General features: G+C 40.8%; 3 protein-coding genes across 3 annotated transcripts; all 3 read left to right on the forward strand.

Annotated features, from left to right (window-relative positions):
- The first annotated feature begins 3,738 nt into the window (after positions 1-3,738).
- Positions 3,739-18,063, forward strand: LOC124270992 (3-oxoacyl-[acyl-carrier-protein] reductase FabG-like). Its single transcript, XM_046706059.1, has 9 exons — positions 3,739-3,926; positions 5,965-6,095; positions 8,584-8,676; positions 11,237-11,322; positions 12,208-12,301; positions 13,343-13,412; positions 13,558-13,594; positions 14,890-14,953; positions 17,839-18,063. Exons 1-9 carry the CDS (start codon positions 3,881-3,883, stop codon positions 17,995-17,997), a joined length of 780 nt encoding a protein of 259 aa, XP_046562015.1. The 5' UTR covers positions 3,739-3,880; the 3' UTR covers positions 17,998-18,063.
- A 6,187-nt stretch (positions 18,064-24,250) lies between these two features.
- On the forward strand, positions 24,251-40,608 carry LOC124270993 (3-oxoacyl-[acyl-carrier-protein] reductase FabG-like). The gene is made up of 9 exons (XM_046706060.1): positions 24,251-24,296; positions 28,443-28,573; positions 30,150-30,242; positions 31,966-32,051; positions 32,501-32,594; positions 34,065-34,134; positions 34,272-34,308; positions 34,535-34,598; positions 40,450-40,608. Exons 1-9 carry the CDS (start codon positions 24,251-24,253, stop codon positions 40,606-40,608), a joined length of 780 nt encoding a protein of 259 aa, XP_046562016.1.
- A 3,496-nt stretch (positions 40,609-44,104) lies between these two features.
- On the forward strand, positions 44,105-60,662 carry LOC124270990 (3-oxoacyl-[acyl-carrier-protein] reductase FabG-like; the record flags this gene model as incomplete). Its single annotated transcript, XM_046706056.1, has 9 exons — positions 44,105-44,150; positions 45,784-45,920; positions 52,014-52,106; positions 54,326-54,411; positions 55,125-55,218; positions 57,645-57,714; positions 58,259-58,295; positions 58,740-58,803; positions 60,554-60,662. Coding segments are annotated over exons 1-9 (736 nt in total), but the record flags the coding sequence as incomplete, so codon positions are not given.
- Positions 60,663-67,021: the final 6,359 nt, after the last annotated feature.

Raw genomic sequence — 67,021 nt, forward strand, 5'->3', positions numbered from 1 at the left:
GGTAGGCATAGAGTGTGCTGCACGTTTGTAGGGTTCTGTATATATGGGATATGTGTGTGGGTGAACTGTTTTGAGGCCGTACACGAAAGTTACATTTCGGGACAAAAGCCATATTTTACATCTTTATTTTGTGATTAAGACGTCGAGTTTAGACGTCTTTTACTTGTCAAGATATTGTTCTTCGGAAAGTTAGATTTGGGAGAGAGATTGTACACCAATATAGCAAAACATCATCATAGAGCTAGAATATTGCTGAGCGCGTCCTTCAACAACAAACAAACCAATAAAGATAATAGTTCGCAAGAAACGGAACCCATAGCTTATATTGTTTTACTTTTGCAGTGTGTCTAATGTACCAAACATAACGGAAAAGGAGACGTGTAGTTGAATATAATGTACATTATAGGGAACTCTAAATATTTTCTCTCGTGGTACGTGTCATTTACACATCAGTGTGCGTTACAAATAGGATTAAAATATTTCCATGCTCACAAGTAATCTCGGAAATAGCATTGTCCACAGAGTGAGTACGGTTTTACCACCACCAGAAATGGGCTCCACACATTGTACTTGTGGTGAATCGAACCCGGGTCTTTAGCGTTAGGAGCCATTAGGCTAGGTAGGTGGTTGGTTGGGTCTCGGTAGGTAGGTAGACTGATTTACATTATTATTTGCAAACGGGTAGGTGCATAACGTCAGACCTCGAGGTGGTGGTGGTGGAATTGGGTTTAACGTCGTGCTTGAGAATATTTCGCTCATATGACGACGTGCATGCGTGTGTATGTGTATGTGCGGCTGCTTGTACTAGCCCAGACTTAAGCTGGTTTTATAGTGCTAGCCCACTGAGATATACCATGCCGCAGTGAAGCATGAATACCCCACTCAGACACATTATACTGACTCCGAGCCGACCAGTCCTTGTTGTACCCATTAATGCTGAGCGCCAGGCAGGGACCAACAAGTACCATATTTTAACGTCTTTTGGTATGACGCGGTCGGGGATCGAACCCGCGACCTTCCGCACTCCGGGCGGACGCTCTAACCACTACACCACGGAGGCGGTCGCCTATACAATCTTTTCTATCTATACTAAAATTTATATATGAGCAATATTTCTCCTGTACATTTTATTAGAAGTGAGAAGACTTCTTTAATACCATATTATATATTTTCGATATGTGTATTCAAAGGTGACCAAACGATATGCAGCCAAATATAACGAAGAATGTCAACTATTGATCGTTTGTTTGTTGTTTAACGCCGCACTCAGCAATATTCCAGCTATATGGCGGCGGTCTGTAATTAATCTAGTCAGGACCAGACAATCCAGTGATCAACATCATGAGCATCGATCTACGTAATTGAGATACGATGACATGTGTCAACCCAGTCAGCGAGTCTGACCACCCGATGCCGTTAGTTGCTTAAAAATTACGACAAGCATCTGTTGCTGAAGGCTTATTCTAACCCGGATGTTCACTGGTACCCAATTGTTCTTTTATTGTAACACGTGTTAATTTAAGGGGATTAATTATGAAATTCTTGAGAGGCATTTAGATTTATTATGTTACTAATTTTAACTATCCCTTCCAGAATAATACCTGCTTACTGCTCGCTTGTATGTGAGTCCCGGTCACGATCAAAACCCGTGTACAAAATATCAGATAGATCTATGAAATGCATAGAAACATGTATTTGGTATGCTTTATCACGAGATGTCATTGTCACTCAAATGTCAAAATAAGTCATTATTGATGTAATATTGATGTAATATAAAACATCAAGACTAGAGGATAACAGTTTTCATTTTCCAACGAAACACATTACAGTGAGATTAAAATGTAAATGCAAACGAGTGAATGAGTAAAGTTTTACGCCGCTTTTAGCAATACAATATATTCCAGCAATATCATGGCGGGGGACACCAGAAATGGGCTTCACATATTTTACCCATGTGTGGAATCGAACCCAGGGCCTAGATTTACGAAGCTCTCTTAGCGCTAAGATAGTCGTAAGTTACTGTATGGCACTTACGACTATCTTAGCGCTATGAGAGCTTTGAAAATCTAGACCCAGGTCTTCGGCGTGAAGGTGTATATACACGACAGACATAATTTTTTTACCTCGGATTTGCATTCTAATCTCACTGGAATGTGTTTCGTTTTAAAATAAATTTAGATACCTAGCTGTTTTTCTCTACTCTTGGCATATTATTTTGCTCCAACAATGACTTATTTCAAAACCGCCTCCGTGGTGTAGTGGTTAGAGCGTCCGCCCGGAGAGCGGAAGGTCGCGGGTTCGATCCCCGAACGCGTCATACCAAAAGACGTTAAAATATGGTACTTGTTGGTCCCTGCCTGGCGCTCGGCATTAATGGGTACAACAAGGACTGGTCGGCTCGGAGTCAGTATACTGTGTCTGAGTGGGGTATTCATGCTTCACTGCGGCATGGTATCTCAGTGAGATAGCACTATAAAACCAGCTTAAGTCTGGGCTAGTACAAGCAGCCGCACATACACATACACACGAATGCACGTCGTCATATGAGCGAAATATTCTCAAGCACGACGTTAAACCCAATTTCACCTCACCTCACCTCACTTATTTCAACATTATCATTTCCACCGCGGGCTTAGCGAAGCCTAGTGGTTAGACTAGTGGTTAAAGCGTTCGTCTCATTTACGCTTGACTGACTGAGTTTAGTTTTACGCCGCTTTTAGCAATTTTCCAGCAATATCACGGCGGGGGACACCAGAAATGGGCTTAACACATTATGCCCATGTGGGGAATCGAACCCGGGCCTTCGGCGTGACGAGCCAACGCTTTAACCACTAGGCTACCCCACCGCCCCCATTTACGCTTGAAATCGGGATACATGTATTTCTACAAGGGACTGGCTTTTAATCACTGAAGGTAAGTAAATAACAGTAATTGACAGATAAATTGACGGTTTTATGAAAACTTCGTTTTCTTCAGACTTTTTAACCTTTTTCTTCGTTATTCATAATTGGATTTAATATGAAACACTCTTCCTTACATTGATGAAGTGATTTTTGAAAATAATCTGGCCCTAATACGCTTCCATACTTCGGATCTCCTGCTGGATGTTATGCGCATCAGTTGCTGCACAGAATTACCGGACAGCAAGCGATGTCGTCAAAACGCCGGTAAGGTCAACTGTGTTGCTGACTGAGTTTAGTTTTACGCCGCTTTTAGCAATATTCCAGCAATATCACGGCGGGGGATACCAGAAATGGGCTTCACACATTGTGCCCATGTGGGGAATCAAACCCGGGTCTTCGGCGGGACGAGCCAACGCTTTAACCACTATGCTACCCCACCGCCCTCAACTGTATGGCATAATGCAACGTTAGAATCTTATAGTCGTCTTATATTTCTAGGTAAATATGATGCATACCAGCATGTTTAGTCACGTAAACCACAATTAATAAGAGATGTTAGTTGCCGTGTTGCGATCGATGTGCTTAGGTGCGCGGAATTACCGGACGGCATATAATATGATGCGTTAACTGAGAGATCTGTTATTTGGAACGGGTTATAAAGCGCACTAAGATGCTTGTTTGATCCCGGTTATGTAAATTGTGTGAAGGGATATGCATTTATGTTATCTACTAAGCATATACACGCGCTAGGAATATGAATGGGTTTGCCATTGAGCAATCATTGCGCGAGTCAGTGAAGCGCCAGCGCATCACACACGGGGAACCAGACTGACGTAGTGGGAGTTACCTCCCTTGAACAAAGTGTCCACAGGTGTTCCTGATCAGCTGGTGTGCAAGCCTTCTGCTTGGAATTGTCAAGTAAACACTGGAGTTCGTCCTCAGCACGTTGTCAGTAGATTGTTACATTGACTGGAAAGATGGCTTCCATTGGAAGGCTTGATGACAAGGTTGCCCTGGTGACAGGTGCGTAAGATTAAGTAAAGTTAAGAATTATAACAATTGATGCGCTTAATGCCATGAACCAGAGACCATATACCGATGGTCTCAGCATGAACCAACAAATAATTAATCTTCTCGTATGTCATCTTTTCATCGTTATTCCTCGGTGCATTTCTCGATTCTTCTGTTTGGTAAAGTGGCGTTTGTAGAAATAACAATAGTAATTCTGATACGATGTGGAAAACAGCTTAAATTGCCTATGTAGTAGATTATTTTCGTGTTAGTGGATACTAGTAGTCCTTGATCCCTTGAAAATTAGGGTGATTGGTACCACTTGGGGCAGCAAAGGGAGACCTATTTCTTTCAACAGCCCTACATGTGGTTATAATGTTTTGATGTTATAGCAAAGTATTTGTGGCAGCTATTTCATAAATATGATCTTTGACCTCTGAGGTGTCTCAAAATCTTGGAAAAATCAATTTTTGCTGCCATGTGAAAGAAAACAAACTTTATTAAAAAACATTTAGTTGTTAGGAAGTGTTTGTTTATAGCCGAGAGCAGTGATGCAGTACTACACATTCAAGACGTGACCCTGCCTGGTATATATGTGTCCCAGTCCACCCAGCTGTGAATGGGTACCTCATTAGAATGAGAAAGCCACAATAACCCTAAGCGCATAGTGGCTGCAAGAGCTGTATACTCCCCAGGGAGTTGAGATTGATAATACGATGTACGTTGAGATTGACATCCAATGATCGAGAGGAAAATACCAGCACCTTGAGCATGCACTAGTTGCCTGGATATGTGCGCTATATAAATATCCTATAAATAATAATAATAATAATATATAGGACCGCATCAAGGCAGTGTTGGGATTTTGTGGTGAAACTGATCATAGATACTGATATCATTCTGGAACTGCAATTCTTGAGAGGCATTTAGAAGTTGGTGAATATTTCTACATTCTGGAACTGCTGTATTCCAGCAACTGAGGTCAATCACATTTGTGTAAGTTGCCCTAAGTTGGCACAGTCTGGCCATAGCTGTCACGATATCATTTTGGAAGAGGGACTAGCAACTTGGTTGTTCAGGTTGGGTATTCTGCCAACACCGGTGATTAGTTTAACGACAAATACTCAACAGTTACACAACATTTCAGGCTTTTAGGGTTGAAAAAGATTAAAGCTTATTTCAACCTCACTCTATGAATAATCAGAATGTTTTTGCATGCATCTAAAAGAATAAGGCTTCATTCAACTTTACTCTATGGATGATCACAATGTTTTATTCATGTACATGTATCTATAAGAAAATAGCTTCTTTCAGCTTCATTCTATGCATGATCAGAATATTTTATGCATGTGTCTAAAATGTTTTGCTTAATTCATTCACTCTGTGCATGATCAGAATGTTTTATGCATGTTTCTATTTTATTCTCAGCAGATTTTGTTCTGGTGAAACAACAGCCTATCTGTCATTTTGTACAAAACTCTTGAATAAAATAAAGCTTCATTTAATTTCACTAAATGCATAATTACATGTATAATGTTTTGTGAGTATCTTAAAAGTTCTCAGTAGTTTTTGATCTGGTGAAACAACTGACAATTTGTTCCAAACTTTGAGACCTTCTGCTGAGTTACTGGGTAGAATAGCTGGGGTTTAGGCACCCAGGTGATCAATTTGAACTGATAGCCACCCCAACCAGTTTGCAACAAAACTGTTTTGTGTTGAGATTAATGTAGGGTACATGACTGACTGACTGAATTTAGCAATATTCCAGCAACATCACGGCGGGGGACACCAGAAATGGGCTTCACACATTGTACCCATGTGGGGATTCGAACTCGAGTCTTAGGTGTGACGAGCCAACGCTTTAACCACTAGGCTACCCCACCGTCCGTAGGGTACATGAACATCGGGGTAAATATGATTCTGAGGTTTCCAACACAAACCAAACTGGCTGTATCTGTGTCACTAGGGTGATAACGTGGACGTCATTTATGTTAAGATTTAGTTCCTGTCACAGAATGTTTTTAAGCAATGAAGAAACGTGTATTTTCAGGTGCCAGTTCAGGTATTGGTGCCGGCACAGCCATATTGTTTTCTCAGCTGGGAGCCCGTGTCATCATCACAGGGAGGAATGAGGAGAACCTGGAGAAGACAGCAGAGCAGTGTACCCAGGACAAGTACAAGGTGAAGGTCACGGACACGTTGGGATAGGCGTTTTCATATGCAGTGTTTAAGATATATAAGGTAACAAGGTATCCAAGTATAAGGTAAAGGTCACGGACACATTGGGATAGGCGTTTCATATGCAGTGTTTAAGATATATAAGGTAACAAGGTATCCAAGTATGCGGTGAAGGTCACGGACACGTTGGGATAGGCGTTTTCATATGCAGTGTTTAAGATATATAAGGTAACAAGGTATCCAAGTATGCGGTGAAGGTCACGGACACGTTGGGATAGGCATTTTCATATGCAGTGTTTAAGATATATAAGGTAACAAGGTATCCAAGTATAAGGTAAAGGTCACGGACACGTTGGGATAGGCGTTTTCATATGCAGTGTTTAAGATATATAAGGTAACAAGGTATCCAAGTATAAGGTAAAGGTCACGGACACGTTGGGATAGGCGTTGTCATATGCAGTGTTTAAGATATATAAGGTAACAAGGTATCCAAGTATGCGGTGAAGGTCATTGGCACTTTGAAATTCACAAATAAATTCATCTTCAGTGTATAACATATTGCATGTAAGCAAGTTTTTTGTGCCTAGAATTAGACGGGTTTGAAGCGGGGTGGCGTTATGAACTGCTTAGAAGTATAAGGTGAAGGTCATTACCCATGAACAACTGTGTATGATATACGGTACAAGGTAAACAGGAATCCAAATATGTGCATATCACAACTAGGTCTCTCACGAGTCCAAAATTTGGGACTCGAGTACTTGAGGAGTCAGACCCCGACTCGGACCCGAGTACCCGACAATTTTGATGCTTATCTAAAACCAAGCATACATGTGGCTGTTCGAACTTCCAATCTATGAATAATGCAGCATTTATATGTGAATCTAAACGTTCCTGAATAAAGCAATTGATATTCAATGTTAATGGAAGTATCTATTACCTTTTTATTATTGCAAACAGAATGTGAAGGCAACGTAAGTGTCACTGTGACCCAGTTGTACAGGATCAATTATGTGATTAATATTCATGAGTTGGGCCGGTGATACCTTATTACGCATGTAAATGCTGTAACATGATAGGTTGTGTCCCGGGAAAAGAAACCAATCAATGTACTTCTCTTTTCTTTTGGTTTTAACTTTGACTGTGCTTTCAAGATTATCTAATATTAATATGTCGTTGCAGTTATGACATATTAGCAACTTTTAAACATTCACCTAGACGATAAGTCACATAATCAATTAACCTTAATCATGGTTACCTCATAAGGATGGGAATAACTCGATGTGCCTTGTGGCAACAAGAGTTGCATGATCCCCAGGGAGTTGAGACAATAAGATGTCCCGTTGAGATTGACCTCCAATGATTGAGGGGAAAAATACCAGCGCCTTGAGCATGCACTAGTGCGGGAATATGTGCGCTATATAAATATCCAATAATAATCATGATGATTTTAATGGTTAAATTGCGGCAAAACATGTGCACAAGCTGGAAGATATTTAGACAAAGCATTCATTGATTGGTGCTGTTTGGTTATCTTGTAAAGATGGGTCGACTATGGAACTTAAAGAATAAAATATGTAAAACAGGATTGATGTTTAATTGAGATTTCTTATAATGAAAACGTTTTGGTTTCAAACTAAAGACTAAGCATTAATTGAGTAACACTACACTGAATTTCTTCTTCCGAAACTGTAGACGCAGATCACGTCAATGGTATTTATTGTGATTAAAACTTTTAACTATTTCAGGATTTAGGTCTCTAAGTGTGAATGCTATTTTGAATGTGTATGTATGTGTTGATTGTTCATTATGTAACACTGAAATACACCGGATAAGAACGACTGAATATATATGTAGAAAACAAGTTGAACAACAAGAGTGAAGAATAATTGTATCAAATTGTTTGTTTAATGAAATTAATGCAAGAAAGCAAGAACACAAGGCCAAGTTGTAAAGAACATAGCTTATTATTGAAACACGACAGATATCATACTACCATTTCTTTCATTTTTGCTTTTAGAAATTGCCATTAAAAGTGACATAACTTTATCATGAAACAACAAGTGAATAACACAACTTATTGAAATGAAAATATGAATGCAAACCCGTATGCCATAAGACAGCATTTCGGTTATTGGGCCACTAAATCACCATTAAATGCATCCAGGCATTTTTTTCTCATGATCATCCATCTTGATTGCGTGAAACGTTTAGAGTTATCTCCCCTGCGAGTCCTGGAGTCCATTCAGTTGGACTCGAGTCCTGCGTTTGATGTGTTCCACAGAAGAGTAGCCTAGTGATACAACCGATGTCACTTCTATTATATGATAGCATAAGAAGACCAAACGTTCTCTATTCCTTTAGGGTGCATTGGGGAAGCCATCTCGCTCTCTCTGTTGCTCCCTCACTCACTCACTCACTCACTCACTCACTCAACAAGACATTTTTGTTTGTATACGTTGTCTTGTCTCATGAAGTTCCATGTCCTCCACAGCCCGTCCTCCTGACTGGTGACCTGTCAAAGGAAGAGGACACGAAGCGTATTGTGGAGGAAGCCATCGCAGCCACAGGCAGGCTGGACATTCTGGTCAGGAACATTTAAATTACAGTTACTTATTGCAGTCACTCCATATCATTTATATATAGCCCAGAAACGTTGTGACATACAATCAAGAAGAAGTTGTCATCCATAATATTTGCGTTTTACATAAATGCAGTTTTCATTCCACAGCCACACCCATGTGCCATTCATGCACTATAATGTTGTGAACCGCCTCCGTGGTGTAGTGGTTAGAGCGTCCGCCCGGAGAGCGGAAGGTCGCGGGTTCGATCCCCGAACGCGTTATACCAAAAGACTTTAAAATATGGTACTTGTTAGTCCCTGCCTGGCGCTCAGCATTAATGGGTACAACAAGGACTGGTCGGCTCGGAGTCAGTATAATGTGTCTGAGTGGGGTATTCATGCTTCACTGCGGCATGGTATCTCAGTGAGCTAGCACTATAAAACCAGCTTAAGTCTGGGCTAGTACAAGCAGCCACACATACACATACACACGCATGCACGTCGTCATATTAGCGAAATATTCTCAAGCACGACGTAAAACCCAATTTCACCTCACCTCACCTCACCTCACCTCACCTCACCTCACCTCACCTCACCTCACTATAATGTTGTATGGTGCTCTGTACTCGTATGTGCGGATCATGTTTGTTTTCACTTGTCAACTCATGCAGAACTCCAAACTGATTTGGCCTCTGTTTACCTAAAGTGTTGTGCTGCAATATATATATTTTTGTAGACAAAGGCCAAATTAGTTTTGAGTATCCTCGCTTAGTGGATTTTCCCACGCTTAAGAACATTCCTTGTTTTCTCAATTATTACGGGAACAATTATATAAGTTGCCACTAGCTCATTGAAAGGCAACTTTATCTTGTACACAAGCCATCATCTCAGTATTTGCAATGCCTGTGGGACACAACCAGCATCTCTCTAGTGTGAGTAAACACTGCTGTTCGAAATGTATGCCGCCTGAAAACAATCTTACAAAATAAGTCACTGTCAAGACCTGATGATAATGTAAAGAACACTGCTCATTGTTGAAGTGTCCAGCTGTGTTTCAGTAAGTTTTTCAAAACAGCTGGGATTTACAGTATTGGCTGGACTAAAAAATACAATGTTGAAGTGTTCCGTTGAGATGTTAATGAAGAATCCAGGACAAAATCCACCCGGACAAAATCCACCCCAAAATTGCAACCTAGGACAAAATCCACCCGGACAAAATCCACCCCTAATAAATTTCACCCTAAGAAAAAAAAACTAATGACATGTTTAGTCAAATTAATTTGATTCATATCAGTCATTCATAATCGATTACAAAAACAACCAAAATACATATGTAAGCACATTTTGCATATATAAATATGACAATAGCACATTTTCACATTTCACATTTATGAATTATTTGTGCATCAATGCATATATAAATATGACAATAGCATATATTTCACACATAATGAAACATCATATTTCTTGTTATTATTCCTTATGAATCATTCATGCATCACAGCTAGGAACAACAGCCAATTAGGAAAACGTAAATGCTATCTAAACAATGCTTGAGAAAAACATCTTGATCAAAGATCAGGACTCACTAAAACTTTTAACTACAGCAATTTTGTCCATTTTTCTGTTAAGAAGAGGTGGATTTTGTCCGGGGGGGCAATTTTCGGGTGGATTTTGTCCGGTTACCGTTAATGAACACTGAGATTGGCTGTTATTCAAAGTGTATTATTTAGTTGTTTCTTTTTTCCAAATTCATTTTGAATGTAAATTGTTAAATAAATGTGTTAGCAGATGTTTATTTGGTTTCTCTTGTTCAGATTGTTGACATTACCTGTATTGTAAGTAAAAATAGAGTAAGTGCCCACGTAACTGAGGGCAGGTGTGTCATGGGCCCATTTTCTGGAATGGCTATTAGTGGTTACTAAATGGTTAAATCGTGGAACCAAACCATTGGATCCAAATTCATTTGGTATTTTTCAACTGAATCATCAGTAGATTTAGCTGAAACGTGTACAAATGATTGCTATTTCTGGCTTTCTTTACAAGAAATTATGCTCATAATATCGATCCTTTCACATCAAACAATACCAGGCAGGACAGGTAGCACAGTATAAAATTATCAGTCATCATGTCAAGTGGGATGTATTATCCAGTATTTCATATTTTTTTGCACCAAGTTTATTCAACAATTCATTTATCAGAATTTTCTGAAGTTATGGAGTGTAATTTTCTTCTGCGTAAAATGCTCGATTAATTCAATGCTTTCTTTTTCTCGCCTTAGTAGGGGAGGTAACTGGTAGGAGATTCAGATATCTGGATACCGAGTGCTCACATGAGTCCTGGAGATTTGGCTGTAGTCAGGAGACACACAATAGATATGTTAGCAATATTTAAATGCTATGATATCAATAATATTGATGAAACTTTCCAGATTTATTACAGCTGTATACAGTGTGCATTATGCACCATGGCATGTTGCTTTCATTAAGTGACCCGGTGCGACTTCAGCAGCGTATTGGGCCAAGCTTGTTTTGTCACTCATCATGATGTCCAATAACATCCTTCATATTTTTCTTTCATATAGGTCAACAGTGCTGGAATCCTGGAACCTGGTAGTATAGAAACCACAAGTTTAGAACAATTTGACAAAACTTTCAACATCAATGTAAGGTGAGACTGTTAAATACATGTATTTTATTGTAATAGAAATGTTGTACAAGTAGTTAAAACAAGTCTTGCAGTAGTATCGTGACAGTATTCTACTTTCCCTTCCAGCAAGATAGGTTTCTGACTTTTTTCAATGGATGTCAAGCCTAACATGTCTGCCTATTCCAATCTTTCTAAGGCAAGATAGTTCACTGACTATACAAGTCTAGTTTCCACCCTTGCCAAACTAGGCTGGAGTTATACAGAGTTATATTTCAGCTGGGATAATGATTCTGTGCATAGTCATGTAACTATAACCTTCTAGTGCTTCACGGGCAGCTAGGGTTATCCGGGGTAATAATGAACTGTGTGCCAGGGCTTGATTTAAGCCATATTAACCCACTTGCACCAGGTGCAACCTACGATAAAAACCTAGTTGCATCAGTCAAATTCCAGTTGCACTGTTTTTATTGCAATATGTAATATCAGAAATATGCCATTGAATTATTTAGATGTTTTATTCAGAATTTACCCACTCAAACACTGACTTGCGCCTGGTGCAAGGTAGACTAATAACTAGGTTGCATAATGGTGTCTGCAGGGTTCGTTCACATGCAGGATATGCAGAGCATGTGAACCGATAACTGGACATAGGCAGACATTTTCCAAGTCTTTTCATGTTTTGAAAAAAGACTGGTTTTGTTGCAAATGAGATCTTGATTATCTATCACACAGTCTTTTTGACTGGGCTCTGCCATTTCTTTGAAGCAAATGCTATGGATGTGAGAGGTGAAATATGACTGGTCAGTAGCAGGGACATATAAGGGAAATGTATCATGAAAGCTATATACATTCAGTACCACACTGTGACGACCAGTGACTCAAGACACTCCCTCATCGTTGTTTCAGGTCCATCTACCACTTAACAATGCTGTGTGTGCCTCACCTGGTGAAGACGAAAGGCAACATCGTCAACGTCTCCAGCGTCACAGGGCTCCGAGCAGTATGTTATTTTATTTCAGGTTTAGGCCAGACCAATTTTATTTCTTGTTTTACGGATTTTTGTCCTCAGAAAACCTAAAGGCAGGAGGGAAAAAAAATAAATTTATGTCACCAGTCAAAGTAATATTCTTTCAAAATACTCAAAGTATGGTACTTTTGGCAATTTATGAAGTGTATATGGGGCAAATAACAATGTAAAAACAAAATTTCTTGTATGTTTACATTTTTGGCCAATAAAAACATTAGAATTTTATTGGTTGAGCAGGGATAATTCCTTTTTATTTGTTTTCTTATTCTTGAAAAAATACAACAGGCAGATCCGTAAAACAAGAAATAAAATTGGTCTGGCCTTAAATAGATATGTCTGATTTATATTAAGTCTAAGATGTCATCGTATCCCAGTTGCCTAGATTGATGCTCTTGTTGATCACTGGATTGTCTGATCCAGACTTGATTATTCACAGACTGCCTCCATATAGCTGGAATATTGCTGTCTGAAAGAGTTGGTAGTATATCCTTTTAGTTTTTGTTTTGTTGTTTTTGCAGAATCAAAATTTGCTGGAATTTTTTAAACATTGTCTTTGTATTTCTCTTTTTGATAGCATCACTGAAAGTGTTAATGTTGTTAAAATGTTTTGCTGATTTGGGATCAACAATGTCAGTCATGAACAACTGCTACAAAGCTCCAGACAGGGTTATAGGAAGCACATTTCAGTTGCACTGTATGAATGCGAATGTGACAACTATGTGAGAACATTATGGAATTGCAGCCCAAGTCATTCCCTGTCTGTAATTGCTTCAATAAAATATGAATATTTCATTATGGATATTCATGAAATCAGGGGGGCGGTGGGGTAGTCCAGTGGTTAAAGCGTTGGCTCGTCACGCCGAAGACCCGGGTTCGAATCCCCACATGGGTACAACGTGTGAAGCCCATTTGTGGTGTCCCCCGCCGTGATGTTGCTGGAATATTGCTAAAAGTGGCGTAAAGCCAAACTCAGTCAGTCAGTCATGAAATCAGTGCACTAAGTTCATATTTCAGTTTCCAGGTGTCTTATCATACTGCATGTCTAAGAGAGCCATTGACCAGATGACAAGATGTGTGGCTCTGGGTGAGTATTCAAGATATACATTGACAAGTGACTAATTTTTATCAATATTTGCTATTGAGGTTACTTCAGTTGTGGGGGTTTGGGGTCTGGTCATTTGATTATGTGGGTTAAGTGTGTGTCATGCAAATTTTCTTCTTTTTCACAGAATTGGCTCCTAAACAAGTCAGAGTTAACTGCGTAAAGTAAGTCTCTTATTAAATATAATAGTTCATTAATATTGCACATTTATCCATGCACATTGTATGCTTAAAGCGCTGACTTATTACCCTGATCAACGAGTACAGAACATCCTGTGGAGAATACAACTGGTCGCCTGTCAGGCGCTCAAAGTTCAAATTCAGACTACCATCGTATCATACCAGGTACCCAATTTACTGCTGGGTGGACAGAGGCAATTTTGGACAAACTCACTTGCCTAAGGTGAGACCACATGCGTCACATATGCTTCGTTGTGGGGCAGGACTGAAGTCCTAGAAACACTCAGGTGTCAAGCTGCCAAACACGGTCACCACTCCAAGGACTCTCCGCTCTCAGCGTTGCTTAACTTCAATTGATTGTGACCTGAGCTCATTGATTATAATAACAATAGTCATGATTGTAACAATAGTCATGATTATAACAATAGTCATGATTATAACAATACTCATCATAATAACAATAGTCATGATTATAACAATAGTCATGATTATAACAATACTCAGGATTATAACAATAGTCAGGATTATAACAATAGTCAGGATTATAACAATACTCAGGATTATAACAATACTCAGCATTATAACAATACTCAGCATTATAACAATAGTCAGGATTATAACAATAGTCAGGATTATAACAATACTCATGATTATAACAATACTCATGATTATAACAATACTCATGATAATAACAATACTCATGATTATAATAATAGTCAGGATTATAACAATAGTCAGGATTATAACAATACTCAGGATTATAATAATCACCATTACCATCTCATGCTCAGTTAGAGGTTGGTATTAGTCACCATGTCTGCAGCAGTTGGAATTTAAGAAATTCCCAATAATGTTAAATAGCAACTTACTTCATGCCTGTGTAATAATGAGATGTATTTGATTAAGAACAGAACATATAACAACAAAAAGGTTTTAATGCTAAGTTTTACATAATTGCATTGATATAATTGCAATCTCACAATATTTATCAAATTAAAGGAATTCTGAACTCCCAAAACAACCTATTTGTGAGAAAGTAACCATTTTTTCCAAATTACCATCTGGGGGCGCTCAGTTTAGACCACTGCATTAATCTCTGAATTATCAACAGCCCAGGGTGGAGTCTGGGTCGGAATATTTCCATAGTAACTCATGTGAGAGATATTTATGTCATGAAAACATTGTTTTTGTGAACAAAGTCTATGAAAATATGCTTGTTCTGTTTTATAACATATTTGATCACAAATTGTAAGTGTTATCCTCTGACCCATTGGTTACAGTCCGGGTGTGATTGTGACAGAGGTCCACAAGAGAGGAGGTATGACGGAAGAAAAGTATGCACAGGTAAGTTGTCCTCACAGCTGATGACTCCATGTACCTGGAATATTGCTGAGTGCGGCATTAAGCTACAGACACAGCTGATGACTCCATATACCTGGAATATTGCTGAGTGCGGCATTAAGCTACAGACACAGCTGATGACTCCATATACCTGGAATATTGCTGAGTGTGGCATTAAGCTACAGACACAGCTGATGACTCCATATACCTGGAATATTGCTGAGTGCGGCATTAAGCTACAAACACAGCTGATGACTCCATATACCTGGAATATTGCTGAGTGTGGCATTAAGCTACAAACACAGCTGATGACTCCATGTACCTGGAATATTGCTGAGTGTGGCATTAAGCTACAAACACAGCTGATGACTCCATGTACCTGGAATATTGCTGAGTGCGGCATTAAGCTACAAACACAGCTGATGACTCCATATACCTGGAATATTGCTGAGTGCGGCATTAAGCTACAAACACAGCTGATGACTCCATGTACCTGGAATATTGCTGAGTGCGGCATTAAGCTACAAACACAGCTGATGACTCCATGTACCTGGAATATTGCTGAGTGCGGCATTAAGCTACAAACACAGCTGATGACTCCATGTGCCTGGAATATTGCTGAATCGGCATTAAGCTACAAACACAGCTGATGCCTCCATGTACCTGGAATATTGCTGAGTGCGGCATTAAGCTACAAACACAGCTGATGACTCGATGTACCTGGAATATTGCTGAGTCGCGGCATTAAGCTACAAACACAGCTGATGACTCCATATACCTGGAATATTGCTGAGTGCGGCATTAAGCTACAAACACAGCTGATGACTCCATGTACCTGGAATATTGCTGAGTCGCGGCATTAAGCTACAAACACAGCTGATGACTCCATGTACCTGGAATATTGCTGAGTGCGGCATTAAGCTACAAACACAGCTGATGACTCCATATACCTGGAATATTGCTGAGTGCGGCATTAAGCTACAAACACAGCTGATGACTCCATGTACCTGGAATATTGCTGAGTGCGGCATTAAGCTACAAACACAGCTGATGACTCCATGTACGTGGAATATTGCTGAGTGCGGCATTAAGCTACAAACACAGCTGATGACTCCATGTACCTGGAATATTGCTGAATGCGGCATTAAGCTACAAACACAGCTGATGACTCCATATACCTGGAATATTGCTGAGTGCGGCATTAAGCTACAAACACAGCTGATGCATCATGTGAAGTCTCAGTATCATTTAAATATTTTGCTCTGATACAGTCGAAGTAAACTTAGGCTCAGTGTTATTCGTTACACTGCTATGCTACCCTAACAAACTCTAGTAGAGCATTACCCGTGAAGGTCCGGGTTAGAATATTGATCTTGCTTGTCGCAAGAGGCGACTAACTGGATCGGGTGGTCAGGCTCGCTGACTTGGTTGACATATGTCATCGGTTCCCAATTGTGCAGATTGATGCTCATGCAACATGTTGATCACTGGATTGTCTGGTCCAGACTCGATTATTTACAGACCGCTGCCATATAGCTGGAATATTGCTGAGTGTGGCGTAAAACTAAACTCACTCACTCTAGTAGAGTGTCACGTCAGCTAACCTTTGAGCAACCTATGACCGTCCAATCAAACATGAGACGGATTTAACCAATCAGACAACAGCTACAATTTAGGATTAGCGGAACTTACAAAATTTTGTCTTCCCCCCCGGTCATTGACAATGATCAACAAAAGAAAATACGCATAAAATTCAGATATTTAACCTGCAGTATATATGCTTGTGTGTTTCTGACATAGTTACTATTAGCTTATATTTCCGCAAGATGACATCCTTGAATAGTGACAAACAGCAACTGTTTACTCACTGTGGTGAATAATTGTGTATCACTCTCAAGCGATCGTGTGGAAAATAGCATTCGGAATCATTCGAGTACAAATGTTTTCGAGGTAAAAGTTTAGACAGAATGTGCAAATGTTAACTTTCGCAATTTGGTAAGCTGTGTTCTGATTGGTCAGTTCAAAAGTTTAGTTGACGCGACTGTCTACTAGAGCTTGTTAGAGTCAGTATAGTAGTGTAACGAATAATACTGAGCCTAAGTGTACTTTGACTGGGTCTGATACTGTATGACTCTGTAGAAGGAGGTCTGTCATCTTAGAACCAATCAGCTATGATCTGTCTGTACAAATCCACGTCCATGGAGTTATTCCAAAAATTTGCTTTGTGATTCTGTTGTTGTATCTATAACAACGTATGGTATGGATTGAGGTAATATAGTTTTCTAGTGAAGGAACCTTTTGCCTAATGTTCAGCTCACCTGTTGTCTAGGAATTTGTAACTGACTCAGCGTTTAAAATTCCCGCCTGCCCGACCATCCGAAACGGTCTATTTTCATCTCAGACGGTCAAATTTCAAAAGTAGCCTGTCCGGTGGTCTGGTAGATATTTTTACCCCAAACAGTATGTATTTCATAATATCAGACAGGTTCTCTTGTCGTCAGTTTGAGGTGTTTAAGGTATGATGAAAATTATGTTCAACTACTTACGATTGGACAGTTCATGTTACAATAACCAATCACAACATGTGTAATTTCAGTTTATTGTTGAAAACCGGACAGGCAAGTTTGTATCTGGACTGGTAATTTTTTAAAGTTACCAGTCGGGCTGTTTGGCTTGGATTTTGGGAGTTTTAAACACTGTCTGACTGTTAATAAAATTGTTCTGTATTTAAAGTTAGATTTGATGAGATGATTTTATTGAATGTTTCATCACTTCCGTGCCACAGAAAATTATCCAGCCGTTTGCTTATCTGAATATTTCAATTATTTTCTAGGATTATACTCAGTGTTTCTGATGAATGCAACCAGTGAATGTTATTTGTTTTCCAGTTCCTTGAGCACTGCAAGAGCACACATGCCTTAGGTCGAGTAGGAGAGGTCCGTGAAGTTGCCAACGTCATCGCCTTCCTGGCCTCCGACAGTGCATCATTCATAACGGGCAACACGGAGGCTGTAGACGGAGGTCGCCATTGCATGTGTCCACGATAAATGTCTCCTAGTTTCAACAAGACTCTGTATTTTCATCACAGAAAAAATCTATATCTCTTACATCAATTCGAAAAATCGTGTTTTCTTGAACTTCTTTTGAATAGAATAATTTAATGTATCACACCACTCTAACTATGACATAATGATCCCATCTTCAATACTACCCGAGGATTTATCAGTTTAGGGACCATTCATAATTTATGGCTAGGTGGGGTGATGATGATTTTTATGGAGAAGCATGTACAATGTGAATCTCACACGCACGCCACGCACGCCCGCACGCACACACACACACACACACACACACACCGAAAAACTTATGTACAAAGTAAGTGGAACCCCCTCCCCCCTGTCATGTACAAAATCAATTACCCCAGCCCTCTTTTTAAAGTCCCAAAGTGCTCTTTCTCTCTCTGGGGGCGGTGGGGTAGCCTAATGGTTAAAGCGTTGGCTCGTCATGCCGAATCCCCACATGGGCACAATGCGTGAAGCCCATTTCTAGTGTCCCCCACTGTGATGTTGCTGGAATATTGCTAAAAGCGGCGTAAAACCAAACTCAGTCAGTCTCTCTCTCTCTCTCTCTCTCTCTCTCTCTCTCTCCTCCCCAAAGTACATGTGTACACCCTACCAAAATGGGTGACCCACCCTTAAAATCAACCCACCCACAAGCCATAAATTATGATTGGTCCCTTACACAGTAAGGTATACACAGTATAACTCCATTTGACAGATGACTATTTTATTTGTAAGAGACGAGTTTAATAACTCATAATGGTTATTCATATAAGCTCATGTTTTCCGCATTTCATTTACATGAGATATATGAATACAGTTTCACATATTCAGGATGTTATCTTTATTATTAACAGGATGTAGAAGACGTCCAACAACATCAATCTCATCAAATGAGGGCATTGCCTGTCATGTTAATATATAGGTGTCCAGGCCAAAGAAAGAATCTCATGGTATTATTCATGACTGAAAAGTTACAAGAGTTTCACAAGATCTGTAAATTCTTTCTAATTTTTAAATAATTTGTATTGAGTGGACAATAATTAATGGATTTAGTGGACAGTTTCGCTGACTTCGTTTCATCATGTTTCATACAGATATTGTACACGGGTTATTAGCAAATAGCAAGTGAAACGAAGTCATGAATCTTATTACTTTTCAAGAGGGATCATAAAATTTGAGTCCTTTTCAAGACTTATGTACTTGTCAGCTTGCTGAAGGGGTTAACCTCTTTGGTCATGTGGACAAGGTGTCCGACTTCCGATCAGTAGGTCCGTGGTTCAAATCCCAGCACAGGACTCGGACAGTTTATGGTTGCTACATCATCATACCCGAAGGTGTTAACAATGTGTATATCACTAGACTGTCTGATCAACAATCACCAATTCTAGCTATATATACTATTTCTATGTGTGGCATTTTAGAAGTTACGAAGTACAATATTGGCAGTCTTTTTATGGATATCAACTTAAAGATTCTAACTTTATCATCTGTATCTATTGACCACCACATGTATTGCGTCGTCATAGCATTGTGACGTCATAAGCATTGTGACGTCACGGCCAGAGTTAACAGTTACTGTTCAGTTTTACCTGATGATGGGGCCAGAACAAGCCCTGAAACGTTGTACTCGAGAATAAAAAGAAGATGTAACCCAGAAAAAATCTCTATGTTCATTAAAGATTTTTGTTCTGTGGTCAAGCAGGGAAACGGGGACACAGGTGAGCCGAACTACCATTCACTAGACTATCTGGTTATCAGTCAGTAATTTTACACCTGCATGTATTATTTAAAAATTATGAGGTATATTCAATAAAAGGGTGTCATTAATATTGATAGTCTATATCTTTTATGAGAGAAGTAGTTTAACAGTGTAACAGGCACATCTGACTGAGATTTGCATTGAACGTCAGGTGACCATAGATTGTGTGAGATCATTGACCAAAGCGCCACGACGTCATTTACCATGAAAAGTCAAACTAATATTGGTTGGATCCGCCTCCTGGATTCGATGAGGCATAGTCCCAATCAAATCGGCATTGAGGTAGCCGAATGGTTAAAGCGTTCGCTCGTCACGCTGAAGGCCCGGGTTCAATTACCCACATAGGTACAATGTGTGAAGCGCTTTTCTGGTGTTCCCCACCGTGATGGTGCTGGCAAATTGCTAAAAGTGGTGTAAATCATACTCACTCACTCACCTAACAATAAAACGTCTGATGTCAACTTGGTTCCTTCCATCCTATTCTTCTTGCAGGGCAGTGCCATGTTCGTTGAGCATGGTCGCTGTTTGTTGACGATGCCCTGTATGCGGTCGTAGGATACCACAGACATGTTGGATGCGCGACAAGTGTGGACTGAGTGCTGGCCATGGTAATGTGGTGGCGTTCTTCTGTTGGGGTACACAGTAACAGACCGCCTCCATGGTGTAGTGGTTAGAGCGTCCGCCCGGAGAGTGGAAGGTCGCGGGTTCGATCCCCGAACGCGTCATACCAAAAGACGTTAAAATATGGTACTTGTTGGTCCCTGCCTGGCGCTCGGCATTAATGGGTACAACAAGGACTGGTCGGCTCGGAGTCAGTATAATGTGTCTGAGTGGGGTATTCATGCTTCACTGCGGCATGGTATCTCAGTGGGCTAGCACTATAAAACCAGCTTAAGTCTGGGCTAGTACAAGCAGCCGCACATACACATACACACGCATGCACGTCGTCATATGAGCGAAATATTCTCAAGCACGACGTTAAACCCAATTTCACCTCACCTCACACAGTAACAATACAAGCCCTGTGTTCTCTCGCCTTGTCATCCTGAAACACAACAACGTCCATGTCGGTGTCCAAATTGCACCGTAGTACTGCCCAGTGGTACGTCCGTGAATAACATGTAAAGGTGTTCTGCCAGTCACGGTGATCGAACACCACACCTTAACTGAACCACCCTCAAAAAGATCGTTCTGTCTAACGTCAAGGGCATGAAAACGCTCATTCCGTTTACGCCACATTCTGTTGTCTCAAGGAAGTAGAAAGTAAAGAATCATTCACGAGAAAACATAATGTTTGCCAAACGACTTGGTCCAGCCAACCGTTCTTGACGTCTTGCTGTAATGGCGGTCCATCAATGTCGCCAGAACACGTGGACGTCGGGCATGCAGGTTCTATCTGTGGAGCCGATTACTAATCGTCCCACCTCTTACTGTAACATATGTAGCTCTGTGAAGATCATCCCTGGTTTCGTAACAGTCTTTCAGGTAAAACGGTCTTGTGAGCAAGTTGTTGCCCTTGGTCTACCAGATCTACGTCTGTCAGTAGAGGGTAATGTCCGAGTAACTCTCCATTCCTTAAAACTAATGGAGCTGATGCAATGGGAGAGTTACGAGGCTATTACCCTACTTAGATTACATTCAAAGTATTGGGAATATTTCTGTTATCAAAATAAAATGACAAAATGACAAAATGAAGGCTTTAATTTGAAACTGGTACACATTGCTCCATTCCTGAAAAGTAATGGAGCGAGCAGACAATGGAATGACATTCTCTCTAGTTATGAATTACACAGTATAACACAGTTATGTGTCAGTATAGAGAGAGACATCACTTGTGGAGGTCAATGCTCGGAATGCCAGTCACTGGATTGTCTGGTCCAGGGTCTGTTATTAACAGACCGCCGTAATATAGCTCAATATTGCTGACTGCGGCGTTAAACAACAATGACATTTCTACAAACATACATATCAGAAATGTCTTTATTGGACGGCCTCAGGAGAAACTAAGATACTGCAAAACTGCAAAAGAATTTAAGATACTGCAATAAATGTATAACTTGAACTGTTCCAGACGATGGTTAAGTTGTTCGAGTCAATCGAATTACCAGAGAAACTTGGAACTGCAAGCTCAGAATGCAAGACCACATCGGTACCCAGCCTGTCACCGGTATCTCCGTCGAATATGCGTATGGGCATTCCGTCTGTGATCATTTTCCACCAAAATGGAGTTCTTTTTATATATGTATATTAGTGAAAGGCTTAGCGTTCGCCTATCGGACGTTGTCCTGGTACTTAAAGTCCAGAAACATGTCCCAAGGGTATCTCCAGGATGTTATCGGGCGGAGAGTGTTCACCAGAGACCCAGAACTGGCCAGAGTGATACAGATTCGGCCAGCGTAACACATCTTGCTATAGCTCCTCAGGCGGTATGACGGGCAATATAACTGAAAAGGGCAACCGCAAGGCATCTGGGTGGACTTAACGATTTATTGTCACTGACATCGGAGAAGGAAATCTTCGTGTAGTCTTTGTCTCCATCGAACTAACTCCCGATGTTACGGATTGACATTGGACTGACTGACTGAGTATGGTTTTACGCCGTTTTTAGCAATATTCCAGCAATATCACGGCGGGGGACACCAGAAATGGGCTTCACAAATTGTACCCATGTGGGGAATCGAACCCGGGCCTTCGGCGTGACGAGCGAACGCTTTAACCACTAGGCTACCCCACCGCCCCTGATTAACATTGGAACTAACATAATACCACCATGATAAGATGGAGCGTTGTTTTATAATGAAACACCAAGTGGTCATTTAGTAAGTGAACACCTGACGGAAGTCGCCACACAAATCCTTACTAGAGTGGTACGTGAAATATCTTCACATGAAAGGCCTAAGTGTGTGAGTGAGTATCAATACTGTCCTGGAATACCGTGGATCAGACACCTACGTTAAGTTTGTAAAATATGTCAAACAAATTCGAGGGGAATGTTAAAATCACGTATCGAGAATCCGACTCTTCATTGTTCCAAATTTGTAAGATGGCTTTCGATGAGTCAGTATGCCATCTCACGGGGCATCCACTTCTATCATCCAGCTCATGAGCTCTTGAGTCATATCAACGGGTACATGTATATCTAAAAGCGTATCGCAACACCTTGTTTTGAGATGGGTAGTGGTATTTCCCTTTGTATTATTCAAACGCAGTGATGTCAGCTGATGCAAATCAAGTGTGTGTTGGCATAGAAAATGAGAAGAATAATGTCAGTTTTGCTTGGATGATTTCACGATTGTTCGAAATAGATGAAAAATTAGGTAAAACGTTCACTTGGAAAGTGTTTGGATACCAAGAGAGTTAAAGTGTTCACTCACGTGTGATGCTCATTCCATCCTAGGATTGACCATGGATTGAGGTTCTGGACTTCTGCTGACCACGGAAGAGTTGCGGTCGCTTCCTCGTGTAGGAAACCCATCACTGCAAGACTTATTACTTATTATTGATGTAAACCGGCCTTGCGAGAACAGGATGGTTGTCGAAATATGTTAAGAAAAACTCTCCAAGTTCCTCTCAAGTAATTTCCAGGTGCCAGTTCAGATATTGGTACTGGTACAGCCATATTGTTTTCTCAGCTGGGAGTCCGTGTCAGCATCAGGAAAACCTAAAGAAGTATAAGGTGAAGGTCATTATAACACATCAAAACACACTTGGATTTCTAATATTTTGGGGAAAAATAGTTCTTTCGTAAATTTGTGAAAAGTAGTTAAAAGTTTTAGTGACAGAGATTCTCAAACCTGTGAACACATTTACAAAACCGTTCAGGATGCATGTCTGCGAAAACGACGCATAGAGGATGGTACATGTGTCATTCAAGCATCATTTCGTTCGAGAAACAGCTATGTATATTATCCTTCACTAAACGTAACACCAGGCAATGTTCTTGTGATGTATACGCTGAAAGATGTACTTATGAAAATACTGGGGAAAACATTGTAACAAGCTGTCTTAGCGATTGTATGTGGTAAATGCATGTCACATCCACAAAGTCTGACAGTGGTTGCCCTTAACCCCGGAAAGCTGCAGGCCCTAAGGACCCAGAACCATAAAACGTTGTGGTTCCTGATCAGAATGTGTAGGCCCTATGCACTATATCTTATGGAAATAATACTGTTAGTTATTGGGGATGAAAAAGCTGTCGGCCATAAGGACCAGCAGAAAACAACAGCTGTGGGTCCGAGTGGTTTTTAGTCGGCTTCGGGCCTAAGGACCGACGTTAATTTCGAACGCTGACCTCTGTCGTGTACGCGTGGGCTGCCTCAATAGGGTATCAAAGAAGTGACTGGTGCGCTGGTGACAGGTGCGTCATTACCAGTGTGAACATGTGTCCCTGATCAGCTCATATGCAAAACTTCTGCTTCGACTTGCCAAGCAAACACGCCCTGAGCACTTTGTCAGTAGATTGTTTCATTCACTGGAGAGATGGCGTCCCTTGGAAGGCTCGTTGACAAAGTAGCACTGGTGACAGGTGCGTCATTACGTTAAACTAATACTTTTAACGACTGATGGTCCCATCATTAACAACATTAACGAACAAATAATCTTCTGGTATGATATCTTTTCACCTTTCTTACACGGTACATTTCACGCTTCTTCTTTTTGTTCGAGTGCTGACGCTTTTGTAGAAGTACCAACAGTAATTCTGATACCATGTCTAGAACAGCTTGTCTAGTTAGTACTTAACTGTTTTAAAGTAGAGTGGTTTTGATGAAAACATGAGCAGATATTCGCAGTCACGATGCAGGACTGACTGATACTGGTAGTGTTGGGATATTGTCATGATGCAGCACTGACTGATACTGGTAGTGTTGGGATATTGTCACTATGCAGGACTGACTGACACTGGTACCGTTGGGATATTGTCATGATGCAGGCAGGACTGACTGATACTAGTAGTGTTGGGATATTGCCATGATGCAGGACTGACTGACACTGGTAGTGTTGGGATATTGCCATGATGCAGCACTGACTGACACTGGCAGTGTTGGGATATTGCCATGATGCAGGCAGGACTGACTGACACTGGTAGTGTTGGGATATTGTCATGATGCAGGCAGCACTGACTGATACTGGTAGTGTTGGGATATTGTCATGATGCAGGCAGGACTGACTGACACTGGTAGTGTTGGGATATTGTCATGATGCAGGCAGCACTGACTGATACTGGTAGTGTTATGATATTGTCATGATGCAGGACTGACTGACACTGGTAGTGTTGGGATGTTGTCATGATGCAGCACTGACTGATACTGGTAGTGTTGGGATATTGCCATGATGCAGCACTGACTGATACTGGTAGTGTTGGTATATTGTCACGATGCAGCACTGACTGATACTGGTAGTGTTGGGATATTGTCATGATGCAGGACTGACTGATACTGGTAGTGTTGGGATATTGTCATGATGCAGGACTGACTGATACTGGTAGTGTTGGGATATTGTCACGATGCAGGACTGACTGATACTATGAGTGTTGGGATATTGTCATGATGCAGGACTGACTGATACTGGTAGTGTTGGGATATTGTCATGATGCAGGACTGACTGATACTGGTAGTGTTGGGATATTGCCATGATGCAGCACTGACTGATACTGGTAGTTGGGATATTGTCATGATGCAGCACTGACTGATACTGGTAGTTGGGATATTGTCATGATGCAGGACTGACTGATACTGGTAGTGTTGGGATATTGTCATGATGCAGCACTGACTGATACTGGTAGTGTTGGGATATTGCCATGATGCAGCACTGACGGATCCCGGTAGTGTTGGAATATTGCCATGATGCAGCACTGACGGATCCCGGTAGTGTTGGGATATTGCCATGATGCAGCACTGACTGATACTGGTAGTGTTGGAATATTGCCATGATGCAGCACTGACTGATACTGGTAGTTGGGATATTGTCATGATGCAGGACTGACTGATACTGGTAGTGTTGGGATATTGTCATGATGCAGGACTGACTGATACTGGTAGTTGGGATATTGTCATGATGCAGGACTGACTGATACTGGTAATGTTGGGATATTGCCATGATGCAGGACTGACTGATACTGGTAGTGTTGGGATATTGCCATGATGCAGCACTGACTGATACTGGTAGTGTTGGGATATTGCCACGATGCAGGGCTGACTGACACTGGCAGTGTTGGGATATTGCCATGATGCAGGCAGGACTGACTGACACTGGTAGTGTTGGGATATTGTCATGATGCAGGCAGCACTGACTGATACTGGCAGTGTTGGGATATTGTCATGATGCAGGCAGGACTGACTGACACTGGTAGTGTTGGGATATTGTCATGATGCAGGCAGCACTGACTGATACTGGTAGTGTTATGATATTGCCATGATGCAGGACTGACTGATACTGGTAGTGTTTGGATATTGCCATGATGCAGCACTGACTGATACTGGTAGTGTTGGTATATTGTCATGATGCAGCACTGACTGATACTGGTAGTGTTGGGATATTGTCATGATGCAGGACCGACTGATACTGGTAGTGTTGGGATATTGTCATGATGCAGGACTGACTGCTACTGGTAGTGTTGGGATATTGTCATGATGCAGCACTGACTGACACTGATAGTGTTGGGATATTGCCATGATGCAGCACTGACGGATCCCGGTAGTGTTGGAACATTGCCATGATGCAGCACTGACGGATCCCGGTAGTGTTGGAATATTGTCACGATGCAGGACTGACTGATACTGGTAGTGTTGGAATATTGCAATGATGCAGGACTGACTGATACTGGTAGTGTTGGGATATTGTCATGATGCAGCACTGACTGATACTGGTAGTGTTGAGATATTGCCATGATGCAGCACTGACTGATACTGGTAGTTGGGATATTGTCATGATGCAGGACTGACTGATACTGGTAGTGTTGGGATATTGTCACGATATAGGACTGACTGATACTGGTAGTGTTGGGATATTGTCACGATGCAGGACTGACTGACACTGGTAGTGTTGGGATATTGCCATGATGCAGGACTGACTGATACTGGTAGTTGGGATATTGTCATGATGCAGGACTGACGGATCCCGGTAGTGTTGGAATATTGCCATGATGCAGGACTGACTGATACTTGTACTGTTGGGATATTGTCATGATGCAGCACTGACTGATACTGGTAGTGTTGGGATATTGCCATGATGCAGCACTGACGGATCCCGGTAGTGTTGGAATATTGTCACGATGCAGGACTGACTGATACTGGTAGTGTTGGGATATTGCCATGATGCAGCACTGACGGATCCCGGTAGTGTTGGGATATTGCCATGATGCGGCACTGACTGATACTGGTAGTGTTGGGATATTGCCATGATGCAGCACTGACTGATACTGGTAGCTGGGATATTGCCATGATGCAGGACTGACTGATACTGGTAGTGTTGGGATATTGTCATGATGCAGCACTGGCTGATACTGGTAGTGTTGGGATATTGCCATGATGCAGTACTGACGGATACTGGTAGTGTTGGAATATTGCCATGATGCAGGGCTGACTGATGCTGGTAGTGTTGTGATATTGTCATGATGCAGGCAGGACTGACTGATACTGGTAGTGTTGGGATATTGTGGTGAGGTGAGGTGAAATTGGGTTTTACGTCGTGCTTGAGAATATTTCGCTCATATGACGACGTGCATGCGTGTGTGCGGCTGCTTGTACTAGCCCAGACTTAAGCTGGTTTTATAGTGCTAGCCCACTGAGATACCATGCCGCAGTGAAGCATGAATACCCCACTCAGACACATATACTGACTCCGAGCCGACCAGTCCTTGTTGTACCCATTAATGCCGAGCGCCTTCAGGAACCAACAAGTACCATATTTTAACGTCTTTGGTTTGACGCGGTCGGGGATCGAACCCGCGACCTTCCGCTCTCCGGGCGGACGCTCTAACCACTACACAACGGAGGCGGTCGGGATATTGTGGTGGTCTGGTGATACTGATGAGAGATACTGATATCATTCTAGAGCTGCTGTTTTTCAGCAGTTGAGGTCAGTCTCATATGTGTCAGCTGGTAGAGACCGACTAATTTTCACGAAATTATTTTGGAAGAGGAAGGAGTAACTTGGTTACTCAGTAAGGTGGACTACTAAAACCTCTGCTTACTTTAACGAAAATAACTCCACAGACACTCAACAATAATGTTCACATTTCTTTCTGAATACATATGCATTTCTTATATAGTGTCAGACTTTTGAATACATAAGCCTAATTCAACTCCATTTTATCCATAACCAGCAAGCGTCTATTACGAGTTATCAATACCCTCTGCTCTGGTGAAACAATTGTCAAATTACATTTTATTTTAACCACACTCTTGATACCTTCTGCAGTTACCGGAGTAGGATAATTGGGGTACGGGTACCCAGGTGGTAAATTTGAATTCATCCCCATCCTAAGGGATTTGCAACAGAGATCAACACAATTTACGTGGATACGTAGGTATGTGTTTACCTGATGTGATTTGGAGTGATTGTTTTCCAACATAAACCAAACTGGCGGTATCTCTGACGTGAGGTTGATGTAATGAAAGTAGTTTATGTTACGTGCAAGTCACAGAATGCACTAACATATGCACATTTTCAGGTGCCAGTTCAGGTATTGGTGCCGGCACAGCCATGTTGTTTTCTAAGCTGGGAGCCCGTGTCATCATCACAGGGAGGAATGAGGAGAACCTGGAGAAGACAGCAGAGCAGTGTACCCAGGACAAGTACAAGGTGAAGGTCACGGACACACGGAGACATACATTGACTTCATGCAAAATATATGTAAAGTGACTCTGGATCCAGGGTAAAGTGAAGGTCACGGACACATTGGGCAGTGGACTTCATAAACAGTATATAAGATATATAAGGTGACAACGGATGTAGGTATGAGGTGAAGGCCATTAAGACATTAAAATGCCAACCCAGTGCTTGTGTAAAAGATTTGTTTCTAGGTTTGTGCTCCGTGGCGGCCTGTTCATCAAAGTGGTAAATGTTTCTAATCGTTCAGGCTTTCCATCAGCTTATTGCTTCTTCACGAAAAATGGAAGACGTTTAGACTGACATCGGCGTTTGACAGTTGGTGTGTTCCCACTGGCAACAAAACGTGAAAATGCAACAAGCAGCCTGATTGGTTCACTAAACGAGTCATACCAATCGGAATTAATCCCTTCAGTTTGCAAGGATTTGCAGGCTTCGCACTGTCATTCGAAAAACAAGTTGAAAATGAGATCGGAGGACGCAAAACAATAATAGCTCACTTCAACGTTTTTACGAAAACCAAATCAGTTTTGCATGAGATGCCAAGCATATAACAAACTCATTATGCGTTTCAGGTTGATATTTATGAATGCGCCGCCACAACCAGCCCGTACGTGTACAGTGCACAACACGCTATTAGTTATACGACCCTACGGTTACAAATGGGAAATGATGAATCTTCAGTCTTGTTTCCCTTTATCATAAAGGAGATAGCAGGTGAAATAAATAACTGTGGACTGAGTAAGTTTAGTGTTACGCCGCTTTCAGCAATATTCCAGCAATGTCACGGCTGGGGACAAGAGCACAGGCGGATGTGATGTGTGTGTGTGTGTGTGCGTGCGTGCGTGCGTGCGTGTGTGTGTGTTAAATGACCATTGAAACTCTCGTGAAAATGAAGTGTGCACCCCTCCTTTCTCAAAAAGGAAATCGAACCCGAGTTTTCGGCGTGACGAGCGAACGCTTTAACCACTAGGCTACCCCGTCGCCCCTTGTTACAGACAGAATAGATGATTTCATGGTGCTCTTGTTTGTTGAGGATTAGCACTCACCATATTGTAAAAAGGCTCCAGGAACCCCTGATGTGTTAAAGATATTTATCCTTGTTTACAGAAGTGATGAGCTCCTGGAAAGTAGTATAATGTGGAGTTTGGAAGGGAAAACTATGAAGGATGCATGTCATCACAAATAATTAGGATGATCTTATTATCCAGTTCTTGTTTAGTGACATTTGAACGCTTAGCACTTCAGACAAAAATATTGGCATTTTCCATGTTCAAATGTTTTAGTTTCACATTTTCTCATTGTGTTTTAATGGTAAGAAAGGTATGATACTTTACGGATAACAACTTCTTTATTATAGTGTGATTCGATTCAAGGAAGTTGTCTATAAAGTATCACACCTTTCTTGTTATTCATCAACTTCTAAGCCAATCAAACAGATCATGTTTCAGTAGTGCATCACCAGTACTGTTATATGATTTAGAAAATTTGTATTACACTTATGGAGACAATATCAACAAGACATTTACAAGTTCCATGTCCTCCGCAGCCCGTCCTCCTGACTGGTGACCTGTCAAAGGAAGAGGACACGAAGCGTATTGTGGAGGAAGCTATCGCAGCCACAGGCAGGCTGGACATTCTGGTCAGGAACATTTAAATTACAGTTACCTATTGCAGTCTAGATATTTATTGAAAGAGCATATATATATATTCTGTCAAACATATCTGATATTACTACATTTCTGTGTCCAGTATCAATATAGGCGAGTATTCAGTAGCCTTAGTCTTGTATCTTGTATCAATACATGTCATGATATGAATATATTATAATTTCTTTGCCTATCAGTAAAGCCAATTTATCATTGTAACCAGTACAAGTTCTTATCTAATGTCAATATGTTCCTAGTATTCAGTAGTGATGAGTTCAGATAGTCCAGTTTATATTAAATGAAGAGCACTATCAAAAGGAGGACAAATAAATCTGCATCTGGTGCGAATATGTTCCTCTATCCAGTATAATATAATCCTGTGTCCATTATCAGTTTGAGCCAGTACGAAGTACTAATATGGCAACTCATACATAGCGCTAATCTAGAGGTTACACATCTTTGTCACAAGGCTCTCAAACATATCATTATTCTATGTATAAGTCTAACTTATATCAAGAGTATTATATCAAGCATATAACTATTCAGAAATTTTGTGTCGCTTTAGTTAAGTTTAGATGTAGTTTTCACCAACTAAAATTTGAGATAGGTAGATACTCACATGTCCCAAGAAAACAAAGATTTTGCGATGTTTGTAAAATGAACTATGTCGAAGATGAGTACTACTTCTTGTTTGTGTGCAAGGCGTATGTCGATTTGCGTGAACAGTTTATACCAAGGGAATACTATGTATTTCCAACATTAGATAAATTAAATCTTTTAATGTCCAGTGATAAGATTGATCTTGTAAGAAAGTTGGCTATGTATGTTGATAAGTCTATGCAACGGAGCACAAATCTGTCAATGTAAGCAAAACGTAATGTGGCTGCTGTATAACTGCTATGTCATGGGCCGATGGCCTACGTCTCTTTGTTGAATAAACCAGACTGAAAGGCTCTAAACTAAGTCGGCCTCTGTCGCTGCACGAATGATAGTTAACTTTATCTTAAACACAAGCCATCCGTGTCAGCGTGATGCAACCCGCCTTGTTACAGCGCGAATGAACACTGCTTTCCGAAACACATGACGTCTGTAAACATAATCTGACGCCATACATGTATTAGTCATTACTGGACTGATACGATCACTGCTAATTCTTGAAGTCTCCACTTGTGTTGTTTCAAATTCCAAAGTTTCAGGAATAAAACTTAGATTTAAATATTAGCTTGACTAAGAAGACTGTTCGGTCAATGTTGAGGTGTTCAGTTGAGTTATTAATGAACATAATACGATAATTGATAGTGCATTATTGATCTGATGGGATTTGTGGGATTTTTTCAAATTCATTTAAATTGATGTCAGCTGTTTAATAGATGCATTTCCTTTCTTCAAATTGTTTAATTTACCTGTATTAAATGTTAAAAGAAGTAAGTGAACTCATCTCAACAACTAGTACTGTATCTTTAACAAGTAACAGCAGTTTCACGTGACTCACAACTGATTGCTGTTTCCGGGTTTGTTTACCAGAAAATACACACGGTAATCTTAATCCTTGAGTGTAAAATATTGGAAAGCAGGACAGGTAACAGTCCTTGGGTCAAGTGTCATGTTCTTCACTGAGCAGGTAAAAACTGCAGCAGGACATTTAGCCAGACTTATTTTATTACTCATGATATCCAACAGCATCCTTGATAAAGTTTTTTGTGTTTCTTCATTCAGATCAACAATGCCGGAATCCTTGAATCTGGCAGTATTGAAACAACAAGTTTAGAACAATTTGACAGAACATTCAGCATCAATGTGAGGTGAGACTCCAATTTAAGCAGAGTACATTTTGAATTTTAAACATGGTCATTGCTTTGGCAAGATGTTTATACACCCGAAGTCAGCATAGAAATCATGGACTCGCCATGTTGCTGTGGCTTGTGGACAGGCGGCAACTACCTCAAACCCCTTCCTACTCGATCGCGACTCGAAACTGTCACCTTTTAAAAGTGCTAAACTGATTAATACACAATAATTGTCATCGTTTGGTGAACTCAAGAGAGTTAGGAATGGATTCCTAACTCCTAAATTTTCAAAGAAGGACTCACATGTGCACGGACTTGAATGTATAGTTATGTCTAATTCGATGGACACTGATATCCTCATGAGTTGCCCCATGTAATCATACACCGATCCTGCTCCAAGACATGGAGCTTAATAACCTGGATGCTGCTATCAGGAGGACCTTATTGTCTCATTGTGGCTTCAGGTCCATCTACCACTTAACAATGCTGTGTGTACCTCACCTGGTGAAGACGAAGGGCAACATCGTCAACGTCTCCAGCATAGCAGGGGTCCGAGCAGTATGTTTATACACTTATAACTATCTGTGTTATATGTTAAGATTGTAATTGTATATGTCCAGGATTCTCTTTGATTTTTTGACCTGTGAGACAAATATCTCCCCTTTTAAAAGCAGTGAAAAAAATTGAAATGTTATGATATATTTCTAATTATCAGTGGAGTCTATGTTGAATCTTTATGACATGCATTATGATACAGTTACATGTTGTTGTTTTTGTACAGATATATCCTTTGTGTCCTACCTTCAAACTCAATTATACCACTGATAGTATTCTTTGATAATGAACATTGAATACAACCAGTAGTTGCATTAAAACTTGTGCGTTCCTGTCCAATATTATGCATAGCAGGAATATTAGATACCGATTAATGTTATTGGGTACTGAATACGGTTGATTTATTATTCATTGTATTCAGGGGAACAATAACAAAATATCTTTATGGACATATTTTGACAGTGTTGATTCATTATGACAAATTCACTTCTCATTCATGAATATTCGATTCTAGTAAAGGCAAAAAACGAATTGAATTCATGAAGTATTTCGGTTCACTAACTATGGAAATGAACCATCGTAGGTCTGTTTAGCAATCATGCTTACCATAAACAGCTGTTCATTTAGATGACATGGCGTTTATCAAGTGTTTCTGGGTCTGACACAGTGTGTATTTAATCAATTATTGTTGATTAAAATGTGTAAAGACACATAACAGTAACTTGTATAAATGTTGTTTCTATTTGCTTGCAAAATATATATTGTTTCTATTCGAAAATAGTATTTTATGAAACATGCTGCTTTATTCAATTTCGCTGTGTATATGAAAGGAAATATTTTTTAAATCTGAACTTACTAGCAATGACTAAAAGAAAATAAATTACCTCTTAAATATTTACGATGAAAAGCAATTAAATGATTAATTCACACTTCGCAATATTTTATGCACAATTCTGCAAACGAATTGTCGTAGATTCTAAATTCGACTGGTGTTTGATCACTAGACACGCTGATCAATAGCTGTAATTCCCACACAGTGGCCATTCTTGCTAGTGGTGACGTTCGTGAAAACTGTTCCAGCCATAAAGCATATAAAATATGGTCATTTGTGAGCTGACATTTGCATATTATTTTGGAATAATAGTGGTTGTATATCCTTTTAGTTTTGATGTTGTTGTTATAGCAGAAATGAACATTTCTGGTAGTGTTACAAAAAGTAGTCATGTTCTTAAAGCGATCTCTAATTTGGCTGGCCGCTCAGGGTTCAACAGCTCCATACAGGGATATAGGAATCACATTTCAGTTGCACTGAATGAATGCTAGAGTGACAGCTATAACCGGAGCCCAAGTCATTCCCTGATGGCATACTGTTTCAACAAAACAAAGGTCTGAATATTTCAGTGTGTATATTTGTAACAAACTTAGGGCTTAAGTTCCATAAAATCACAGCACTACGTAAATTTACTATTTCAGTTTCCAGGTATCTTATCATACTGCATGTCTAAGAGCGCCATTGACCAGATGACAAGATGTGTGGCTCTGGGTGAGTATTCACAGATATGCATTACCTCGTAACTAACTGATGCTATTGCTATTACATGAAGGAAAAGGACATTGTCATTGTCTGTGTTTAGCATATGTCATTCAGAACTTTAAATTTTCATGTGTCTTTTTTTACAGAATTGGCTCCTAAACAAGTCAGAGTTAACTGCGTGAAGTAAGTCTGTAATTATTTATAATTCAATCGGTTATAAGTATAATAATCATGATTATCATAATCACACTCACCATTTCCTGCACAGATAAAGGTTGATTTTACACGCCAGTTCTGCAGGAATTGGAATAAAGAAATCCCAATAACGTCAAATGAAATACTTTCTTTCTGTTTTATAACATATTTGATCACAAATGGTAGGTGTTATCCTCTGACCCATTGGTTACAGTCCGGGTGTGATTGTGACAGAGGTCCACAAGAGAGGAGGTATGACGGAAGAAAAGTATACACAGGTAAGTTGTCCTCACAGCTGATGACTCCATATACCTGGAATATTAATTGCTGAGTGCGGCATTAAGCTACAAACACAGCTGATGACTCCATATACCTGGAATATTGCTGAGTGCGGCATTAAGCTACAAACACAGCTGATGACTCCATATACCTGGAATATTGCTGAGTGCGGCATTAAGCTACAAACACAGCTGATGACTCCATGTACCTGGAATATTAATTGCTGAGTGCAGCATTAAGCTACAAACACAGCTGATGACTCCATCTACCTGGAATATTGCTGAATGCGGCATTAAGCTACAAACACAGCTGATGACTCAATGTACCTGGAATATTGCTGAGTGCAGCATTAAGCTACAAACACAGCTGATGACTCCATCTACCTGGAATATTGCTGAGTGCGGCATTAAGCTACAAACACAGCTGATGACTCCATGTACCTGGAATATTGCTGAGTGCGGCATTAAGCTACAAACACAGCTGATGACTCCACGTACCTGGAATATTGCTGAGTGCGGCATTAAGCTACAAACACAGCTGATGACTCAATGTACGTGGAATATTGCTGAGTGCGGCATTAAGCTACAAACACAGCTGATGACTCCATCTACCTGGAATATTGCTGAATGCGGCATTAAGCTACAAACACAGCTGATGACTCCATGTACCTGGAATATTAATTGCTGAGTGCGGCATTAAGCTACAAACACAGCTGATGACTCCATGTACCTGGAATATTGCTGAATGCGGCATTAAGCTCCAAACACAGCTGATGACTCCATGTACCTGGAATATTGCTGAGTGCGACATTAAGCTACAAACACAGCTGATGACTCCATATACCTGGAATATTGCTGAGTGCGGCGTTAAGCTACAAACACAGCTGATGACTCCATGTACCTGGAATATTAATTGCTGAGTGCGGCATTAAGCTACAAACACAGCTGATGACTCCATGTACCTGGAATATTAATTGCTGAGTGCAGCATTAAGCTACAAACACAGCTGATGACTCCATGTACCTGGAATATTGCTGAGTGCGGCATTAAGCTACAAACACAGCTGATGACTCCATGTACCTGGAATATTGCTGAATGCGGCATTAAGCTACAAACACAGCTGATGGCTCCATGTACCTGGAATATTGCTGAGTGCGGCATTAAGCTACAAACACAGCTGATGACTCCATGTACCTGGAATATTAATTGCTGAGTGCAGCATTAAGCTACAAACACAGCTGATGACTCCATGTACCTGGAATATTGCTGAATGCGGCATTAAGCTACAAACACAGCTGATGACTCAATGTACCTGGAATATTGCTGAGTGCAGCATTAAGCTACAAACACAGCTGATGACTCCATCTACCTGGAATATTGCTGAGTGCGGCATTAAGCTACAAACACAGCTGATGACTCCATGTACCTGGAATATTGCTGAGTGCGGCATTAAGCTACAAACACAGCTGATGACTCCACGTACCTGGAATATTGCTGAGTGCGGCATTAAGCTACAAACACAGCTGATGACTCAATGTACGTGGAATATTGCTGAGTGCGGCATTAAGCTACAAACACAGCTGATGACTCCATCTACCTGGAATATTGCTGAATGCGGCATTAAGCTACAAACACAGCTGATGACTCCATGTACCTGGAATATTAATTGCTGAGTGCGGCATTAAGCTACAAACACAGCTGATGACTCCATGTACCTGGAATATTGCTGAATGCGGCATTAAGCTCCAAACACAGCTGATGACTCCATGTACCTGGAATATTGCTGAGTGCGACATAAAGCTACAAACACAGCTGATGACTCCATATACCTGGAATATTGCTGAGTGCGGCGTTAAGCTACAAACACAGCTGATGACTCCATGTACCTGGAATATTAATTGCTGAGTGCGGCATTAAGCTACAAACACAGCTGATGACTCCATGTACCTGGAATATTAATTGCTGAGTGCAGCATTAAGCTACAAACACAGCTGATGACTCCATGTACCTGGAATATTGCTGAGTGCGGCATTAAGCTACAAACACAGCTGATGACTCCATGTACCTGGAATATTGCTGAGTGCGGCATTAAGCTACAAACACAGCTGATGACTCCATCTACCTGGAATATTGCTGAGTGCGGCATTAAGCTACAAACACAGCTGATGACTCCATGTACCTGGAATATTGCTGAGTGCGGCATTAAGCTACAAACACAGCTGATGACTCCATGTACCTGGAATATTGCTGAGTGCGGCATTAAGCTACAAACACAGCTGATGACTCCATGTACCTGGAATATTGCTGAATGCGGCATTAAGCTACAAACACAGCTGATGGCTCCATGTACCTGGAATATTGCTGAGTGCGGCATTAAGCTACAAACACAGCTGATGACTCCATCTACCTTGAATATTGCTGAGTGCGGCATTAAGCTACAAACACAGCTGATGACTCCATCTACCTTGAATATTGCTGAATGCGGCATTAAGCTACAAACACAGCTGATGACTCCATCTACCTGGAATATTGCTGAGTGCGGCATTAAGCTACAAACACAGCTGATGACTCCATATACCTGGAATATTGCTGAGTGCGGCATTAAGCTACAAACACAGCTGATGACTCCATATACCTGGAATATTGCTGAGTGCGGCATTAAGCTACAAACACAGCTGATGACTTCATATACCTGGAATATTGCTGAGTGCGGCATTAAGCTACAAATACAGCTGATGACTCCATATACCTGGAATATTGCTGAGTGCGGCATTAAGCTACAAACACAGCTGATGACTCCATATACCTGGAATATTAATTGCTGAGTGCAGCATTAAGCTACAAACACAGCTGATAACTCCATCTACCTGGAATATTGCTGAATGCGGCATTAAGCTACAAACACAGCTGATGCCTCCATGTACCTGGAATATTGCTGAGTGCAGCATTAAGCTACAAACACAGCTGATGACTCCATATACCTGGAATATTGCTGAGTGCGGCATTAAGCTACAAACACAGCTGATGACTCCACGTACCTGGAATATTGCTGAGTGCGGCATTAAGCTACAAACACAGCTGATGACTCAATGTACCTGGAATATTGCTGAGTGCGGCATTAAGCTACAAACACAGCTGATGACTCCATCTACCTGGAATATTGCTGAATGCGGCATTAAGCTACAAACACAGCTGATGACTCCATGTACCTGGAATATTAATTGCTGAGTGCGGCATTAAGCTACAAACACAGCTGATGACTCCATGTACCTGGAATATTGCTGAATGCGGCATTAAGCTACAAACACAGCTGATGACTCCATGTACCTGGAATATTGCTGAGTGCGGCATTAAGCTACAAACACAGCTGATGACTCCATATACCTGGAATATTGCTGAGTGCGGCATTAAGCTTCAAACACAGCTGATGACTCCATGTACCTGGAATATTAATTGCTGAGTGCGGCATTAAGCTACAAACACAGCTGATGACTCCATGTACCTGGTATATTAATTGCTGAGTGCGGCATTAAGCTACAAACACAGCTGATGACTCCATGTACCTGGAATATTGCTGAGTGCGGCATTAAGCTACAAACACAGCTGATGACTCTATGTACCTGGAATATTGCTGAGTGCGGCATTAAGCTACAAACACAGCTGATGACTCCATGTACCTGGAATATTGCTGAGTGCGGCATTAAGCTACAAACACAGCTGATGACTCCATGTACCTGGAATATTGCTGAGTGCGGCATTAAGCTACAAACACAGCTGATGACTCCATGTACCTGGAATATTGCTGAGTGCGGCATTAAGCTACAAACACAGCTGATGACTCCATGTACCTGGAATATTAATTGCTGAGTGCGGCATGAAGCTACAAACACAGCTGATGACTCCATGTACCTGGAATATTAATTGCTGAGTGCAGCATTAAGCTACAAACACAGCTGATGACTCCATGTACCTGGAGTATTGCTGAGTGCGGCATTAAGCTACAAACACAGCTGATGACTCTATGTACCTGGAATATTGCTGAGTGCGGCATTAAGCTACAAACACAGCTGATGACACCATGTACCTGGAATATTGCTGAGTGCGGCATTAAGCTACAAACACAGCTGATGACTCCATGTACCTGGAATATTGCTGAGTGCGGCATTGCTACAAACACAGCTGATGACTCCATGTACCTGGAATATTGCTGAGTGCGGCATTAAGCTACAAACACAGCTGATGACTCCATGTACCTGGAATATTGCTGAGTGCGGCATTGCTACAAACACAGCTGATGACTCCATGTACCTGGAATATTGCTGAGTGCGGCATTGCTACAAACACAGCTGATGACTCCACGTACCTGGAATATTGCTGAATGCGGCATTAAGCTACAAACACAGCTGATGACTCCATGTACCTGGAATATTGCTGAGTGCGGCATTAAGCTACAAACACAGCTGATGACTCCATCTACCTTGAATATTGCTGAGTGCGGCATTAAGCTACAAACACAGCTGATGACTCCATCTACCTTGAATATTGCTGAATGCGGCATTAAGCTACAAACACAGCTGATGACTCCATCTACCTGGAATATTGCTGAGTGCGGCATTAAGCTACAAACACAGCTGATGACCCCGTGTACCTGGAATATTGCTGAGTGCGGCATTAAGCTACAAACACAGCTGATGACTCCATGTACCTGGAATATTGCTGAGTGCAGCATTAGGCTACAAACACAGCTGATGACACCATCTACCTGGAATATTGCTGAGTGCGGCATTAAGCTACAAACACAACTACTGCAGCTAGTATCATGTATTTTATATTTGACTGTGATGTTCTGCTTCTCTGCATGATGATCTGACACACCCTCCAAAGAAGAAAGTCTGTGATGTTTTAGAACCACTCAGCTATGATCTGTCTGTACAAATCCAAGTCCACGGAGTTATTCAAAACAGTTGGTTTATGTTTTTGTTGCAGTGTCTTGGTCATATGATTAAATTATCTATTATACACTGTATAAAGTTGTGACAGTATAGGGGCGGTGGGGTAGCCTAATGGTTAAAGCGTTGGCTCGTCACGCCGAAGACCCGGGTTCGAATCCCCACATGGGTGAAGCCCATTTCTGGTGTGCCCCGCCGTGATGTTGCTGGAATATTGCTGAAAGCGGCGTAAAACCAAACTCACTCAGTCAGTCAGTGTGACAGTATAAAGTATATAGCTGTGACTTAATTTGGTATAAATCGGTAACTGTGTGTGCAAACCGCTGTGACAGTACATGGTATATAGCTGTGACTGTCATTGTATAAAGCTGTAATAACATACATTCAGTGCATATTATTTCACTGTGACTGAATGTGGTGTAAAGTTATACGAAATTTAGCTCTGGCTCCACATGGTATATAGCTATGATTGTGTAAGTATAAAGCTATGATTGTGTAAGTATAAAGCTATGATTGTATGAGATATATAGCTAGGACTGTACATAGTACAGTGATTGTACATGATGTAACACTGTGACTACATGGAATTAAGCTAAGACCGTACGTGATATAAGACTTATGAGGGCAGCTGTGAATGTTGTGTATGCTAAAGCGCCACTTGAAATGAAACCCAGGTCATGTAGTTTTCTGGTGGAACTCTTCAAACGAAAGTATTGTTAACTTAAGTCGGTCAAATTGTTGCCTTGAAATATAAAACTGGTTGTTTTAAAATTGCAATTATTTAAATTAGATTTGATGCCTGGTGAAAACTATGTCTTTCCATGTCTGAATATTTCAATCTTATTCTAAAATATACACAATGTTTCTGATGAATGCGTCCACTCAATGTTGTTCATCTCCAGTTCCTAGAACGTTGCAAGACCACACATGCCCTGGGGCGAGTAGGAGAGGTTCGTGAAGTTGCCAATGTCATCGCCTTCCTGGCCTCCGACAGTGCATCATTCATAACGGGCAACACAGAGTCTATAGACGGAGGTCGCCACTGCATGTGTCCACGATAAAAATCTCCTGGTTCCATTCCATAACTTTGAAAACTGTTTACCTGGTCAATCGTGATTCTTTATTTGCTTTCAATAGATATTTAATGTAATTTGTTTAAGTAATGAGAAAGATGTTTAGCAACAGCCAGTAAATACATTTAAATTGTAGACACAGAAAATATCAGAAGTGTCAAGCAACCAACATCTGAAACAAAGTCTCTCATGAATTTTACTACGTTTCAAGAGGGATCTTAAAGTTGGAATCCTTGTCAAGATTAATGTACTTTATAGCTGCAGGCCATCATACCCCAACTGCGTGAATGATGGTCATTAGTCACCAACATTCCAGCTATATGGATAACAACTTCTTTTATTTCGTATCAATACAGATTGTTGTATCACTGTCCAGCTGGGTTTTATTTGGTTTATTGTTTTACTCCGCAATTCCCAGTACAACGGCGAGAATTGTTGAGGTGAGAAGGATGTTGCTGATGGAGAAACTGAAGAATCTTCATCTGCCGTTAGACATTAGAGTTGCAAGTGTATCTTGAAGAGTATGCAGAAGTTTACTTCTAAATAGATTTTCTCTATATGAGTGAGTGAGTTTAGTTTTACGTCGCACTCATCAATATTCCAGCTATATGGCGGCGGTCTGTAAATAATCGAATCTGGGCCAGACAACCCAGTGATCAGTAGTACGGGCATCGATCTGCGCAAATGGGATAGGATGACATGTGTCAACCAAGTCAGCGGGCCTGACCACCCGATCCCGTTTATCGCCAAGCATTGGTTACTGAAGACCAACTCTAACCTGGATCTTTAAGAGTAAGTCCAACAGACGAAGTGGGACAAGGGAAGTCCATAGGGTGTCTTTGTTCATAGATCTCATCACTCCAGGTGAAGTAGGAGTAGGAGTGGCTGCAGGCGGACTTGAGGCTGCTGATGGAGTAGGTTGAGAGGCTGGCATAGGTTCGTGGCATACTTCTCGCAGTGCTTCTTCACTCGGTACGATAGAAGTCTACAACGTCACAGCTGATGATGTGACCTGAACTGGTTGTATCTGTATTAACACGTCGCACTTCCGGAATAAAAGATGTTGTTATCCATAAAAATGTTTCATTAAAACATTATTTCATGTACTCATAAGTGACCTTTGGGATATTAAATATAAAGATATCACAAATATTGATATTTTATATCTTTTATGAGAAAAATATTTTAACAGTGTAACAGTCAGATCTGACAGAAATTTGCATTGACTATCAGATGACCATAGATTGTGTGAAATGATTGGCCAAACCGCCATTCCGTCCATCACGTCATTTCCCATGAAAAGTCAAACGCTTTCATATTGCGTGAATCCGCCTCTGTTCTCAAGACGATCCAGGATTCCATGAGACATAATCCTAAATTGCATGTCCAGTGTCAACATGGTTCATTCCATCCCATTCTTCCAGCAGGGCAGCGCCATTTTCGTTGGGAGCTGTCGGTGGTTGTTGACGGTGACGTTGCGCCTTCTAAGGATATACCGGACATGTTGCATGCGCGATAAGTCTGTTCTGAGTGATGGCCATGGTGATGTGGTTTGGGTTCTTCTGTTGTAGGGGCGGTGGGGTAGCCTAATGGTTAAAGCGTTGGCTCGTCACGTCGAAGACCCGGGTTCGAATCCCCACATGGGCACAATGTGTGAAGCCCATTTCTGGTGTCCCCCGCCGTGATGTTGCTGGAATATTGCTAAAAGCGGCGTAAAACCAAACTCAGTCAGTCAGTCAGTCTTCTGTTGTAGGTACTCAGTAACACCACAAGCCATATGTGCTCTTGAAACACAATAGGTCATCCATGTCGGCATCCAAATGACACGTTCGTGAATAACATGTAAAGGTGTTCTGCCAGTCACAGTGATCGAACACCACACCGTAACTGTGCCACTTTCAAGACGATCGTTCAGTCTAACGTCAACTCTAGGAACACGCTCATTCCGTTTACGCCACATTATGTTGCATCTCCCAAAGAGTCCACAGTAAACCATCATTCACGAGAAAACATAATGTTTGCCAAACGACTTGGTCCAGCGCAACTGCTCTTGGCACCAAAGCCGTCTTGCAGTAATGGCGGTCTGTCAATGGTGAGGTAACAGGTAGACGTCGAGCCTTCAGGTTCCATCTGTGTAGCCGATGACGAATCGCCTGTCCACTTACTACTCCTGTAGCTCTGTAAGGCTCATCTCCAGATTGAGAGGCACAGTCTACTCAAGAGCCTACTCATTATATATGCTCCACTACAGTACTACACATCACTTGCTTGATAACGGTCCTAGCATCTACACCGAAACGTCGCATATATTGTAATAAAGAAAGTACAGGCAGACCGCGTTAATCCGAACATTTCCGTTTTTCAGCAAAAACGTTCGGATGGTGAAACGTACGGGCTTATGAAACGAACCATTATGCACACCACTACAGTAGAGTTACTTCCCTTTGACATACCGAGGCAAGAAAATAAGAATGTATACATGTATCAAATGACTTTATTACAGTTGTATACATATTCATAGAACTATCCCTGTTGTTCATGTTCATTACGCCGACATTTAAATATGACAGTAACTCAAAGAAGGCTTCACAGTCATTCTGATGAAGGACCTTGTGCGCCAGTTGTCGCCCTTGGTTGACCTGATCGGTGTCTTTCATCAACGTTATTTGTCCGTCGATATCGTGATTGTAATCTGTAAGTTTAGGAGCCCGTGCGTCAATGCTGTCTTGTTCCAATTTGATCGTAGCCTTTCTTGATGTGCTTTTTCAAACAATATCAAGACAGATTTCAGTTTGTTTTTATCATTGAAATGTGGGGCGGTGGGGTAACCTCGTGGTTAAAGCGATAGCTCGTCTCGCTGAAGACCCGGGTTCGATTCCCCACAAAGGTGCAATGTGTGAAGCCCATTTCTGGTTTCCCCCGCCGTGTATTTGCTGGAATATTACTAAAAGCGGCGTAAAACTATACTCACTCACTCATTGAAATGTACATCAACACACTGACTTGTCAATCATACAAACAACACTATTGTGAAATGAATATAAATGGCTATATGCTGGTTAGGACACGTTTTGCGATATTTTATTCCGTGTGTGTTTGTGCGTGCGTGCGTACGCGCGTTTGGTCGTGTATGTGTTACAATTGATTCTAGGCTTATAACATTTTTCCATATGCATAAATCAGACTGTGCTATACATGTACACATAGAATGCATTTCAATGCGATAAGTACTACCAAAAATTTCGTTGACTTTCACAGCGAAATAAAGTCTAAGAAGTTTGCACCCTATATGAAGTGCACATTGTATGGGTTGATTACGTCAGCACTGACATTACTGATGAGGTTTGAACTGCAATGACTCGACTCAGTCTGATAAGGATTGAGAGTTACGTCCCTTGTACTAGAAAAAAAACTCGCTTATGAAAAACCCACTTACCTATTTATCAAATAGTTATGGTAGACCGTAACGGACGGTTGCAGAGAGATGGCGTCTATTGGGAGGCTCGATGACAAAGTTGCACTAGTGACAGGTATGTAAGCTTTCATTGAGTCCCTGCTTAGTTTTAAAGATGTATAAATTTTCATTGAAGACCTAGCACAAGAAAAAGCAGTGTCACCTGACGAGTTGTTTTGACACACTCCCTGCATCACGTACCTGTGAGTGGAGCTTAGGAAATCGCTTGACATTGTTATAAGGGTGTTATGTAAGCTTATACTTTATTTGGACATGTAGAAGAAACAGCCTTCTTACTGAATTCGTCGATCGTATCTGAAATGCTATTTTTTTGTATTAGTGTGTTTAGCTGAATAAAATGTTAACGAGGTCGTCATACCTGTCAACTCTCACGCATTTGGCGTGAGTCTCACGCTTTATTGACAAATGTCACGCTCTCACGCCTCCAAATAATAATCTCACGCATATCTGGTAGCCAAAAATAAATTCAAAATTAATACGCATGTTCATGCGAATGATTCGGCTTATTATCATTTATTAGCATGCATCTTTTAGTGTCAAAATAATGCCACCAGAAGGCTCCAAATGCTCCTGAAAATCACTAAACTTCATTTTCGGGGGCGGGGGAACCCCGGCTGGACCCCGGCTTATTTTTTTCAGTCTCACTCCAAACCATCTTTAGGGGTTGACAGCTCTGGGTCGTTGGCCTCCAAAGGGCCGTACAGTGTTGAACGGAAAGTACATGTCGTTTGGAATTCGAAACTCTGAAACCAGAAGGCATAGTATTCCAAGGTCCCCTTTAGATGATCTCATCCTGTATCTCATCCTGTAAAGAGATAGTGTTTTTCAACTTCAATTCACAGAATTCCGATCCCACTTTCAAATAGGCGGGTCAAGCTCCTTGTTATATCTAGCGCTGTGGAATTTGAGATGTTGATGACCCAATTCCTGCAGTCTGGATGTGAGGCCTAGTTGTGTTGTTCACTTTGGACGCTAATACAATGGTATTTGATACTGACATACAGCTTGTTCAGCTTGACTTGATCAAGTGAATACTAATGTATTGCGTGACCGTGTCACAACTGGTTGGGTCTACTATTGTGAAGGGGTGCAGTTTTGGCAGTTGATTGTCAACATCTCCGAACAGCAATGTTCTAACTTTCTTTAAAAAAGTGTTGTTTTCCGGAACAAGTTCTGTAACGAATCCGCATGTGCATACTTTGCATTCTCTGCTCCCCTATTTAATGAAGTTACCTCGACCTGCCGTTTGTGACATTTGAAGCTGTGACAAGCTGAACAAGCTGTACAGATGATGTAAATGTACATGTTCCTCTATTATATTTATATTGGTTCAATAATTTACCACGAAATTCACATTTTTGTATGTGCGTGACCTTGACATTTCTTAATCACTATATATAATTCTCACATCCGCTAAATGCTTATAAAGACACATTTTTATGTCGTATTTTTTCTTTTACATCTGGTGTATCTTTTATACACTGACAAGTCTCTTCTTTCGTATCTTTCCGAGACAAGGGGGGTACTTGTAAGATATGTCATACAGGCACCAACGATTGTGTGTGCATGACACAATTTGCACAAGGAGAAAGATCAGGGTCAATATCTGGTTAACAAAATGACTTCACGAACAATGGTTAAACGAATTATTTATCAGGTGCAACGGAAAAACAAACCATCATTTTCAGGTGCCAGTTCCGGTATTGGTGCCGGCACAGCCATATTGTTTTCTCAGCTGGGAGCCCGTGTCATCATCACAGGGAGGAATGAGGAGAACCTGGAGAAGACAGCAGAGCAGTGTAACCAGGACAAGTACAAGGTGAAGGTCATTAATCCGTCGTTCACTGTGTATAAAGCCCCATTCACATGGATACTTTTATTCATTTGTGTATATATACTTACAATGGCAAGTGAGGGTGAGTAAATATGCGCCTGGAGTAAATGGAGACAAGTAAAAATATATTTGCTACACCTAAGGAGGTCCACTAAAATATATATTTCCTTATAAGTACAAATGCTTATTGAGCAGATTGTAAGCTTGCGTATGTAAGCATTTTATGGTCATGATACTAGAAAATCACCGCCGCAATTCTAAATGTACAAGTTCATGCCTACACACATTTTGATAAACCATGATTAATTAACTGGCCACATGAACAGATCTGCTTCAAATAGGTTTCCAAAGATTATGAGATCTGCATTATAGTTCCTGTGCACGAACTTCCATCTTCATCAGTTGCAGTTTGTTTGGAGAGCTTTAGGTAGTGACGATGATATGATCTGATGATATCAAAATTATTTAACATTCGTCAGACCTTATCGCACCATACCTACAAATAGTATTTGATATCATACTGGAAAATGGTTCTTTCCCACATTGTTGGACGATTGGTATCATTGTTTCAATTCATAAACATGGGGATGTAAATACCCCAAATAACTATAGAGGAATAAAATTGCTAAGTATATTTAGTAAAAATTTCCTTTTATAGTTGAGAAGAGACTTGTAAGCTGGGAAGATAGAACTGATAAGATAAATGAATCGCAAGTTGGATTTAGAAATGGATATACCAATGTTGACAACATGTTTATATTACAAAGTATAATACAAAGATATTTGAATTCAAGGAGGAAAATACTATGCCCTATTTGTAAATTTTGCAAAAGCCTTTCATTCTCTATCAAAATTTCCACATTTGAAAGATGACAAACTTGACTGTTTTCAGAAAGAGTTAGTAAGAAAAGCTATCAGAAATCTCTATAGCAAAAAAATACATTCCTCTCCTTATTTTTCAAAAACACACGGATACAGAACATTCGTTGATTATATCCAAATATCAGTTATAGAAACTTTTGCATAAATGTGGGTTTTGTTACAAAAAGTAAGTGGGGAACAAGACGTAAAAGAGTTGACATGGTGCAATTATTACGCAACACACTATCAGACAAAACGCCGAGAAGGATTCTAATCAGTGTTTTGCAATGAAACATGAGTGAACGGGCCACATTGCAAGCACACTATGAGTACACAAAAGAACCATGTAACAGGAAACTGCCATTGGGCAAGGGTGAGTGACACATTGTGTTACAGGCGGGTTGTAAAGGTGTGGGGTTTCTGCCTGATTGTTCACTCCTGTTCAAGTCGAAATCCAAAGACCCCAGATATTACCACACGGAAATGAATGGTGACGTTTTCTTCAATTGGGTGAACAACAGTTGATACTAGCACAACCTCAGAAATGTTTAATAAGTGAGTGAGTTTAGTTTTTCGCTTCACTCAGCAATATTCCAGCTATATGACGTCGGTCTGTAAATAATCTAATCTGGACCAGACAATCCAGTGATCAGCAGCATGAGCATCGATCTGTGCAATTGGCAACCGATGGCATGTGTGAACGATGTCAGCAAGCCTGACCACCCGATCCCGTTTGTCGCCTTTTACGACAAGCATGGGTTACTGAAGATCAATTCTAACCCGGACCTTCACGGGTCCAGAAATGTGTAATTGTTATGGACCACGCACAGTACCATAGCGTGCAGGATCTAGATGCACAAGCTCCAACATCCAATAGTGGGAAAAGTCATATGGTAGCATGGCTAGAAAAACAAGATATTCCGTTTCCATCAAAAGCAACTAAACCTGTTTTGTATGACATAATAATGCACAAGAAAACACCACCAATCTTTAAGGTAGATCAATATTTCAAAGCTCATGGCTATGAAACTTTACTTTTAAAGCCTTACCTTTGCGATCTCAACAGCCTAAATAGTGGAGATGCAAATAGTCTAGTACTATTTCCAAGGAAAGATAACTCCGAGTTTCCAAACATGGCAGCCTGGTTCCCTGGGTCTGTTGCGCCTGCGCTAACGTCCGACACTGACCCAGGCAACCACTGCCGAATGGCGGCCTTCACTGCAGGGAGACGCGCCATACATTTACTATAGGAAAATCTGAGAACGGGTGGTTATAATTTTTTCATAGCATTTTCATCGATACTATGGCAAAGTAACGTCACCAGAACAACACCCATCGTTCCATCGTTTCAGGGTAGGTTTAGCGGATATATTTTTTCGATCGCCTTGTGAAATTACAAGGTAAAGCGTTTAGATCATATGGATGATGTTAATGACAGGGTTTGTCATTCTGATATTTAGCCTCTACAAAACAACATGAAACAGTTAACATATATAACCAATATCATTCAGAAATGTTTATGATTATAATAAACAAGGATTAATCAAATGATCTATATACAAAAATGCACACACATATACAGCTCAAAACAATGAATTTGATTTATTTTTAATTTTGGGTAATTTGCTCTGTAATTTGTTGACCAGTTCACTATTGTGATTATATTTTTCTTAATCAAAAGTTTATGGTGTGTATCTTGAAATTGTGTCTTTATATAGATATTGGGTATTGTGTTAACACCTAAACTTTTTTGGACTAAAGCACTAACTACTCTTGGTGCACAGAGTAAAATGGCTGTTATGGCATTGTACAGATGTCAAAAGAAAGTTGAAAATAAACCATGTCAAGATTAATTATGATATTTAATGCTATGATTGTTCCTATAGTGTGTAATGGTGCAGAAGTAAGGGGGGACCTCATACTGTAAAATTATTGAAGATGTATCGCATAAAATGTGAAACGGTTTCTCAAAACAGCAAAAAAAAATATGGTTTGGGGAGAATGTGGCAGAACGCCTCTCCAACTTGTGCACACCACAAGCCCTGTAAGGTATTGGGGGCGATGGGGTAGCCTAGTGGTTAAAGCGTTGGCTCGTCACGCCGAAGACCCTGGTTCGATTCCCCACATGGGCACAATGTGTTAAGCCCATTTCTGGTGTCCCCAGCCGTGATATTGCTGGAATATTGCTAAAAGCGGCGTAAAACTAAACTCAGTCAGTCAGTATAAGGTATTGGTGCAGGCTACTGTATTTGGATGAACGCAAACTGCCTCGCCAATGCCGTACCTCATATTAAAAATATTCTGTTTAGACTCATTCATATTTAGAATATTCTGATTTGAATATGTGCGGTTAGCACAAGATGTGAAGATATTTATTCGCCTTTTGAGACAAAGATCATTTGACAACCTACAACAATCAGGGTGTGGTTCCATCAACAGTTGATCTGATTCCTTCTATTAACAGCATTTAAAATCACTGTTAAATTGGGAATAGAATCTTACACTCCATATCCCTGTACACCTAAGACTATCCATGGCTCTTTTAAGATGTAGTAGGTTTAAACTTCGAGTCGATTTTGGAAGATACACAACTGTCCCATACACTGAATGACTGTAAATATTGTATATTAAGGGGAAGATATTTTGTTGAAGATGAGTTTCATATGCATGTATTCCTTGTATGTGAGCATTACTCAGCCATAAGAATTATGTATGGGTCTTAAACAATTATATATAAAGTCCCACACTGTAACATTTTTTATTGGATCGATGATCATGCTGTTGATCTCTGGATTGCCTGGTCCAGACTCGATTATTTACAGACCGCCGCCATATAGCTGGAATACAGCCGAGTGCAGCCTTAAACAACAAACCAACCAACATCTTTTATCGGAATTCTTTCATCTGAAAACTTCGACAGACGACAAGACAACTTTGCTGTTGTATATAACTCATGTCTATGTTTATATTAAACAGCTAAGGAAATTGTAATACATTGCTTCATTGGCATGCGTTTCATGCAATCAAAAGATAGTCTTTATTAAACTGTTTGTTTTATTGTGAGTGTAATACCAACAGGTTTCAGAACTGAATGTACCCCATTCCCCAACCCTCTCCAACCCCAGATATAGCTACAGTGTTTTTATGTAACAGGAAATGGACACATTATGAAATATTAATAACTGTTTTGTACTAAACATGTCTTTAACGAACATGATCCCCATTTGGGAGTATTGTGTATCAGTGTGTTTTAGACAATGCGCACTTTCCCTTTTATGAGTCAGCTCTTTCAAAACAAGCAAACAACACAGAGTTATGAATATTTCATAATGTGTCCGTTTTCCCTCTATATACAAAACTGTAGCTATGTATGGGGTGGGAATGGGGTACATTCAATGTTATATATAAAGGTCCGATGTGTAATCAACTCCCCAGTAGAATCACGCAGATGTTGCCATATTGTGACTATTGTTAAACTTTTTTAAGATCAATGCCTATTGCACGCCGTGATCATCCGTCAATGCGGTAAAATGGAAGAACAGATAGCGTGGATGTTATATTGAAATGATATATGCCAAATGAATACAAATAACAAATAGGCCACATTCTTCTGATATTATTCCATTTTTGAAAGCACATACATTCTTCTAAAAACATTGTTGAATTAATCATTTATGTGTTTAAAATGTATTAGAAATAATTATTAGTAATTATATAATGTGGTAACAACCATTTTTAGTTACTATTGGGCGTTCAGTGTATTTCCAACACACACAAAACAGGAGAAATGGGGCCAAATCATCGAATTACACGTCATCAAATCTGCTAAAATAAAGATGCTAACCATGTTCAAATCAATATGGTCGTTCAGATCCATGTTTTTATGTGTACGATTTCGTGGCAATAGCGAGCTGACATGAAATATCAAAGCACATGTCGGTGATGAAAATATGGGGTGTGTCATTGTTTACATATCGCCCATGTAACGACGATTTTCGTGTCCTCGAAACTGCTTAAATAACGTTCGTACACTGAAAGCAGCAACGATGGGTGTTGTTCTGGTGGACGCATACTTTTGCAATAGTATCGATGAAAATGCTATGAAAAACGAATGGCGCGTCTCCCTTGCAGTGAAGGCCGCCATTCGCGAAAGTGGTTACCTGGGTCAGTGTCGGAGCGTTAGCGCAGGCGCAACAGACCCTAGGAACCAGGCTGCCAAACATGGCTACGCCAGTAATATCCCATATCCCGTGGGCAAAACAGCTATACAGTCATTCCCTTCGTAAAAATGTTTCAGTGTTGAAAGTTGTTGATCCTTTAGCTCAAAGTTTATGCTTAAATTGTGCTTTGCATTGTTGCAAAGTTCGACGGTGCCGCCATTTTTATGCTTCGAAATGCGTTTTACTACGTGCGATTTGATTGGTTTGCCACGGTTCTTGACAATAGTGGCGTACTATACATATACAGTCATGTACAGGTATGAGTCTTCTTGTAAGTCACGGAAAGAGGCGAGTAGCTACGAATGCCCATCCCTGTATCACAGACCTATCAGATTGCCATTGAAATTAACGTGCTTTCCACAACATTCAGAGGTTAGAGAATAATCAACCGTTCTTCATTTTTCAATATCAGGTGTGTGGACTTCAGGTGTCAAAAAACATGCAAAAAGTGATTAAGTTCATTGTGCACAAAGTGCACGTACCATGGGCAACGCGTGACATCAAATGCCATGCAAAGTGCTTTGCTACATGTTACTTTTGGATTATTTTTATAACATATCAAATAACATTTATTTTATACAATTTTATGTTACGCACAGTTACTTTTTCCCTTGGTATAGATCGAGTCGTTTCGCCTTGAAACATTTTTTTTGATAAATGTAGATGAAGAAATATCAAGCTGACCTTAAGTGTATTGATTTTATGGGCGTGAAAGTGTAAGAGGTTTTGCCACATCAAATAGGTACCGACAACTTCAGGTGAACAGGGATTCAGGTTTAAGGAATGGGTAGATACACATTGGAAATCCTATGTATTTCATATTTGTAGAACTGGAATGCCAATGTAAAGTGATGAATACTTAAACCATGGAACATGTAGTAACTACCTTGTACAACGTATTGGCCATGTACAGGCGCTTTGGGCCCATCTCTGCGTAAACCGTTAAGAACCCTGTAGCTACAATATTGGTAGCGATCTAATTTCCTGTATATGTCTAACACAGCCGGTGCCGCTGATTGGTGATTTGACTAAAGAGAACGATGTACAGCGTATCGTGGACGAAACCACAGCGGCTGCAGGCAGGCTTGACATATTGGTGAGTGGAAGCTGTAGGCATGTTGAACATATTGGTGAGCAGCAGCCGCAGGCAACTTGGACATATTGGTGAGCAGCAGCTGTAGACAGGTTGGACATATTTGTTTGCAGCAGCTGCAGGCAGGTTGACACACCTGGTGCAGCAGCTGCAGACAGGTTGGACATATTGGTGAGCAGCAGCTGCAGGCAGGTTGGACATATTGGTGAGCAGCAGCCGCAGGCAGGTTGACATATTGGTGAGCAGCAGCCGCAGGCAACTTGGACATATTGATGACTAGACCAGCAGCATTGGTGTTTGCAGCAGCCGTTGACATATTGGTGAGCAGCAGCTGCAGGCAGGTTGGACATATTGGTGAGTAGCAGCTGTAGACAGGTTGACATATTTGTGACCAGCAGCTGCAGACAGGTTGGACATATTGCGAGCAGCAGCCGCAGGCAGGCTTGACATACTCGGTGAGCAGCAGCAGGCAGGTTGGACATATTGGTGAGCAGCAGCCGCAGGCAGGCTGGACATATTTTGACCAGCATGTAGACAGGTTGACATATTTGTTTTGCAGCAGCCGCAGGCAGGCTATACTGGCGAGCAACAGCCGTAGGCAGGTTGAACATATTGGTGACTAGCACCCAGACAGGTTGGACATATTGGTGAGCAGCAGCTGCAGGCAGGTTGGACATCTTTGGTGAGCAGCAGCTGCGGGCAGGCTGACATATTGCGAATCGTAGCTGTAGGCAGGTGGATACATATTGGTGAGTCGCAGTTGCAGGCAGGCTGGACATATTGGCTAGCAGCCTGCAGACAGGTTGAACATATTGATGAGTCGCAGCCGTGCAGGCTGGACATATTGGTGTGAGCAGCAGCCGCAGGCAGGTTGGACATATTGGTGAGCAGCAGCCAGGCATGCCGGACATTGCGCGCTGCAGGCTGGACATATTGGTGAGCAGCAGCTGCAGGCAGGTTGGACATATTGGTGAGCAGCAGCTGTAGACAGGTTGGACATATTGGTGAGTAGCAGCTGTAGACAGGTTGGACATATTGGTGAGTCGCAGCTGTAGGCAGGTTGGACATATTGTGTGAGCAAGCAGCTGTAGACAGGTTGGACATATTGGTGAGCAGCAGCTGCAGGCAGGTTGGACATATTGGTGAGTCGTAGCTGTAGACAGGCTGGACATATTGGTGAGTCGTAGCTGTAGGCAGGTTGGACATATTGGTGAGTCGCAGATGGTAGGCAGGTTGGACATTACTGGTGAGTGACATATTGGTGTAGCAGCTGCAGGCAGTCAGTACCGTAGGCAGGGACATATTGGTGAGCAGCAGCTGCAGACAGGTTGACATATTGGTAAGTCGCAGCTGTGGGCAGGTTGGACATATTGGTGAGTCGCAGATGTAGGCAGGTTGGACATATTGGTGAGTAGCAGCTGTAGACAGGTTGGACATATTTGTGAGCAGCAGCTGCAGGCAGATTGCCGCAGCCGCATATTGGTGAGTCGTGAACCGTAGGCAGGTTGGACATATTGCGAGCAGCAGCCGCAGACAGGTAACAGCTGCAGCATATTGGTGAGTCGTAGCCGTAGGCAGGTTGGACATATTGGTGAGCCGCAGCAGTTGACCTACTTCTGCAGGCAGGCTGGCCGGACATTGTGAGCAACAGCCGCAGGGGTTGGTCTTGGAGTCGCAGCTGCAGCAGCAGGCTGGACATAGCGGTCGTAGCTGTAGGCAGGTTGACATATTGGTGAGTCGCAGATGCAGGCAGGTTGACATATTGGTTGTAGCAGCTGCAGACAGGTTGACATATTTGTGTGTAGCAGCTGCAGGCAGGTTGACATATTGGTGAGCAGCAGCCGTAGACAGGTTGGACATACTTGTGAGTAGCAGCTGCAGGCAGGTTGGACATATTGGTGAGTTGACATATTGGTGAGTAGCAGCTGTAGGCAGATTGACATATTGGTGAGTCGCAGCTGTAGGCAGGTTGGACATACAGCGAGCAGCAGCTGTAGGCAGGTTGACATACCAGTAGACGAGTAAAAGCTGTAGGCAGGTTCGACATGCTAGTGAGCAGAAGCTACAGGCAGGATGGACATATTGGTGAGTAGAAGTTGAAGGCAGGTTTAAGGTATTTGTGAGTAGCAGATCGTTGACAGATCGCCGTCATATAACTGGAACATTGCTGACCGCGGCGTAAACAAATAACACAATTGCAGAAACATTAAATTTCTGTTTAGGTTAACAACGCAGGGGTGTTTAGCGCTGTCAGTATTGAAACAACAAGTCTTGAGGACTTTGACAAGATATTCAACATCAATGTCAGGTGAGAAAATACGGTTTTCAGTTAACTCGCAATAGGATAGACCTTTCTTCAGTGATGTCGAGAACCAAGATGTTACATTTACATTGGCCAACACTATCTTTCCCATCTTGCAAAATACATACATGAAACTCATTAGAATTAACCACTGTTACGAGTTCAACCACATTATTTTAGGAATACCAGTTTGGTCATATAATGTGTTAATAGTTTGATCATGAACATTTAGCTCAAACTGGAACGTTGATTTGATAAATGAAAATTTTCTTGAAGTTTTACGTATTTACACTTTCAAGATAGCATAGACTAACTTTCAAGACAATTTGCAATTTTATAATTTGAATATTTTCAAGACAATATTTCTCAATAATATTTCGAATAATTAACTTGATTTTTAAGAAAAGACCTCAAATTTTAAAGAAAACTTGAATTACATTATCAGCATTTAGACCTTTATTTATCAAAACTTGTCCAGCAGGGCGGATACAGCCTTTGAGAGGGGGTGTTGCACATTTGATTTTTACCCGAGTTTCAATGGTCATATAACAAACTTTCAGCACAACACCACCCCCAATTCCCCACCATCCCCCACCCCCTCTCTGGATCCGCCTATGAAGACAGACAGATGATTGGCAGATTGAAATATAGCTCACATGGGTATTGGTTTCATTCACAAATTGCTGTGCTATGTTTTGCTTGCAAACTATTTCGAGCAGGTCTGTGTATAATATAACAATGCTGTGTGTGCCGTATCTGGTGAAGACGAAAGGCAACATCGTCAACGTCTCCAGCATTGCAGGACTCCGTCCAGTATGTCAAAACATTTATATATGTCTCTGTTATATATTAAGATTGTATTTGTATATGTCCAGGGATTCTCTCCGATTTTTTTATCTCTGAGACAAATATCTCCCCTTTTAAAAAAGCAGTGCAACAATTTGAATTGTGAATATACAGTACAAACAGAAATTATTGAGAATTTAAGATTGTAATTTTTTTTATTCTTTTCACTCATTACTCACGTATTAAATGTGAATATTAGCAGAACATAACTCCAGATTCAAAGACAGGTGAACAGTTAGCATTTTGTCAAGTCACCATGGGCAGCAATGCAGGCTTCAATGCGGCGAGGCATACTACTGATCAAAGAAGTTGGAAAGTCGTGGTCCTTGCTGTCCCAATATCGGACCACCTCTTCTTTCATTTCAGCACTATTTGTCAGATTTTTCTTATTGACCCTTTCCTTCATAAGTCCCCAAACATTTCTATTGGATTTAGGTCAGGGCTATAGCTTGGCCAATCTAATAATGTCATATTTTGGGTCTGAAACCAGGCCTGTGAATGCTTTGAACGATGTTTTTGGTCGTTGTCCTGTTGGAAAATCCAAACATTTCCATAGAACACGTGAGCAGATGAAAGTAAATGTCCCTCGAGAATATTTGTGTACCGCTCACTGTTCATATTCCCTTCAAATACACAAAGGGGCGTTGGCCCTCACACAGATATGCCACCCCACACGTTAACTTTCGGACTGTACTTTGGGCGCTGATACAATGGTTTTTCAGTTTGTTTGGTCCAGAATTTCAGTGTACATGTATTAGGAAACAGCCACACAGAACTTTCATCTGAGAAAATCACATTGTCCCAGTTAAAATGTCTATGCTGTAAGCACCAGTTCAACCTTCGCTCCTTTTGTTCAGGTTTCATGATCGGTGATGGAGTTCCTCGACTTTTCTGCCAACCCATTGCATGCATCTCAGTACTAATTGTCTCCATACAGACAGCCACAGTTCTTCTATCAATCATATCCAGCCTTAAGTTTCCTAAACTCCTTCGTTTGTTTTTAGAAACAAGAATACCAAGCCGCCTCCTGTCACCCACAGTCAATTTTCTGGGCCTACCTGCGCCTCCCTGGTGCTCAATGCCATATCCATTTGCACTATAACAAAGGGATGCCTGTTCTACTTGAAATCACTTTAGCTGATCTGATGTCCTTGTTATAATACTCTAAAATCAACTTCCTCTTCTCTAAATCATCCATACTGAGGAGCACTGAAAATGTCGTCTGCTAGCAAGTAAACAAAGGGGGATAACCCTTCACAAACTAATGAAAAAGGATTAACGGAGTTGCCTCTCTTGAATGAAACCAAGCACTTGATAGCTGGTCGAGGTTGTTTATGGTAGAAATCCAATCAAACATGTTCCTAAAATTCTCAATAATTTATGGTCATACTATATATCTAATTGTCAAATATGTTATATCTTCGAACAGTAAAAAGTGTTTATTTATGACTTGAATTGTGATACAGTTGTTTAAAGATATATTCTTGTGAGTTTTACTTTCAAACTCGTATTATTCCACTGTTACTATTCTATGATAATGAACATTGAATACTGCCAGTATTTACATTAATTATGCGTTCTATTACATAGCATCAATATTAGGTCTCCAGCTATTCAGGACTGCGTGCGGTATGCTTCGATATTCTATTCTGTGTTCTGTAATAATGTCTTCAACGCGATAAAGATCCATTTAGAACTGATCTTCTGCAACCAATGTTGGTCCTATGAGGCGTTGGACCGGGTGGTCAGTTTCGCCATGCATGCCATAGTATCCTTGTTGCGAAGCTTGATTCTCTGGATGTCAGTCACTGGATCGTCAGATAGTCACATTAAATATGACTGTAATATTAGCAGATAGTAGCATTGGTATTACTGTAATATTGGCAGATAGTGACACATGGTATTACTGTAATATTGGCACATAGTGACACATGGCATTACCGTAATATTGGCAGATAGTGACACATGATATTACTGTAATATTTGCAAATAGTTACACATGGCATTACTGTAAAATTGGCAGGTAGTGTCACTTTATATGTCTGTAATATTGGCAGATAGTGACACATGGCATTACTGTAAAATTGGCAGATTGTGTCACTTTATATGTCTGTAATATTGGCAGATAGCGACACTTAATCTGACTGTAATATTGGCAGATATTGACAAATGGTGTTACTGTAATATTGGCAGGTAGTGTCACTTTATATGTCTGTAATATTGGCAGATAGTGTCACTTTATATGTCTCTAATATTGGCACATAGTGTTACATGATATGACTGTAATACTGACAATTAGTGATACATGGTATGACTGTAATATTGGCAGATAGTGACACTTAACATTACTGTAATATGAGCAGATAATGACACTTAGTACTTACCTTTTTCAGTTTCCTGACATTTTGCCGTATAGCATGTCAAAGAGTGCTCTTAACCAGATGACCAGATGTGTTGCACTGGGTAAGTACACTTGCATTAATACTGCGTGCATTTGCCAGCCTCAAATAGCTTCCAGTATGAAAATTAATCGCTTATTCAGGATCTGCAACAGCTCGAATCCCCCTACGCATGCGTTTTAAAATGGCCGCGGAGCTATCTCCTACTGGCCCAAAAGTAAAACGATTTAGACTGGGGTCCATGACGAACCTTTTGAAATATTCATTGTTGATGATTACTTTGAAGATGTGGAGCAGACTAAGAATGGTGGGATGATGTTAGTGGGATGCCCATTTCCCAAATGACCCAAATGGCGTTGTCCGCTATCAAACTCAATTTACGCGTGCCTCCAACTTGGTGTAAGCGACCTTCACCAGCGGTTGGCGTGATTGTAAGTGACAGAAAGTTAGCACCTCGTTTTAGAACATTGGGAAAGATTTATCTTATGTAGGTATTACATTATATATTGTTTATTACATTATTTATTTTATTGGGAAGATTTTATCAACAATTTTTCAATTACATCCTGAATGAAAAATAAGAGAGCACTATCTTATCCTGTTCACAGAAATGGCGCCCAAACATGTCAGAGTTAATGCCGTAAAGTAAGTTCGTATATCATCATCATCATCATCATCATCATCATCATCATTATAATCATCATCATCATCATAATGTATTATAGGGTTAGTAGATTGGTGTTACGTCGATCATATGTTGTCGGTTCTTATTATGTTTAACATTTTTCGTGACCGAAGCCTACACCTACATACACATACAGACACACGTACACGTACATAGGAATGCGCGCACACACAAACGCACACACACACACACACATGTATACGTGTAACATTTTTCATCACCTCCCCACTCATTATAATAAAAGATTGACCACTGGGCAATATTTAAATTGATATTCTATTAGGACATTATTTTGAATATTAAATAGAACTGTGCCCCCCACAAATAACCCCACATCCTCCCCTGTAATCTCGCCAATCAAACCTTCCATGACAGAAGACTAATGCCGAATCCTATGTTTACAGCCCAGTGGCGACTGACACCGATATCTTCAGACGTGCTGGATTTAGTGAAGAGGACAATGCCAAGGTAAACTTGCCTTCTTAATTAAACCATGGTTAGAGCGTCGGCCCGGAGAGCGGAAGGTCGCGGGTTCGATCCCCGACCGCGTCATACCAAAAGACGTTAAAATATGGTACTTGTTGGTCCCTGCCTGGCGCTCGGCATTGATGGGTACAACAGGGACTGGTCGGCTCGGAGTCAGTATAATGTGTCTGAGTGGGGTATTCATGCTTCACTGCGGCATGGTATCTCAGTGGGCTAGCACTATAAAACCAGCTTAAGTCTGGGCTAGTACAAGCAGCCGCACATACACATACACACGCATGCACGTCGTCATATGAGCGAAATATTCTCAAGCACGACGTTAAACCCAATTTCACCTTACCTCACCTCTTAATTAAACCTGCACGTGGACGGGTAACTATTGGGTGGCTGTTGTAGCTTTGGGATGGCCTGGTCAGCTGTTTTAAACGTTACGGTAAATATCACAATTTATTTTATAATATTTCAGTTCTATCGCGTGCCAACGAAAACCATAAAGAAAGTGTTGGAAAATCCACTAAGAAATGTCAATAACATTCATTTATGTGCACCTCGGTTTTACGTTCAGGGCCCGGTTCTACATCGTGTTGAACAGTGCAAGGGCCCATTCCACATGTACACCAATAGCGCAAAGACGATCGTAAATTTAACATAGATCTCAGACAGTCGTGGTGCTTAGCAATAGGTTTGTGGTTCACCAGCTGCTGTACAGCGGGGAATACGATGTTGTATGTGCAACTGGGATAGGGGGTTGACCAGATGGCGTCATCACACCGGAAGTCATGAATACTTGCTCGTAGAAGGGCCCGGAATCACATGACATTCATTTAACTGCAACTGGGATAGGGGGTTGACCAGATAGCGGCATCACACCGGAAGTCATGAATACTTGCTCATAGAAGGGCCCGGAATCACATAACATTCATTTAACTGCAACTGGGACGGGGGATTGACCAGATAGCGGCATCACACCGGAAGTCATGAATACTTGCTCATAGAAGGGCCCGGAATCACATAATATTCGTTTAATTTAAAGCTGGCCGGAGTTATGGAGTGTGTGAGCGAGGTTTGCTCTGGACGGGGTGAGGCAGGTTTCCGACTTCCAACGTTTGGATGAAGCAGCGAAATGCGGGATATACGAGGGATGGCTGAAAACCTCGGAGTTTGATAGCTTTTTCCAACCAGTCACTTCGGGATATACGAGGGATGGCTGAAAACCTCGGAGTCTGATAGCTTTTTCCAACCCGCCACTGCTGGATGTACGAGGGATGGTTGAACACATCGGAGTTTGATAGCATTTTCCAACCAGTCACAGCGGGATATACGAGGGATTGCTGAGTTTAATAGCATTTCCAACCAGCCACTGCGGGATATACGAGGGATGGTTAAACACATCGGAGTTTGATAGGATTTTCCAACCGGTCACAGCGGGATATACGAGGGATGGCTGAGTTTAATAGCATTTCAAACCAGCCACTGCGGGATATACGGGGGATATACTTTATTGCGCATAAGAGCGATCCGGAAGTAGACATCGTTGCTGATAATATTAATCACTGGTTTGTCTGGTCCTAGCTGGAATATATGGAGGTCGCCGTCATATACCTGGGGTGTTCACGGACTAGTTTGGTTTTTTGACATATATTTTATGAATTTTATAATTTGAAATGAGTAGTCTGAACGAGAACACCAACGCTGTCATGCAAGTCACTTGAGAATTTATTTCATCTTTCAGCTCCTCGAACAATGTAAGTCAGTACTCGCCCTGGGTCGAGTAGCAGAGGTTATTGACATTGCCAACCTCATCGCCTACCTGGCCTCCGACAGCGCATCGTTCATGACGGGTAACACAGTTCCCGTTGGATTGTTTCAGTAATAATTCGCAGTGAAAGGTCAACGCTGTGCTGTACATATCAATCATATATGCCTCGCACTTCTTAGTAATAACCCAATTAAAACATGTATGTCCCATACGTCTTGCCTATGATTCTCCAAATACATGTCCCATGCCTTCAACACTCCTCAAAATCAGATGCGCCTTGCTTTTTGCCCCAAATCCCGCAATTCCGTCATATCAATGGACTCTAATTCCACAATGTGTAGTCAAGTTTGCCCCAAGCCTCAATAAGCACTTATATGCCATGCTACTCGTCTAAACGTCTGTGAAAACCGTCATATATTATCCAATGCTGCTAAAATTCTTTACATCCAACCATATATACTCAACAACAAAAGTTAAGGACCTCCCCAATTTTCAATATGAAAGAATTGAATACAGGTCCTTAACATTTTTGTTGAGTATTTATCCCATATATATTTCCCAGGTATGTTTCCCCGTCTTCAGTAACTCATCTTTGTTGTAAAAGGCGACTAACGTGATCGGGTGGTCAGACTCGTTGACTTGGTTGACTACATGTCATCGTATCCCCACTGCGCTGATCGATGCTCATGATATCAATCACTGGATTGCATGACCAAATGTCATATAGCTGGAATATTGCTGAGAAACAAGAAACAGGAAGACAAGTAAAATATAACATTAAAAGTATTTCAAAATATTTCATGTTAGATTCGTTGAGGGTATTCCCAAATGTGATGCATCACTGAGCAAAGTGATGCAACTTCCATTGGGACTTGAGCCATATGTACTTTTGTTTATTTGAGCGAACACTTTATTTACCTTTGCATGTGTTTGTGATACATTAACCTATGACATACTTTCATAAACTCGGAATCGTACAACGGACTCTGTTTTTAAGCAGATTACATATAATATTGAAAGAACTCTGTAGCTTATATTATACTCATAAAAATAGGGGAACTTCGTTTTAATTTCACGATTGAAAAAAAATATATCGGAGCCAATTAATGTTGATACAATACTAATGAATATTTTGAGAGTGCATCACCACTTCCAGTTCCTTATGACCATAGTTGTTTGTACAATAATCACTCTTTGAAAGATGATCTGTCTATGACGTGAAATTTGCATGTGTACGATTTTCATTTTCAAGCAAGGAAACGGCAAGATGACTGTCAAAATTAATGGTCTGCAGTGAAAACCGTCAAAATCAAGAATGACACCTCATGCACGTGTGTGGCTACTGCGTTGTGAACGTGCACACCATGCGTTGTGTTTAGGGGTGGTGATAACGAGAAATGGTGGTGCGATCATAAGATGACTGTCTTTGAAAAGTTTGTTATCGCAAATACTTATCCAAAATGAAAGTTCAGGTTCCCCCTACTTTTGAAGAGTGTATAAAATGTTCACTCGTTTATTTTGGCAAATACTTCATTTGCCTTTGCGTGTGTTTGTAATAGAATCCACCATAAGGACAAGATGAACTCACTTTTGTATCATTACTATTGATAGTGACTCAGTAACACATGACATACGTATCATATAGTCAGAATCGTAGAATGGGCTCGGCTCTTAGAAAAGATTACGAATTATATTGTGTAGGTTATATTATGACATATAGTATCATTTACATAAGAATGTGGGAAATAAAGCTAATTGTATTTAATTGAACAGTTGTTATGATGTGTGGAAGTAATGAAAACAACTTCATTTTGACCACATTGAAACCCAAGTGAACAAATCCTGTATATTCAAAGAGTGTTGAATTAAGTCAGTTCAAGTTTCTTTTCCTTGGTGATTCTCTATTGTAATCGAATATACAGAGCTTGACCAGTATCTAACTTGGTATCTTACAGAACACGCGAGATGCTGTGGTCCAAAACTACAAACGTCATCTCATGTATTATAAGGCATTGGCTCGAATATAGCTTATATACTTTGTATTTTCAAGTGGGAACTGTTGGTAGACCCATCAAGGATTATATTTTGAAGTGGTAACTGTGTTTAGACCCATCAAGGATTATATTTTGAAGTGTGAACTGTGGGTAGACGCATCAAGGAATATATTTGAAGTGGGAACTGTGTGTACGTATCAAAGATTATATTTTGAAGCGGGACTGTGGGTAGAGGCATCAAAGATTATATTTTGAAGTGGGAACTGTGGACAGACCCATCAGTATTTTGAAGTGGGAACTGTATGTAGACCCATCAGGGATTATATTTTGAAGTGGGAACTGTATGTAGACCCATCAGGGATTATATTTTGAAGTGGGAACTGTATGTAGACGCATCAAAGATTATATTTTGAAGTGGGAACTGTATGTAGACCCATCAGGGATTATATTTTGAAGTGGAACTGTATGTAGACCCATCAGGGATTATATTTTGAAGTGGGAACTGTGGGTAGACCCATCAAAGATTATATTTTAAAGTGGGAACTGTGGGTAGACCAATCAGGGATTATATTTTGAAGTGGACATGTATGTAGACCCATCAAAGATTATATTTTGAAGTGGGAACTGTATGTAGACCAATCAGGGATTATATTTTGAAGTGGGAACTGTGTGTAGACCCATCAAGGATTATATTTTATTGTGTAGACCCAAAGATTATATTTTTGGAAATTTGGGAGACGCATCAAGGATTATATTTTGAAGTGGGAACTGTGGGTAGACGCATCAAAGATTATATTTTGAAGCGTTAACTGTGTGTAGACGCATCAAAGATTATATTTGGAAGTGGTAACTGTGTATAGACGCATCAAAGATTATATTTTGAAGCGTTAACTGTGTGTGTAGAAGCATCAAACATTATATTTTGAAGCGTTAACTGTGTGTAGACACATCAAAGATTATATTTGGAAGTGGGGAACTGTGGGTAGACGCATCAAAGATTATATTTTGAAGCGTTAACTGTGTGTAGACGCATCAAAGATTATATTTGGAAGTGGTAACTGTGTATAGACGCATCAAAGATTATATTTGGAAGTGGTAACTGTGCATAGACGCATCAAAGATTATATTTTGAAGCGTTAACTGCTGTGTAGACGCATCAAAGATTATATTTTGAAATTGGAACTGTGGGTAGATATATCAAAGATTATATTTTGAAAATGCATTGTAAATGCAGCATATAGTAGTGCAAGAATATGCAAATTTTGACTGAATAAAGTTGTATCAAGGATTATTTGTCTTTGTGTGGATTTCATCGTTATCGTGTATTAATGACAAAGATTATGTTTTGAAGTGGAGACGATAGTTCGGTGTAATCAATTCAAACATTGTATACTTGAAGTAAAACGACTTATTTTGCGTAAATGTATCAAAGATTATGTTTAAGCTTCTAAGCAGTGTGTAGACATATCGAAGACGGCAATGAAGTAGGGATTTATCATCGAAAGATTATATTTTGAAGTGGAATTTTGCCATTCACCATAGAATTTGGAAGCTGCTATATTGAAGATCAAAAGGTTATATTTTGCTCGCTTTCGCTGTTCTTCTTATGTTTGCTCACTTAAACCTTATCAAACGCATTAGACATAGAGTCCTCACTGAACCTATTAAGACGCGCCTCCTCCCCGTTGTAAAGGCAAACCTTCCAGCACTTATCCTTCTTTGCAGCTGGTAACAGCTCTTGACAACATTTCCCATAGAGATCATTTAAATGACAGGCATCATCGATGAACTTATTGTTTCCATGAAAACTCATTCTTCAAAATATAAATACGTTTAAAGCGGAAGAAATATCTAAACCGAAAGCTGGTGGAAAAGTGGAACACATTGTGAAAATGTCGAGTTTATTTTATGAATGCAACTGCGCGCATTTTCTAACAACTAATGTCGATGAACTAAGTCCCCGTGACACACAACGTGCATCTTTTGCATTTCAACAAAACAATATATGTTTGGAAACACAAAATCAACATATTTCAATCTTCAATAACGGAGCTAAAGCTTCTTACAAAGATGTGTAGATTAAAATACTTACATCATGTCAGACCATCGTTTATCAATATCTCTTCCTTCAGACTAACATTTCTCTCCGGTAAACATTTGAATGTGTTAATACTCAGCTGTTAGGAAACAGATATCTCTTGTTTCCTTGACTCTTGATGGAATAACAGAACTTCACGTATGGATACGTCAGGTCACTTGACGAGCATGTCCATTCAGTTCACATCCTTGGATAACACCAACCACCAATATTCCCTTAACATAAGACTCTGTGGCCCCCAGCTAAGCTGTGGACATGTCTAATGTTGGTAATCTTGAAAACGTCAGTTGTCATGTCGCTTTAGAGAAATCGTGGCGATGACGTCAGCTTCTCTGGCGTCGGCTACCCGGTTCACATGATAAAGCGATAAATCTCTCTTTGATCCATCCCGTTGAAGATGAAAATTCACCGTAGCATTTTCCGAATATTCCTTGAAAAGAAGCCATTTAGCTTAAGCACTAACAAGCTTTCTTTATACGAATGTGTTAATTTCACACTATCGACCACTGGCCTGTCAAGTGAAGACCCGGATATTTGATTGCAGATTTGAGACTTATAATCGAGTATAAACCAAGAAAACTACATGAAAGCATAATCCATAACCCATACTACCTGAACACGAGTAACAGATGTCATCAGGTTCATTTTAGTCCACCTACGAGACAGACCAGGATGTATTCTACCCTTGAATCGGATCCTGGTAACCTGTTCAGGTTCAGCACTTACCTGGTTGTGTGATCTCGGCCAGCCTCTACCACAGCTCCAGTGAAAGGGTCGACAGATATCAGGCTGTACCGGGGTAGGTGTCTTTAAACAAACCAGGGACACAGCCAGGAGCTGACCTGTTAGTGACAGAGATCAATCTTTGAGTGAGTGAGAGAGTATGTTTTTCGCCGCTTTTAGCTATATTCACTGATTCGATTCCCCAATCACGGGGTACAATGTGTGGAGTTCATTTCAGTCTCCCCGACGTGATTGTTGAATATCATCGAAAGCGGCATATAACCATACTCACTCACTCTTACAACCAGGTCACGCTTTGAGGACACTGGTTAACTCAGGTCGAATCTAGTCAACACTGGTTGCCATATAACTTGTGCCATAAGTGAGTGAGTGAGGTTTTACGCCACTTTTATCAATATTCCATCAATTCCGCGGCGGGAGACACCAGAAATGGGCTCATTACATTGTAGCCATGTAGGAATTGAATCAGTCTATCTAGATTTTCGAAGCTTTAGCGCCAAGATAGTCGTCGTAAGTTAATGTTATTGTATGGCACTTACGACTATCTTAGCGCTAAGAGAGCTTCGAAAATCTAGGCCCTGGTCTTCGGCGTGACGAATGAACGGTTTAACCACTAAAGGCTACGCCATCGCCCCATATCTGCTGTAGCATCGGCTGACTCAAGTGACAAGAATAAATCGAATGCATGTAGAGAGTATCTCACAACAGTTCAGCCTGGTTATGGTTTGATATTATATTATTAACGTTTGAACAATTTCGATCAAATCCAGGTTTCAAGCGTTTGTGTTTCTCCCCTCAGTTTCTCTTATGTTTATTCCCCTTTTTGTGTAGGGGAACAATATTCCAAGTTGTTGACGGTGATCAGTGAATAATTTAGTCTGGATGGGATAATCCAGTGAGTGATGTTCTGAGCATCAAGTTACAATGGCCCGCAATCAACGGAGTCATCTAGCCTGGCCACACCATCCATTTAGTCGCAACGTCCAATCACAGGATGTTTCTCCGTGTCTTACCCGGATACCACTGACCGACTTGGACTGAGCATGGTTTTACGCCGTTTCTTGGCAGCACCTGCCAATAACACGGCGGACACCAGACATGGGCTCACAAATTAAAATCTACAGGAATCGAACCCGGCTCGGCATGACGAGCCGAACGCCGTAAGCATTCAGGCTTAAAAAGCGAAAAAAAAACACCACCCCGATACTTTGGCTGGATATGATAGCGGCAACCGAAGTCGCCTACTACCCTGTTCAAAAACAACGTACCTCGTCTTGGTGTAAAGTTGCATGGACATGAATGTATACTTGTTAACGTCGTATCAGCGTGGGGACTTCAGCTCGAAACATCACTTCAGTAATTCCAGAAACATATATATATTCGAGTCTTCACCAGCCGATACCGGAAATGCGACAAGGGCCCCAGCGGCAAAAACGCCTGCACGTCACGTCGGCCAACCCGGTTCGATTCTGGCACATTGGTACATCGTGCGAAGTCCATTTCGGTGTTCCCTTTGAATAGTGTTAAAGGCCTGTAAAAACTAGACCAACCTACACTCTTGGTTGAAAGTAAGATTTCTGGCGTAGAATACAAAGCCTTTCTGGT

Source organism: Haliotis rubra, unplaced genomic scaffold (assembly GCF_003918875.1).
Source record: "Haliotis rubra isolate DU_JTF1 unplaced genomic scaffold, ASM391887v1 Scf1564, whole genome shotgun sequence".
In the NCBI taxonomy this organism is placed as follows: Eukaryota; Metazoa; Mollusca; class Gastropoda; order Lepetellida; family Haliotidae; genus Haliotis; species Haliotis rubra.

Bases quoted from the DNA above. Each gene is read 5' to 3' on its own strand.
- LOC124270993 (XM_046706060.1), top strand. From the start codon at position 24,251: ATGGCGTCCCTTGGAAGGCTCGTTGACAAAGTAGCACTGGTGACAG. The intron at 30,243-31,965 runs GTCAGGAACATT...TTCTTCATTCAG, and splicing joins CAGGCAGGCTGGACATTCTG to ATCAACAATGCCGGAATCCT. The intron at 34,599-40,449 runs GTAAGTTGTCCT...GTTCATCTCCAG, and splicing joins CGGAAGAAAAGTATACACAG to TTCCTAGAACGTTGCAAGAC.
- LOC124270992 (XM_046706059.1), top strand. From the start codon at position 3,881: ATGGCTTCCATTGGAAGGCTTGATGACAAGGTTGCCCTGGTGACAG. The intron at 6,096-8,583 runs GTGAAGGTCACG...TGTCCTCCACAG, and splicing joins GTACCCAGGACAAGTACAAG to CCCGTCCTCCTGACTGGTGA. The intron at 13,413-13,557 runs GTGAGTATTCAA...TCTTTTTCACAG, and splicing joins GACAAGATGTGTGGCTCTGG to AATTGGCTCCTAAACAAGTC.